General features: G+C 43.4%; 1 protein-coding gene across 2 annotated transcripts; it reads right to left on the bottom strand.

Annotated features, from left to right (window-relative positions):
* Positions 1-14816: 14816 nt before the first annotated feature.
* BVES (blood vessel epicardial substance) lies at positions 14817-49789 on the bottom strand. Of its 2 annotated transcripts, none has more exons than XM_036317587.1 (9): positions 49572-49789; positions 49065-49218; positions 45117-45353; positions 41086-41210; positions 38121-38308; positions 37325-37433; positions 31042-31209; positions 29963-30101; positions 14817-15411 (listed from the first exon to the last, which is right to left on the bottom strand). In XM_036317587.1, the coding sequence occupies exons 3-9, from the start codon at positions 45340-45342 to the stop codon at positions 15287-15289; spliced, it is 1080 nt and encodes a 359-aa protein (XP_036173480.1). In that variant the 5' UTR covers positions 45343-45353; positions 49065-49218; positions 49572-49789; the 3' UTR covers positions 14817-15286. The 2 variants fall into 2 exon arrangements, with proteins under 2 accessions (XP_036173480.1, XP_036173479.1); XM_036317586.1 differs by having other exon boundaries at positions 29963-30104; positions 49572-49777.
* Positions 49790-60206: the final 10417 nt, after the last annotated feature.

Here is a 60206-nt window from a genome sequence, read left to right as displayed (position 1 = left end):
AATGTCCCCTGAAACAAAAGTGTTCAAGCCCTTTTGGAGAAACCATTTTATAATTCTTTCTAATTAATGGAAAAGTAGTTGAAACGAGTCCTGCCTGGTGTGGTTCAGTGATTAGAGCATCCACCCTTGCACCAAAGGAACACAGGTTCAATTCCCAGTCAAGGGCACGTACCTGGGATGCAGGTTCCATCCTGAGCCTCAGTTGGGGTGTGCATGGGAGGCAACCAATGTATGTTTCTCTCCTCCCTCGCTCCCTACCTTCCACTCTCTCTAAACATCAATAGGAAAAATGTCTTCGGGTGAGGATTTAAAAATAAAAGCTTCTGAAAAGAACAATCAAGCCAGAATACTCCAGTACCAAATATCTAATATGTGAATGTAGATTTGTCACACCATGTATGTGGTGCTGATATGCTGCTGAAACAATTTGATGAAACTTATTGAGTTCTATAAGTTGGCCAGTCCCACAATTAAACTCATTTTCATTTCAGCTCTATACCTGGATGATTGTGTGGTCGTGGGGGGGGGGGGGGGGGTACTATGATCCCTACTTCTGTTGTTGTTGTTAATTGTGGTAAAAACAAACAAACAACAACACATAATTTACCATCCTACCCATTTTTTAAGCACACCAGTACATTCACATTGTTGTGCGACATTGAATGATTCACTTGTAGGATTTGAAGGTCTCTACCCTGAATGCTCATGAGGGCATGATTACATAAACATTTCAGCTGTGTTTATTTTCTTTGACGACTATTATTTGAAAGAGCAGCTTTTTGTTATAAATAACATTGTACTTTACTGTGGAGAATAGGGAGAAGCTTAATAAATAAAATTCATACATAACCCCACCACTCAGAAATATTTTTACATTAATTTCAAATATAGAAACATTTTTAAAAAGTACTTAATCCCATCACATAGAAATAGCCATTAACCTTTGTTGGTTAAATAAATTAGACATTTAAAAAATAAAATTTGCTGAAACCGGTTTGGCTCAGTGGATAGAGCGTCGGCCTGCGGACTGAAAGGTCCCAGGTTCGATTCCGGTCAAGGGCATGTACCTGGGTTGCGGGCACATCCCCATTGGGAGATGTGCAGGAGGCGGCTGATTGATGTTTCTCTCTCATGGATGTTTCTGACTATCTCTCTCCCTTTCTCTCTGTGAAAAATCAATAAAATATATATTAAAAAAAATAAAAATAAAAAATAAAATTAGGTTAGACTATATATAGTTTGGAACTTTACACTTTTCCTCCTATATCATATAGTGTTTTGTCATCAATGAAAATTGTTCAAAACAACATTTCTAATAAATGCACAAGCAGTTTGAGGAAGTGAGATTCAGGTGAAGTGAGAAAGATGGGTGAAGAAACAGCATAAACAAAAGGTCAGAGTTGAGCATGAACAGTGCACAATTCAATCAGCACAGACTAACTTGATGAGGCAAAAAAACATTTTGCATAAAAAGCATTTTGAATGCATTGGAGGGCAAGCAGTGCAGCCAGGAACTTGGGGGAAAAGCACAATTGAGGAACACATTTACCCCCAGCTTTTCCCCTAAGGGCCCTTGCCAGTTCCCTGAGGTGCCACAGGGTGAGAGACAGAGAATGAAGCCCCCACCATCTTCATATATATTCCTTCAAAGTCATTGAATGTTAAGACTCAGCAGAAAGTAGCTGAGAGCAGGGCCAAAACTAGGGTGAGGCAAGAGAGGTGCCTAGGGTGTAAAATGTAAAAGGTGCTGACTTTCAGGGTGGTTCCTTGCTCTATGCACCTTCCTGTCTCATCCCACTCTACCCGCCTGGCTTGGAGGCTAAAGGAGTTAACAGATTTCCTCAGCCATCTAGTGCTGACGGAGATGGAATTAGAAAGAGTTAGATGGACCTTGGTAAACACCTTGTTTTTTGTCTGGATCCCAGAAGACTAAATCTAGGAATAAGTGTGTGCCCTAAGGGTACTGGCCATACACCAGGAAAGGGGCAAAAGTAAAATAGACCAGCCCTAACAAAACCTGAAATTAAAAACAAATCAAAACAAACCCTGAAATTAACCCTGGATGGGACAAGGTGACCAGCTAGTACAATACCTACCTACCAAAATAAATCCGCCCTCCTTGGAGGAAGACAGCATTACCCAAAGCCCCTACAGATTTTTACCTGCAATGTCCACCACCCAAGCCAATGGAAGGAAGCATGCTAATAAACAGCCAATTCACTGGGAACAAAGGAAAACAGGTGACTCAGATACTGCAATAATTGTACAATGATGTTAAAAATAACTATGGCAAACAGAGAAGATATAGAAGTCAGAAACTGTAGAGTCAAAAATTATAATAACTGAAAGTAAGAATTCAGCAGATGGGCTTAACAAGTTAACTGCTGAGAGAACAGGAAAAAAGGAGAGGGCAGAAAAAGCAACAGAAGATTAATAAACAGGAAGGCAGGTCAATAAAAAGTTTCCAGAATTATGGACAGAAAATTTTTAATGGAGCAATGTAGGTGCAACCAAATTGCAGAGGTTAAAAAAAAGAAAAAAAGAAACACAGCCTATACTACTTGTTTGAAATGGGAGTGAAAGGGAGGATACATGTAATCAATGCAGCAATTAAAAAAAGAGTTCAGAATTTTTCAAGATAAAATGAATTGTTTTTTGTTTACTATTTTTTTATTTCATTATGGGGAAAATACATAAAATAACAGAAATAATGTGCTACAATGTAGAAAAGGTATAGGGGTTAACAGTTACATAAATTATTTTAACGTTGCTTCCTTAACGAAGTTACTGCAATGCTAGTATAGTCTTGCTTCCCAACTTGCTAGCTGAAACAACAGCCCCGTTGGACTTCTCCCGAAGGTGGATCTGACAATAAAACAGACAGATAGGCAATCAGACAAGATAGATTTGCTCCTAATACCAGGAACAAACAGCCCTTTGGGCCTATACTAGTGTCTTCTTATGACCTTATTATTTACTTCCTAAGGATACAAAGCATGCATTTGAAGGCAGAGGAAATAGAATCAGTGGAGACAGAGAAGGTTCTGGAAGATAGCCTAAGTAGGAAACGTCCCACTTTCATGAAAGAACATGGGGGAAAGGCCTTCTCACCACTTCTTCTGGGTGCTTTCTTTGTGGCATTAGGGTGGAGCTACTCAGTGTTGGTATTTTAATGGAACTCCTTAGACTGTCACTGGAGAAGAAATTCTGATTTTTTTTAAATGTTTAGAAATACACCAGCATGTTTTGACAGTGAACCCGCATGCTGATGTAGAGAAACAGTTCACCACATTTGTCCTCTCCAAAGAGCTACACTGGGGAAAAGAAGTTATAGTGTTTAAATGACAGGAGAATCTGACAACTACACTATAGGCAGCCCAAGATGCTTTTGTAAGAATTAACGTCTCTTTTTCCTAATAAAGAGCAAATGTAAACCCCATTCGGGATAATAGGAAGCCCCAGAATCCTGTACACAGAGCCCTGCGTTTGCACCAGGCCTCTGTTTGTGCCTCCTGTGTAAGCTTTTCAGAAGAGCCTTATATGAAGCTTTTGCTTGCTAGGCTACTAAATCAAAAAATTGCTCATGTGGCAATTTATCATTTTGTGACAGGCCCTGCCCCTGTTTTCTTGTTATTTTCATGAATATTTTTTTCTTCACACAAACTCTATGAGGTTCTCTTGTCTGCTTTGCTTTCTAGAAACAATTGAAATTTAAAAGAATGGTTTTGCTGTTAAATATAACGTCTGTCAGCCTGAGTTTAGAAATCAGCATATGTTGCCCTTTCAAATTCTCTCCCTCTCCTTCTCTCTCTCTTTCAAACACACACACACACACACACACACACACACACACACACACACACACACACACTTTCTGAAATGGTTTTAGGTTCCCTGGAAAATGGTCAATATTTCTGAGGCTGCCTATGAGGGATGTTACTTAACACGGTTTCCACTTAAAAGTTTCTTGTCTTTAAGACACATGTGTGTACTTTGTTTCTAAAATTAATCAACATTTCTTGAAGACGGGAGCCGTTTTCTGAATGTCAAGGGCCTCAGTGTCTGAGCTGCTTGGCATCGATGGCTATCTGCCTGCTCCAGGTTATACAAATTCTTTAAAGCACAACCCCAACCTTGGGGTCCTTCCTTACACCCCAAATGCCATGGTTTGTTTTGCATTTGTATCAAGAGAACCGGACCCATTCCTAAGTACTCTAGTGGCAACGATGCTGCAAATGCAGAGTGTAAGGAAAGCAAGCCATATTTACATTTGACTTAGTTCCAATGCACGTATTATCGACATGTAGTCCTTTCTTACTGGTCTTCCACATTTTCTTTAGAAGCAGGGCCTCACTGCTGGCATGTCATATATTTCTTTGTCAGGTTTTATTGATCACTTCTTTCATTTAGATCAGTGGTTCTCAACCTTCGTAATGCCGCGATCCTTTAATACAGTTCCTCATGTTGTGGTGACCCCCCAATTTCATTGTTACAAATTGAACATAATTAAAGCATAGTGATTAATCACAAAAACAATATGTAAATATATGTGTTTTCCGATGGTCTTAGGCGACCCCTGTGAAAGGGTCGTTTGACCCCAAAGGGGTCGCGACCCACAGGTTGAGAACCGCTGATTTAGATGGTCAGGTCACATATTCAAGCGATTATAGTTACCTCCACATTGGCCCTTCAAGTTTTCGTATTTCTTCGTGAAATTAACTCTGTACAAAATATCTTCATTAGCTAGTCCAGATATTACTTTAGCTAGCTCTGCTAAACTTGCTTCTGCCACTCAACCAAAGCAATCTATTTAAAACAATCATAATAAATTCTAATTCCGGCCATTGTAAACTTTCTCATGGTAGAGAATGTGGAAAATACAAAGAAGGGGCTGAAATGCATGACATCATCATTGAAGCATCCTGGAGGGATCCACTGCTCACTTTCTCTAAGGGTGGTATTTTTCTTTTGTTTGTTAATCCTGAGCAGCATTAATGGAGAGACATCAGATTGCCCAGGAAATGTTAACAGAGAACAAAATGGAAGGAGCCCTGGAATGTCATTTGGTCCAATATTCTGTCTTCATCTAGGATTACGCCTGATCATCCCAGATGGTTATTCCTAAAGCCTGCTGGAGAAGATTTAACAAGTTCCATTAGAACCCTATCCCAACCAATGTCTAAATGTTACAACACAAGCCCCACCCCCAAATAAAACAAAAACAAATCAGCAATGAAAAGAACTGTGAGCCAAGATCAGATTATTAAGCGGTCCCATTTGGAAGGGCCATAGTCACAACCCTCAGTGATTCTTTTTAAATAAGAATTATTTCTTAATGGGACACTGTCCCAACTAAAATTTTTCCTAAGATAGCCTACATAACATAACACAACCTAAATAGCATGTCCCAATGTGGTACATTGTACAGTGGGTCTTTGGAAGTGTGAGAACTCCTTTTGGTTATGATGAAAGTACACTGCATTTCAGTTGCTATTCAATACCACCAGAGGGCGCTCTTCACTCACTCTCTGAAACGAATACTTCACGTCGCCTCAACTATTTGAAATTCTGAATATTTCATGTTTGATAAATTTACCTAAGAGATTCTCTGCCTGGAAAAATGTGTAATTCTAAGAAATGAAATTTATGGGCTCGGATGCAGAAGACAGAAGATGTGAACGTGGAGTTCGTGGTGCCGAAGGTATTTTGATATTGGTAACGTGTCTAGGACAAAGTATTTTATCTGAGTATTTCTAGGTGGTCTTGTAATAAGAAACTTCAAACCTATAAACACCCACAGTGCATTAAATACTCATGTTGTATTATTGTCCCATAAGTTTCTCACCCAGATTTCAAGCTATAAGAAACACAAGACTTCTAAAATGTTCATGTGAGATTTTATTACTCAAAACTTTGAGGTTGTTCTTCTCACTTAGACATCTTAGTAGGTCTTCCCACATTCGCATTATCTGGGAAGAAACCGTCTCTTGTTAAATGCACACCCTATCATGCTCAGGTGTTCTGGGTTTGAGATTTGAACGTGTACACCTACAAGTGAGGACAAATTGGCCACAAGTTCCAAGAGAAATTCCAGGTATAATTTAGTGAAGAGCTATTGCTTTTACCTTAAGCTTCCCTTTATGTGTCACTGGTTAATAGTTATATTAGTAATGGTCCTTCATTACTAAGGAAGATGCAGCTGGCTCCGGGAGAGGACATTAACTGTGCAAGTCACAGAACGAGCCTCGGGGCCAGGAAGGACTCCTCAGGGTTCTGGTTATTCTCTTCTCCCGAACACCAGAACCCGCTTGCAAACTTCTTTCCGTCTCTGTTACTTAAGAAGGCACAGGGAGCCATAGAAAGTGACTGAGGGACTTGACCAAAATCACACACCAGCAGTGGTCAAAGGGTATAAGCTTCCAGCCCTGGCTGGTGTGGCTCAGTCCTATACACCTAAAGGTTTCGGGTTCGATCCCCGTCAGTACCTATAGGGGAGGCAGCAGATCCATGTCTCTCTCTCTCTCTCTCTCTCTCTCTCTCTCTCTCTCTCTCTCTCTCTCTCCCCCTCCTTCCCTCTCTCTTTCTTTCTCTCTCTCTCTCCCACCATTCCTCTCTCTTTAAAATCAATAAACACAACCTTGGGTGAGGATTTAAAAAAGGTTCAAGCTTCAAGCTTCCAGTTATAAAATTAAGCCCTGGGATCTAATGTCCACCATGGTGACTGTTGTTAAGAATACTGTGCTGCATATTTGAAAGTTACTAAGAGAGTAGATCTTAAACATTCTCATCACGAGAAAAAAATGGTAATCATGTGTGGTGATGGATGTTAACTGGCCTTATTTTGATGATCACTTCTCAATGTATACATATATCAAATCAGTATGTTGTCCAATTGGAAGTAATATAATATGTCAATTATATATCGATACAAAATAAATGTTCCCCAAATAAATATGATACTTGCGGAAGAAAATCACACACCAACAAAACTGCCTACACTTGCTTTAACCTGAATGTTTCCATCTATGCCGCCCACTGCGCACTCTTCCAGCCCCACACTAACACTCCTCCTGCTGCCTGTGTTTCCCGAAGCAGGAAGCAAGGCCAGGAAAGCATTCCTGCACCGTCTGCACCAGCCGGCAACCACACCCAGATCACCTGGGGTGCCTGCTCAAGTGAACGTTTCTGACCTTCCTCCAGACTAGAGCAGTGGTTCTCAACCTTGGCTGCACATTAGAATCACCTGGGAATCTTTTTAAATCCTGATTTCTGGGCCTCATCCTCCGGAAATTCTGTTTCTTTGTTGTGGGGTGGGACCACAACATTAGTAGCAAAGAAACAGAATTTCCAGAGGATGAGGCCCAGAAATCAGGATTTTAAAAAGATTCCCAGGTGATTCTAATGTGCAGCCAAGGTTGAGAACCACTGGGCTAGAGAGTCTCGGATTTAACACACCTGAATCATCCAGGGAGCTTTTAAGAATCCCGATGCCAAATGAATTGCTAGCTCCAATGTGCTGTGAATCACTGTTACAGGTGTACTGAGTTCCTGGAGCCAGATTTTTTTAAAAAAATATATTTTATTGATTTTTTACAGAGAGGAAGGGAGAGGGATAGAGAGTTAGAAACATCCATGAGAGAGAAACATCGACCAGCTGCCTCCTGCACACTCCCTACTGGGGATGTGCCCAAAACCAAGGTACATGCCCTTGACCAGAATCGAACCTGGGACCCTTGAGTCCGCAGGCTTATGCTCTATCCACTGAGCCAAACCAGTTAGGGCGTGGAGCCAGATTTTAACTAGTTCTCAACGTGACTCTTTTATTAAAAACTAGAGGCCTGGGACACAAAATTCATGCACTCAGGAATGGGAGAGGGGTCCCTCAGCCTGACCTGTGCTGTCTCACAGTCCGGGAGCCGGCCTAAGCCAGCAGTCGGACATCCTTAGCCAGCTGCGAGCCCAGCTTCTGCCTAAGCGGCACTCCTCCTGTGGGAGTGCACTGACCACCAGAGGGCAGCTCCTGCATTGAGTGTCTGCCCCCTGGTGGTCAGTGTTCGACCAACAGGTTGTTCCACCATTTGGTTGATTTGCATATTAGCCGTTTATTATATAGGATTTGAGAACTATTGGCCTAGGGCCAAAAAATAAAATAAAATAAAATAATTAAAGTACAAGTTCCTTTTAAGTGAAAGCCATTGGGCTGTGAATGATAATACGTGGGTTCTAGTTTTCCTTGTGTTTAATTTTCCCAGTCTCCTCATCTGCTAATTAAAGGGACAGTGTCAACATGATCTGGAAACTTAGAAATCCAGCCTTTGAGCCTTTCCCCAGCTGTACTGAATCAAACTCAGGGGTGAGGCCAGCCAGCTGGGTTTTAAGGGCCCTCTGGTCATCCCCCAATTACCACTCAGTTGGGTGAACTCTTGAACTAAACTTTACCTGCTGGGCTCTGAAATTATATAGGTCTGTCCCTCCAAAATCTCAACCAACACCATTTCGGAAGGGCTAGAAGGGGTTTTTCAGCAAGCTGGCTGCTTTGAGGAGAACTTTTGAGAAACCCTTTAAATGGTATAAAAAGAACTATTGAATACTTGGTGATAAAAGGACCTAAAGCAGTTCTGGTATTAATAATGATGGTAACACGACTTCAAACCAACATAGCATTTGTGAAGGACAGTGTACAGATGGGACTGTCCTGGGTGGGAAAGACAGGCAGAGGGGTCCAACTCCAAATCATCCTCAACCTCTCCCCCACCCCCCAAAAAATCCTGACTCAGGTGGACACAGAGAGACAAAGAGCAGAGATACCATGTCAGCCTTTAAGAAGTATGCACACTTGGAATTGTGGGCATGGAAGCTGGGGGAGCCCTCACCTGCTGTCACCTCATTTTGCAGATGAAACTGGGTCCAAATAGGGGATGCAACCTGCCCAATGCCCCAGCGTTCTTTAGCAATCACACCAGATGGAGAATGCCAGTCTCCTGAATTTTGGAGAACTTCTCCCTCCCCACACTCTCTGGGGTCTAGATGAAATTCTCTCCATTCTTCCTGTTGTCAAAATTTGCCCATCCTGTGTTCCATGCATGTCCACCCCACCTGCCCAAAGCTACCGGGCAGCCACCATGGGGAGATAAGCAGGGGTATTCGTTGAAAATAAGTGTTAAAGGTTGACCACACTGAACAAGTTCTTTCTTCTCTTCACCTTATTAAGATCATCATTTAACCGAACACCAGTGTTTTCCACCCATGAGCCACCTCACAGAGGTGCCTACAGCCTCCTTCCAGCCTAGTGCTTCCCGGGGCCACTTCCCAAAGTCAGGATGGGCTCCTTCTTTGCCCCAGTCCAACAAGCAGACAATGCCTCCAGCCACCTCTGCTATGAGCACCAGGGGCCCTGGCCACAGCCCTTGCCCTGCCTGTCCCTCAGGTCCTGGCACCGACTCTCTGGCTCTTTCCAAGGACTGTGGTTGCCAAAGCCTCAAGAACCCAACTTGGCAACCAAAGGACAAAGGAAAAGGGGTGAGAACTAACACTCAGTGAGCGCCAGCTGTGTGGGGAAAGGATCTAGTGTGCAGCTGGGGACACACCGCTGCCAGGCAGAGGGTGGGGGGTAGGGGGGGCGCTGACAACCTGCTGCAGATCCATGGGTAGAGAGTGTTCAGAACCACCCTGTCTGACCTCAGAGCCATGTGTGTGCGCGTGTGTGTGTGTGTGTGGGGGGGGGGGGGGGCAGGGGAAGCTCAGGTCCTGCCTCAGGGCTGCTTTGAGCAGGAGGGTGGCCGAGATGGACGACATGGATAAGAAATCTGTTGGAGGCAACATGTCACTAGGCCCCCCACATCTTTACATGAACTGGTAGATTATTTTAAAGGGCAACACCAGATTTTAATTTTTCTTTTTCTAAAAACATGCCTCTCTCTATAAGTATATGTATGAAAGTATAAAGTATGATATGATGCTTACTCATTATACATATCAATACTAAGAAGAAGTTAAAAGAGATCAGATGAGAAAAACAGTAATAATGGGGAGCACCTTAGGAAGGATTGAGGAGGCCCCAAGGTAACAGCAGCCGTGGTAAGAGAAGTGAGTTCAGAGCAGACAACAGCTGGTAGCTCTTTCTTCCATGCAGTATAGTTGGCCCCTTGGGGGTGGGGCCTGAGGTCTGCTCCCTGTCTGAGCTCCTTCCAAGGGCCTCCGTGGTTCCACCTCAGCCGCCTCTGCACAAAGGGCATAAGTAGACCCACAGACACAGCAGCATTTGCAAACATATTCATCATTTGCAAACAAATAGCAAGAAGTCAATGGCTATTCTCATTTCCCCCTCGAGGCTGCTTTCCTGTAAAGCCGGTTTGCAGTGCCCTCTAAGAGCCGGTTTGTAGCTGCGGGACATCCACTTACTCAGGCGTGGGGAGCTCTGCTGCCTTCAAACCACCTTTGGTCCTGCAGCCCTGTCGGGGGCGGGGTCAGAGCGGAGGAAAGTCCGATCACGTCCTTCTTTCTCCAGGGAGCCGGCCGCACTGCCCTACCTGCCACAGAGCAGCAAGCAGCTGCGACAAGCAAATGGGGGTAGAAAAACAGAGCGGCTTCGCTGGCACCTGGAAAGCGGTGAGCTCTCTCGTGACAGAAGGAAGAAGGAGGCTGGGGGATCTTGAAGGTCAATGGGGAGGCCTTTGTGCCTAGTAAATAGCAAGGCCATACCAACGTAGCGTCCCATGTCCTGGGTCCACCGGGTCGCATGCCCCAGCAGGCCGGCCGGGATGATGCTGGAACTGTGAAAACGGCCCCACGGTGGGATGAGGAGAAGGCCTAGGAGCAGATGAAGAGCGTGGTTGGGAAGAAGTAGGTTTCTCGGAGCTGTAAGATGGAACTAGGAGAGTGCTCAGAGCAGGCCTGCAGGTGGGTCCTGGCTGCTCACTTGCTGGCCATGCGGCTTCGGACCAGTTACTCGCCCTCTGTGCACTTCCCTCCCTCCTAAATCGAGGCTGCTAACGCCTGTCCTGCACCGTCCTGGCCTTGTGAAGTGTTGGGACATTGAGGGGTAAGGAAAAGGGTTTTGCCAAATCGGACAGTGATCTGAAGGGACTTTAGGCTTAGGTGACATGGCGTATGGAGTAAAAGAATCAGTTCCTTTTATGGGAGCAGAAGATGCTCCTTCCATTTGGGTCTAGTCTTGGGGGTGGTTAGGGCAAGTACCAGCTGCTGGGAGCCCAGGGATGGGCTCTCAGCTCCCCATTCCAATACCTAGGACAGACGATGGAAGAAATGTGCGTTCCTTCAAGCATGAAAAGATGGGTCCCTCCTGCCCCCCACAGAATAGGCGGGGGGGGGGTCCCTGCTTGCTTCATGTGACTCCCTGTGCTGTGGAATCTTACGAAACTGTAGAAGAATGAAATGAAAATACACGTATTTTTTAAATAAGAAATTTATTTGATTAAATAATATATGAAGATATTTTAAATAAGGCTCTATTCAGACAAAATGTAAATTTTTATAAATGTGACTGTATAAAGCATTCATAAAATCCTCACGTACTTTAAAACCAGGTTGCAAGTAAGTATAACAGAACCTGTAAATAGTACTTCAAAGCAGGTTTCTTAAGTGACACTTGCAATGTCATCCTACACGAGGCATCTGGGGTTCTGTGACAATCAGGCATGGCTACCCTCAGTGAGAAGGGGTTGTCCCTCGAGCAGAACTGAAGCCGAGATTACACCACGACTTCGACCTCCCTACACAGTATCCTAGCCTTTCAAGCCCTTGGGAATTGGAATTGAATAGGTGGGAATCTCTAGTCACTCTAGTGAGGATAATTAGAAAAAGAGGTTGGGAAACCAGGGTTGGAAAGAGGGAGGGGAGGGGAAACCGAGGCATGGCTAGGTCAGAGGTTCCTACAGAGCAGTTTTAGAAATGACCAAGGAAATGATGAAAATAAAAACAAACACAACACAGAAACAGAGGCTCCTCAGAGCTGCACCCTGGGGTCTGCAGGGAGGAGGGCACCAGGACCCTGAAGGCTGGGCCTGACCAAGTTTGCAGCTGGGCCACCACACACTCGCAGAAAAATCTTCACTGGAGGGCGGAGTCATTACCTGTGCACCAGGAGCAGGGCGGAGTGTGTAGGTTACATCAACTTCCCCCCAAAGATTTTTCCAGCATCCAAGTGACTCTGTTTTCAGGCCAACAGAGAACCCGGGACGCAGGAATCAGCAGCTGCAAGTTATAAAACCAGAAAAGCTTCAGACCTGTGGATGGAGAACCGTAGGAAGAAGGTGACGTCTCCAAGTGTGCACACTGCAGGCAGCAAAGCACGAATGCGTCCAAGTGATTCAGGTGGAACTGAACCATAGGGAGGTATGGAAAGACCCCAGAAAGCAAAAGGATGGTAACCACAAAGTAACCATATAGCACCCATTATTATAACTTAAGATACATAAACATCATCGAGGATCTATCTAGTGTCTGTGCTATTATTTTATAAATACAAATACTTATGAGGGCTCCAAAATATTACAAATGATACATACATTCTGGTATGAATGTTACACTCCAGATTCATACAATAGACATGATGTTACACTTGAACATAGATTAAGGGTGACGTATAGAATAATTTTTGCAGACCATTTTCTAAACCTTGGTCACACAGGTGAATACCAAAATCACAGGAAGCATCTCATTTGGTGGCTTTGGCAACAAACATGTGTTTTTTTTTTTTGGCTATGCATTTATGCCTCATACAAAGATACGCTGCTCATTTGTTAAATGATTTAAAGTCATCCAGAGAGCTTACACCGAGAGCTCTTTTCTGTTTCCTTATCTGCTTCTTTGCTATCGAGTCTCTGTAGGAGGGCCCCCTCAGTGGCCACGGCTCCTTTGCCGTGAGGCTCCTTGTCTTCCTTAGAGGGCTGTATTTAAAAACAGTTTCATGTTTCCCATTCAGGCTAAGTGGCTCTTTGAAATCCCTAACCTTGCGATCAGTCTTCTTATCCATGACACGGACGCATGTGCACACGCTTACACACACACACACATTGTAATAAAAGCAGTGCATCACTTCCTATCACCTGATTTCAGCAGTGTGCTTTCAAAATCTCTGTTCCCGGCACTACAGAAAATAACCTCCCAACATGTCCAGGTTGAGCCTTAGAGACGACCCTTCCTATCTGAGGTGACAACGTGAGACAAACCTCAACGTGGTTGGGGTCAGGGATCCCAAGGTCAAGGTTCTGTGGGCCCACAGAACATGAAAGCGCAGCCTCAGCAGAATCTAAAACTACTTTCTATTAGGGAGGCTGTGACATCCAATGACTCTGTGGGCTGACTCTGTAACTCCTCTTCTGCACGTGTGTCCTAAATGGTCTACTCCGCTTACCCACCAGGAAAGGAGAACAGTATTAACACCATCCCCTCACGGCCACACCGTGACCTCAGGCACAGACATGTACAGCTCAACCCAGTTTATCTTTACGTCTTAAAGCCAAGGCTCAGCCGTTCACCTCTGCTTCGTTTCCCCAAAACAAATCACCCCCGCGGCGCCCGGAGAGAGGCTCGTGTAGCAGAGCGAAGCCAGCCCTTCTGTTGTGATGGGGCTGCGCCAGCCTTGCAGAGAGATGCTGGGAGCTGGAGTCCCAGTCTGTGCACATTTTCTCAGTGATGACCTGGCATGTAAACATACTCAAGTGAAATGACTGAAATCATTGGCTTTAATTTTTAAAAAAGGATCTAGGGAAATGACAGAGTAGCTTATTTCCTTCTCTAACAGATATTACCCCTTGGCAAGAGGTGCTTCTTGTGGCTCAACTCATCTGAAAATAGTTCCACTTGGAACTTTCCTTAGCCAGTTACTATAACAGGGCACTGACTCAATGCTGGTTCTAGGGCAGTGATGGCGAACCTTTTGAGCTCGGCGTGTCAGCATTTTGAAAAACCCTAACTTAACTCTGGTGCCGTGTCACATATAGAATTTTTTTGATATTTGCAACCATAGTAAAACAAAGATGTATATTTTTGATATTTATTTTGTATATTTAAATGCCATTTAACAAAGAAAAATCAACCAAAAATATGAGTTCGCATGTCACCTCTGACACGCATGTTATAGGTTCGCCATCACTGTACTAGGGGATGAAACAAAACATCAATGGGTATGAAGCTGCACAGCTGGTCAATGGGCTTCGCCCAACTGGGTGCCACAATCACACCCCCCAGACTGACCATGAGTCAAGCCAGCTCCTCATTCCCCACCAGCCAAACACCACCATATCCTAAAATGTGGTTCTGGTAGAGAGGAGAGTGGAATCAAGGCCCTCATAGCAATAGCTAGGCTGGGCGTCCATGGCACGGCCGTGGCCGACCACCGGCCCCACAGAACTGGGTGTCTGTTAAAGGGACATCTACGGCTGGAAGAACAACCTGAAACTTCAGAATCCCGACCAAAGGATGAAGCTGCTCTGTGCCACTCTCTCGGCCACCTGACTCTCCTCTCCTCCCCGCCCCAAGTGAAGTGTTTCCACACTAGATGTGTGGGGTGAGATGGCTCCAAACCCCAGGTGAGTGGCTGAAAGCTGACACCGGGCTCAGAACCACTTCCATCTGTTAATCTTTCCAGCTTTAGGTTTCAGGACTGATGTATGAATAGCATAATACAAGGGTAATGTGAGCGAAGTCTGATGCTTTGTTCATTATCAAGCTATCTATACAACCTCCGTGGAAGGCAATCTAGTGGGGTAATGTGTCTGGCCTGGTAGAAAAATAACCACCAGTCGAATCACGTCTTTGTTTAAAATTTTCCATCTAAATAAATCAATTGCAAAGCCTGAGATTCCCTGCTTTTTAATGCTACTGCAACCTCAATTTCAAACCTGCATTGTGTGCTAAAGCTATGGAATAGACAACGCCACCGCCATGGTAGAGAAAAAACTGCCTGTGAGCAAGATGAACCACAGCCTTGAAAAGTAATGGAAAGGCATTTGAATGGACAGAACACTAAGATTTTTAAAGTTAAAATGATAGTGTATCTAGAAAATACTGTGAAAATATGTATCTCAAAATAGAACTAGGTTTAGTCAGAAGGCTCAGGAAAACCACCACTTAAAAAGCTGACCAATAGAAAAGAGAGCTAAAATAACCTCCCCACTTTTGACTCTTCCTCACTTTTCTGCCCTTAGATTGTACCGTCTGGATGTCCTAAAGCGGAATAATCTAAGAGCAGTGACAAAGTGCTGGTATTTTTCGGGATCTCTTCAAGACCATTTCCATCTTGGTAACTTGGCTCTTCTTCTGATCAAGGCAACTCATGGACTTTAAATGTTTTTGGGGACACGGGTTCAAAGACTTCGTCATCGTCTTCCACTCCTTCTTCTATTGGTTTCATCTTGGCCGAGGCGCGCTGGTGTGGGGAGGACACATCTGTCAGAGACACAGAAAGGAAAGCCACTTAACGTGCAGCCTGTCCTGACGCTGGAGTGATGCACCAGTTTCAAACTCCAACCGGAAAACAAAACTCCCTGGGAATCCATCGCTGGTACCACGAATGGAGTTTCCCTTAACACTATATTTTCAATCCAGCATTTCAATAAGACAACCAAATCAGGAGGTGGAAGACATTCCACTGCGTGTGCTTGTGTGATGAGCTTCTCAGACATCCCAGTCCCTAGTGGGTTGCCCTAAAGTCTGTTTAGGAATCAGAATGTTCCTACATGAATATCAGACATGGTGACTGGAGTCCCTGGAAAGCTGATTTAATTCCTGATTTCCCTAAAGTATGATTTTATTCTAAAACTATAGGCCCTCATACCATCTGTAGCACTACCTAAAAGAATAGTTCTTGTCACCAACTGTCCAGCCACGCTCTGGACTGGCATGGAGATGGAGAGCGGGGGACAGTGGGGCAGGAAGAGGGGTCAAACCAGCAGGCGGAAGAGCCAGGTGGAGGAAATACAGTCCTAAGGAGCAAGGTATCCCAGGGCCTTCCATTTAATCAAAGGAAACAAGCAATGAATGATCCATGCATCCAGCCCTCATTCATTCACTCATTTACCAAAAGCTTATTGAGCATGTCCCATATACGGACTCCATGCCTGATGTAGAAAAAAAATATTGTCTGAAAGGAAGAGAACATATTGTAAATAGGTGCAGAGACTCCTTGAGGTGCCTCATGAGCAGCTCACGTAAGCACAGACTCCCCTCCACACAGTTCCCACATTCAATGTCAGGATCCACCGTGTCAGGGTCCACCTGCTCGCCCATACCTGTGTACATTCTTGCTTCCCCCTAGCAGGACGGAGTGGTATTCAGCAAATGCTGAACTCGGGCTGGGTGTAAGGTTGATGATGGAAGAACAATGGGTGAAATCAGACTCTTCAAATGCTTGCTGTACAGCAAAGGCAAGTAGCAGGATCTTATAAAGACAGGAATCAGAATGGCTATAAGAAATTTATACTGATCAGCTGTTAAACCTTGGCAAGAGTCAGCAGCAGCCAGCAGGGCCGCCAGCCCTGAGAGCAGGCTGGAGTCAGTGAGGAGGGTCAGGGACCAGCAGGGGGCCCCACGGCACAGGGGCAGGCGGCCTGCACAGTGGTTAAGACCAGAGGCTGAGGAAACAATTCCAGGGTCAAGTCCCCGTTCTGCCGCTTCCTGCTGTATGCCTTGTGCTCCATTACTGTGCCTCTCCAGGCCTCAGCTGCCCTATATGTGGAAAGGAGATATTCACAGGACCTGCCTTCTAGGGTTGTTGGGAGGATAAAAGAAAAATGTGCTTAGCAGGGTGCTGGGCACATAGAAAATGTCACTAAATGTCATTTCTTATTGACAACAGAGTCACTGCCATACACCCAGGGAAATGCCACTACCAACAGCCACATCTTCCAACGTAAAAAGGTCATCATTGTGCAGGCCCTGGCTCTGCTACAGTTTATGTGTTTTTTGTACACACACAGAAATTATTCACTTTCAAACATTTATAATCAATTAAAACACTGAGTTTCTGGAAAGACAACTACTGACCGAGGGTGGAAAAGAAGCCTGTATGAAAGTCCCAAGAATGAACTTCTGCCACAGAGCACAAGGGCTTTGTGTCCTGTCTTGCACAGGCGATACCAAACACAACCTCCGATTCACAGGTCGGCTCAGGTGGCAATGAGTTCTGTCTGTGTGACCTTGGGCAAATTACTTCACTTCTCTGTGCCTTGATTGCCCTATCAGCAAAACAGAAGTAATCATAATAATATTACCTACTTCATATGGCTGTTTGGATGAATAAGTGTCTTCATACTTGTAAAGTTCTTACTCAGTATGTGGGATATGATAACACTTTGTAAATATTTGTAAGTCAATCAAATCAGTGAATGAATATGGTCTTTGGAGGGCAATAGCCTAAAGAATTGGGAAACTGGTTAAAGTTCATCATTGCCCATAAGGATGGCAAAGAAAGGAAATGGGACTAGTGCTTGAATAGGGGTCTGTGTTTCTCAGTCTAAACTGGCCTGAGTGCAGCACAGTTGCTGTTGTTGTTGTTTTGTGTGTGTGTGTGTGTGTGTGTGTGTGTGTGTGTGTATGTTTTACCAGTAGCCATGGCTTCCATCATATTTCTAGCCTCAAGTTATGATTGAGTCTCATGAAATATTAACTTAGGCTGAGTATTTGCAATCAGACAAAACCCTCAGAACAAACACGATAGCACCTCTAAGAGCATTAAGCCAAATCAATAATGTAGCACTTTCAGACATAATTGTATGCTACACATAACAGAAACACATCCAGTTCATTTTGACTGGGGAAGTGAGACCAACTGATCTCTACTTTTTAAGCCCATCTATCAAACCAGGGGTGACACACTACGGTATCCTGAGGCTGCTATCTACACTGGGGACAAAATGCTCCGACCCTCCCACTACCTCGCTAATCGCCGTGTTTCCCCACTGAGAGAAAGTGAAGAGAGGGCCCAAAACAACGGGAAGTGATCTAGTGAAAACTCTCCAAGAACTTCCAGCTTCTCTGTGAAATAACTGATTCTGTTCCCACTGTATTTGCCTGAGAAAGAAAGGGCTGTGGTGGTTACTCCATAACATTACAGACAGTCAGGCAAGAGTCACCCACAGTCCTGGGCTGGGGTCCAGGAGTCTCCAGGGAGGGCCTCCTTCCCATCTAGTCCACGCTCTGGCAAGCTCACTGACCCCCAAATCCAACCCATCCCTCTCTTCTTCTCCTCGTGCTTTTCTCTCCACCTGGAATGGTCTCTCCATTCCCATCCCTTCCCGCCAAATTCCTATCCATGCCTCAAGGTGGAGTTCAAACCCACCCCCTTCACTTGTGGTCTTCCCTAATTGCTTCTGTGGGGGAGTCTATTCTCCTCCAAACAACCACAGCCCTTCCACGTTCTGCACCACATTGTGGTCATAAGAACGGGCACCTCTCCCTTCCTGGAAAACAACATCTGAAAGGCTGTGACCACAGCCCCCCTCTCCTGCAGCCTCGCAGCGCACCCTACACATAGCCAGGTCCTTGATAACTACTTAGTACATGAAAAAAACCCTCCTCCGTAACTCGGCCTTCAGAAAGCTGATGCTGAGGACATGGGAGAAACACAGGGCCATCACATTTCATCTCTGATGGGTCAATCCCCACCTCCCCACCATCACCACCACTACCACCATGGGGCACAGCAGCATTCAGGCGTCAGCAGGTCTTGGGCTTACAGTAAGCCCTCACTATGAAAAGGGGCTGTTATCAGCACATATATTCTGTGTCATGTTCCAAGGGACATCACTTTAGAATAATTGGCTGATTTGACAGTGCTTACAGCAAAGAGTACTGGCCGCCGCGTAAACATCAATAAGGTACCTACAACCAAGTTTTCATCCAATCAGCCATACAAGTCTCTGAGCAACCGAAGGGTTAAATCTTGGGGAAATAAAAACAAATCAGACATAGTCTCTGACTCTCTTATTTGCCAACACACTTTTCAGAGTAATTCATTCTCCTCGCATCCCTACTAATATTTCTACTTTATACCCAGGAGCTGAACCTGAACAAACTGTGAAAGCAAACAGAGTGGGGGAGCTGCCCTGGGTGAATGCCTTTCTCACCTGGGAATGAACCAGGTGGAAACACATCTGGCAGGATAAGCCAGCTGCCCTAATAGCCCCATGAGATTGCATTCTTCTGCTAAAGCTCTTTTCTCGTGGAGAGCACTAAATTCGCTTTCATTTCAGGCTTTGTGGCTGGGTTAGAACCCACAAGTCCCCAGGTCCCAGTTCCCACAACTGTGCCTGTTATTCTTTCCCCACCGGCAGATGCACCTGACGTTTTGCAACAGAAACTCGGTCTCACTGTAACTGCCAGAAGCAGCCCAGCGCCAGCTGGCTGCCTGAGCCCTTGATAGGAGTCACAGCCACAGAGAGTGCCCACACTCTGCACCAGCTAGTTAGCCTGGGCCTCCTGCACCACCGAGGGCCAGGTAGGACGTTCACCTGGCCCCACCCATCACTGTCACAGTCAGAAGAAAGGCGGGCTTCCAAGAGCAAGAGCGAGGAGCTCACCTGGCCCATAGACCCAGTGCTCTCCAACCTCACTCAGCAGGACACTGTGGCTCAGTGGAAGGAAAGAGCCCATCACTACGCAGCTAGAAATCATTATTTTGTCCACTAATGAATCCAAACCCAATATGGAGTGTGAAGAGAGAGAGAGAGAGAGAGGAGATGGAGGGAGGGGAGGGAGAGAGAGAGAGAGAGAGAGAGAGAGAGAGAGAGAGGAGATGGAGGGAGGGGGGAGAGAGAGAGAGAGAGAATATTCTGCTCTAAGGGAACGATCTTACATTTCACAAGCTGAACATTATTAAATTCTTTCTACAAGTTTGCCTGCCTTTTTCATTAATTTTAGGCACTGATGCATCATCAGACATTTGCCCAGAAGGCCTAATATCTTACCTAGATGTGAGAGCATGAGGAGGAGGGGAGAAAGTGAGCTTATCTTTCGTTAAGTGCTTTTCAAATTACTTTTGCCCCTCCAGGACACTGCTATGAGGTCATGACCTCAGCACAATATTTTTACTTTTCATTTCTTTCAAATTCAAGAGAAGCAAATACTGCCATAGCCATACATTTTCCAGAAAACTGAGTTTTATCTTCTATTACAACCGCTTTTACAGTTGGGAGACAAAAGAGGTAAACTCTCCTTTGGTGCTTATTATAATAAAAAGAGATAATTAGCATTATTTTGTTGCTATTAGCTATAGTCACCTTCCAATTGGCTCAGGCTGCCAAGTAACAGAGTTTATTATAAAAAGTATGTAAAGCAAATAGTCTCAGGCTGAACTGCAATCCAAACTTATCTGGTATGAAATTGTTAGATACGTCAGGAGTTACTGTTGCTTGAGGGACTTTCATATGACACCAGGAACAAAAGTAACTTCTGCCCAAAAGACTTCCACGACTCTTCCACCCATACCAATGCCCCCAGAAGGCACAGCCCACGGGGCAGAACTCACTGCGAGCAGTACACCACACTCCCCATGGGTTCCGCTGAGAAAGGGAACTGTGGCACCAGGCAGCCATTCCAAGGGTAAGAAAGAAAAACTCAACCTCAAAAGCATGAGGGCTTGAGCCAGTGTAGGAGGCTGAGACTTTGGAGAGCCCGGAACTGAACCTGGACACCCGCACTCGTGCTAGCGCACAGGCGTGATGACACCACGGACACCCACGGGGACTGGGGTCCGGGAAGCCGTCTCTCCTCACAGACGTGCTCACACGGCAGCGAGCATCCGATCCTAGCTGAAGGAGACAAGCTTGCTATCAAGACTCTGACGGGCCCGGCCAGCGTGGCTCAGTGGTTGAGCATCGATCAACCTATGAACCAGGAGGTCACAGTTCTATTCCTGGTCAGGGCACATGCCCAGGTTGCAGGCTCAGCTCCCCAGTGGGGGTCATGCAGGAAGCAGCTGATCAATGATTCTCTCTCGTCATTGATGTTTCTATTTCTCTCTTCCTCTGAAATCAATAAAAATTTTTTTTTTTTTTTTAAAAGGCCCTGGAGAGTCTTTTTCAAAGTACACGTCGGCCATGGGCCTCTGTGGAGGGTGGGCTCAGGCTGTGCCACCAGCCCCTTCTGTCTTCCTGAGGTCCCAAGAGAACTACAGTGCCATATCTTTCCGTGTATAAGACGCCCCCCCCCCCACTTTTCCAACCCAAAATTAAGCAATTAATATTTTAAACATGGTTTTCCTCTTACGGCCTTCTTCTTTTTTGCCATCTTAAAGAGTGTTCTTCCTGTTTTCTCCACTGTCTGATCATACACTCAGTGGGAGGAGGTCCAAATTGTCTCTCTGCAGCTCTATATCCATGCTCTTTTGCGTAGCTGATTACGTTGTTTGAATTTTGCAGAGTAAGACAATCGCTTACCAGTATTTATCTTTTTATTTTTTGACATCTTTATGGTCTCAGAACGTTCCAGTCCCTGTTGCATCTGCACACTCTCCACCTCTACCTCCACCTCCAATAATGACATCAGCTGATGTCAGTAACAATAAGGCTTGTGACTGGAAAAAGCCTGTTTGACAAGGTATGGGCAGCTATGCACCCCCACGGCTCCCTCCTCGGCTGCCTTCCATGTATAAGACACCCCTCGATTTTCAGTCTCATGATTTTAGAAAAAAATAGCATCTTATACATGGAAAGATACAGTAAGTCACAGGGATGTAAATCACAGCATAGAGAATATAGTCAATAATACTATAATAACTATGGGTGGTGTCAGGTGGGTGCTAGTCTTATCCGGGGGAGCACCTCGAAAGTTATATAAATGACTAACTCTATGCTGTATACTTGAAACTAATATAATATTCAATGTCAACTATACTTGAAAAAAAAAAAAAGAGAACCACAGAAAGCTTTTGATACATGGACCAGGAAGGTCATACGGAACGGTCAAAATCCCGATGTGGAGTAATAAAAGCTTGGGTAAGAGAAACTGCCTTTCACAGACTTCTGTCCTTATTAAGCTTATTTTGACTGCAGTGTGCTTCTCATTGTCAGGCCTGAGAGCCTTGCCTAGCAGGCAAAGTACCAGACGTATTTGTTGTTCTTAAATCCAGAGTGAAGGTCACCTCTGCTCTAGGGAATAAACAACCGACATCAAGTTGGATCTTCAGATAAATTCAGTTCCATGATATGAAGTTTGTCAAGCGCCATTTCTCTGCTTCAGAAAGACACTTAATAAAAAGGAGCAACCCCTCTGTAAACTATTCAACGTAATGTATGATTTCCCCATCTCCTCTGTTATTTTAATGACATTTCCTTTATTCCTTTCAAGGTGTTCTTATTTTTATTATCTTTGGCCATCTGGCCAACTGCTTTAGCAAGCAATTAAAGACCATACAGGGCTTTAGAATTTTAGTTATAGTATACAATTTCTGGTGAATGGGGCTGGGGAAGGATTTAATGGCTTCTCTGCTAGAAAGATTATCATCCATTTTCCTGCCTTTGACTACTTATATTGGAATTTCTTTAAATTAAAAAACATTTTAGTGAGGCCATAAGATATTTTTTGAATAAAAAATTAAGTTTGATTGAAGCTTTCTGAACAATAATGCTAAAGCGCAGGTACGGCCCTTGTACTTCACTTCTCTTCGAGGGACTCAGCACCAGCAAGGAGGTGTTCGAGTCAGGGCCAATGAGGAGGATGGAGGAAGTCAGTGGCTCCCATGAGGAGGTTTTCTGTGGCCCAAGGTCAATTTCTGACTACTCAGAGGGACGGTCAGGGCCGTGAGCTGCATGCCACAGGGCTGAGCAGCCAAGGAATGGCGAAAGTCCTGCAGCTCCTTCCTGCCCCAAAGAAAAAGCTACAGGGCTGCAGAGACGGTGGACAAATGCAAACAGGGAAGCTGGTCCCAGACGGCAGCTGAGCAACAGACCAGAGAATCACCACTCTGAGAGAGGGAGGAGGAGGGGGGACTGTGAGAAAGGCCTCACGCAAAAGGGGGCAGGCACTGAGGAACTGAGAAGGTGAAGATGTAAGATAAGAAAAAGGAAAGGATAAGGAGAACGAGGGCAACCGGAGATACCCATAAAAACAGAAAGCAGTACGAAAAGGCCTGATTCAAATAGGAGCCAACCACCAGGAGATTTTAGTTAATAAGTGAAAGGGATTTCACCTAAAAGAATGATAAGAAGCTAGAAGATACTGGGGATATAGTGAATAAGGTGGCCACACAAGCAAAGCAATAAAAAAAAAAACCTTTAGGGGGAAAAAGGAGGGTCAAACTATGGAGCAAACGGTGGCATGATTTCTGTGTTGTGCACCAAAGCCAAATCCATTCATACTTGACATTAGGGACCTTGGCACAGAACAAGAGTCGTGACATTGAAACCAAAAAGAAAGAAATGTAGTCACAGCCAATTATTTGGTTTTGAATAAAGCATAATAACGTCAACATTTTTATTGGCTTTCAATTCTTCAGAACAACCCATAGACCAAGGAAGACCTACTTACAGTTACCAAAGAGAACAGTGTTAGTGCCACTGAGCTGCACACTTAAAAATGGGCAAGATGGTAAATTTTATGTTATGTGTATTTTATCACATTATCTAAAAAACTTAAAAAAAGAGAGAACAGAATGCATATGCCATCGACCTTGATTGTTTAAAAGTTAAAGAAGAGCCCACAACAGTATGAAGGCAGAGGGGGAAGAATAAGAAAGGGTAGTGATGCTAATGCTTTCACCTTTAAAAATGCCCCAGAGCAGAAAAGAAATGGGGGTTGTGTTATTGAATGTCACAGAGATAAAGAATACAACCTAGTGAGCAGAAGGGGGAAGGGAGTTGAAAGTGAGCTAAGTTAGGTTGGTGGTTAAATCAATACATAACGGCACATTATTTAACATCTGGACAAACACTGCTCCAAAGTGACAGCTCCTGGGGAGCAATTATTTGGAGGGATCAGTTCTTTTCACTAGTGATTTTTTTTTAATGTTTGATATCTATGTGCATATATTAACTTGATAAGTTTTTAGATTTTTTACTAAAAGATGAAAAATGTGTAACTATAAATTCCCTTTGTAGTCATTTTACAGATAAGAAAGTGCTGTGAGCACACAGGCCATCTAAAGGATTGGGGAGGGCGGGGTTCTGGAGGCAGACGGCATGGCCCCTGCTGGCTGGGGACCAAGGACCCAGAGGAGACCAACGTCACACTCCTCTACCCTAGAAGGGGAAAATGCAACACTTACGGCACCAGGTGGTGGTGAAGATTAAATGAGAACATGTTGGAAAGTGGTCAGCTGCCACGGCAGTGGTTACATATCCCCAGACAAGTTCACACTCACATATGGATGTGGGTATTTGTAAGGAAAACAGCAAAGCAAGAACTTCAACACTTCTTTGTTTCGGGGCTAGCCCAGGAGCAGTGGCCAGGCTTTGAACCTCCCTCAGCTGCGCTCCATCTCTGCAGGGGGGGTGCTGCGGGGTGGGTCTGAGGCCTGTTCCTGGCTCTGCCTCCCTGTCCCTGCACCTGATCACATCTCCTCTCCAGCTGTCCACATGAAAGCATGTTGTTCGTAAGTCGACAGTTGTTCTTGTTCGCAGGGGGAATGAAATGCAAATGGAGTTGAACAGACTATTTCATGGAACCAGTCTTGAAACTAAGAATTGGCTGTTTGCATCTTTCCAGGTAAATAAATAGATAAGAGAGCTGAGAGACGGTCCTTATGTCAGCTATGTTGCTAGTGTTTGTGGACAAGAATGCTAACCGTACGCAAGCTGGCCTGACTGAAAGCATACTTGGGCAGCTAGGTCATATGGAATTAGTAGACGCACAAAGCACCATTTTGACATTAATAACAAAAACACCAGGAAAGGTTTTATTTGCCAGTAAGAGATAGCTCTCTAAACAGTTCATAGTTGTCTTTCAAATAATCATAATTGTTAAGTATAATTCTGAAAAAAAATAGATGGTTTAAACCTTTAAATGATGAGTTCCATGTCAGGAGTATACTGCCTATATTGCCTCAGGGTTAAAAACAACAACAAGCAAGCAGCAAAACAAACAATAGATTTTTTAACCCCAATTAACTAAAATAAAGTTCTGCAACTAAAGGAAACACAATATGTCCCCCTGTTGCCATGACAATACCTGTGTTCATCACCAGTTATCAGTGACGAACTGCCAATGACAATGTGTGTGTGTGTGTGTGTGTGTGTGTGTGTGTGTTACACATTACATGTGGGGAGCAAACCTCATAAGGTAGAGATCTAGGCACCTGAGAAGCACCTTGGTCCAGGAGCAGAGAGAAGCAAGCTCATGTCCACATGAGGGCATTACATCCTCTCACATGTTCTGAACACCTTGTCCCTTCTGGTCTTCCTATGAACATAAGGTTAAAAAGCCTGGCCAAGGCTCCCAGGCTGGCCCATGAAACTCAAGTACCGGAAGCAAGCAACAAGAGTTAAATTAAGCGGATTCTGAGCTACTGAATAAACGGGGAGAAACCATTTTTTTCTTGGGCTATCTGGTTACTCCACTTTCTCCCCTTTAAACGAGAATTTGATGTGGAATGCAGACTCTGTGTCGTAGAGAGCAGTGATCTTGCTTCGGATTAAGCATCATGCGAGGTGTAAAAACAGAGCACAATGTAAGAACTGGGCCAGCAGAAATTTCTCTGAAATGGTTCACCTAACGTTTCCCCTCACCAGTTTCTGAACGGCATTTCTGTTACACTGCACATATGCTGTGTAATGCTATGAAGTGTGTGTGTAGTGTTATATCCCACACGGGGAAAGATGTTTAAATAGTGCCTTCACCAAAACCTCTGCAAGCCCCTATATCACCTACCAGTGGACAGAAAATACAAGAAACACTGTGATCACCACCAGGAGGATGCAATCAACAAAATTCCAAAATGTAGGGAACCCTATGGCCCTAGCTGCTAAAGGTGTAGTTCAGGACCAGACACATTGGCATCACGTGGAATCTGTTAACCAGGTGGAACCCCAGGCCTCACCCCTGTCTGCCCATCTGCATTAGAAGCATTAATAAGAACTCCACTTCATTCATACGCTCCTTTATGTTTAAGAATCAATGTTCTGCCCTGGCTGGTGTGGCTCAGTTGGTGGGAGTACCGTCCTATTCACCAAAAGATCCCGGGTTCGATTCCTGGTCAGGACATACACCTAAGTGGTGGATTCAGTCTCTGGGCCTGGTCAGGGAATGTGCGGGAGGCAACTGATTGATGTTTCTCTCTCAAATCTCTCTCTCAAAATCAGTGGAAGTGTCCTCAGGTAAGGATTAAAAAAAAAAAAAAAAGAATCAATGTTCTATAGGACAAACAAAAAACCCCAAAACAAAACAAAAATGCAGAAACACACACACAGAGAGACAGCCAAAGATAAAAGGGAAGCTCAGGGATTAAGAGACTTTAGGGATGTATCAACCAAATGCAAATGATATGTGCCGATACTGATTTGCATTTTAATGTTTAGATCTACTACATTATTTGAGTTAATGACGAACTGGAATGTAAAAGTTGTTTAATTAGGAAAAATATATGAAATACGTTTAATTTTTAGAGAGTAGCATTGCTTGCAATTCTGTGAGCACATGCGAGGCAAAGTGAAAGCTAACCAAAAGCTAAAAGTCGGAAGAAGACAAATGGTTAATTTCAAATGTTCCTGTTAGAACCCTCATACAAAGAATATGAGGAGAATTTCAGCGAAATGGAAATTCACCAGTCCAGGAACACCTACTTGCAGCACTGTGTGGTTATAATGAAGGGTAGGAGGGTGGGAGGTTTCTCCAATGAAGCAGGCCGGAGGGGCCGTGGCTCTGGGCAAGCGCTACCTTCTCCTGAGTGTAGGGGACTCCCCTGCGGCGGGGAGAACAATAGCAGCTGCTGTGCCTCCTGCAGAGCTGGCAGGTCCAAATGCAAGAACGGGGTGAGAGTGGCCTCTAAACTATAAAGGGCCAAGTCAAATGGTATATGCGTTTTTCTTCTCTTTTTGATACACAGAGGCAATATGTTTTAACAGCATGGGCTTTGTAATCACACAGGATACCTAGGTCTGCATTGCAGACCTCCCCCTCACCCCCAATGAGGCGAATAAACATCTCATGGTTCCCATTTCCTCACCTGTAAAGTGAAACAATACTCACTGTGATAGATTGTGTTATTGTCAAAATGCCTGCTTTCCCTCCCTCACGCAGGAGGATTCAAGATCCATTCACTAATGGTGGTTCTGGCCAAATGACTTCTCTGGTCCAGAGAACATGAGCGGAAGTGGCGGGGCTGTAAGAGCCATGACATGACTCTGCCATACTGCCTTCCCTCTGCCAGCAGTGGCAGTGGCCCAAACAGTGGCTGCTCCTTCCACATCCCAGAGTGAGCTGGACACGGGCCTGGAGCAGCACTCACTGTGCACGTGAGCAAGAAAGCAGCCTCTTCCTCACAGAGAGTTGGGGACTGCCTGGGAGTGCCTCATCATCTAGCAAAAACTAATCTGCCCCCCTCTGTGCAGGAGTCCAGTGCCCAGTCCATGTGGCTATGTACAGAGGGGACCTGGAAAATACTAGCTGCTACTGTCAATGGACGTTTGTTCCCTTCTCTCCATCAGCATTTTGAGAGCAGCTGCCAGGCTGTTCACTTGCACATCAGAAACTCGAATAGTAAGAACTTAGTCACTACTTTTAGGGACCTACCCTTTACTAAGACCTCACACATGCTCAAAATGTGATAGATTTTGTTATTTCAGCCCAACAGTCCTAGGAGATTGATTCTGCATTCTGTTTTACAAGGAATGTAATTTGTAATGGAAAAGCAGGAGGCATATTGATGGGACTGGCAAATGTAAAACAACAGCCTTCAGTACTTCTGAGCTAACATGTAAGAGAAACAGGAACTAACCAGTTCCTAATGAATTATATGATAGAATTAGTAATTCATAATTTGTGTCAGTGTTGTGCTCAAGCCCTAATGTCTTTCATTAAAACTGCAAGAGGGAAGCCAAGAGATTCAGAATGAGGACTGGTCAAAGGGAGCAGGCGTGAACGAGGATGTGCTGTGTAATTCACACACACACTCAAAAATATGCATGCATAGGTAGCTAGACTCGTTGGTATCAATGTGTGAGATCTTGCATAATAAACCTGAGGCTAAATAATTAAGTAAGCAACATAAGCAGGTTGCACACATTTCTTTCTTTCTTTTTTTTACAGCAAAGTACTAAAGTCTAGTGAGACAAGGGAACAAGGAAATGAGAAGTGAAAATGTGGCCCTGCCCTGAAGGGCAGCACACGTCTTCACAGACACTGAAGCCTGAGTTGGCCGTGCAGGAGTGGCTGGATTACACTCCTGGTTTACTGTAGGGAAGAGGGAAGGAAACGGAGCAGGAGTTGTGACCAGATATGACAGACAGTTCATGTCGGATGAGAAAGGTCATGTGACTTCCCATAAGGCACACAGCTAATAATTATTAGAGCAAGAGCCAGGTTTGTATGCCCATGTGTGATCCATCCACTGAGCACCAGAAAACAGGTTTCCAGAGGCGAGTACAATGCAGATGTTAATTTGAAAACATGTTTTAATTCTATTTAAACAACATACTGTACAGAAGCTTTCCCCCCTAAAATGTTTTTATCCCCAAAATATTTAGATTATACAATAAAATACTACAGAAAAACAAAACTGATTTTAAGACAACAAATGCTCATGCTATATATCACTGGTTCTCAGTGCTTCGTAAGCAAAACTGTGGAACTAAACAAAAGTAAGAACTACAAAAACAAGCTATTCTACAGTAAAAATAATCCACATACAATATTTAACTATAATTCCCTTTCTGCTGATCTTTCGTAGTAATTAATCACTACACATATAACTAAGATGGGTCCATTTGAAAACACTTCTTTAGCACCAAACTGTTTCAGTACATTTGACATGCTAGTAGACTGCAGGCTTTGGTTAACCTCAGTTACTTTCAAAAAGTAACTTTAGAATAAAATACAATCATTTCCAATTTCTCATTTGTGTTGGTACACATTAGGTACACAAAGTATTTCTATGCCTAGACTTTGCTTTGGAGGCTTGCACCAATTATATGGGCTTGCCAATCCTTTGTCAGTTGAAAGTATAGTTAAAATCCTTAATCCAATTTATCCAAAGCATCCAAAGTTACGCATTTACACAGACACTTAGGATTGCCGAATGTTTATATTTACCTAAAAGTTACTCTGGATTAACATACATTTGGAAATAGTAATAGTTTTTAGTTTATGCAATGGGAGACTTTGTCTTTTTGCTATTTCCCATGAATTTGTTCAAAGTTCTTTTACTACCACTCTTGGAATAATGCGTAAAATAATTTTAAGCACTTAATTCTTAAAATAATCTAGCTTCTCTCATTTTACTTACTAATCTTCAATATCTGTATCATCAGTTTTACTTAAAATGTCTTAAAACAGTCTAAACTATGAAGAGATCTTGCAAAACATACTGGTTGGTGGTGTGTGAATGGGTAACTCACAGGGGTGTTGAGTGGCCTCCTTCATTTCAGGGATATTCCATTACCTGGTCTCACACTGAGATAACCAGCCAGCAGTAAAACACCCAGGAGTTGCTTGCTACCATTTTTAACACATGGCTGGATCTAAGCTTTCACCAGGACTAAAATCATGAAAACAACAAAGCCGAATACCCAGCAAACCGTAAGGACCCTTTCCCGTTATTCCAGTGAACCAGTATTTAAAAAAGTAGGTGCCAAAATCAGTGAACACGTTCTGAAACAGAAATAAAAGATCTAAAGTTGGATTTTTGCTGATATTATTAAAATAATCAGAAAAGATCTGATTATTTTTAATGATGCCTTTAGCTTGCCAAAGAATTACTGGCAAAGTTATTTTTCTGGTCAAAGTTGTCATTTGTCTATTTCCAGTACCATCCGTCAGAATCCCAACATGTATCAGTTTTGGGCTAACTTACGGAGAGAGGACACGCTGGGGGTGCCCCGGAGGAACTGGTGTAAGCCGTCCTCGCTGTCACTGGAGCTGGCTATGCTGTTCCTCATTTCCAGCATGGAGATCTGTGTGCAGAGGCTGAGCTGGTGCTCCAACTTTTTGGCCTTCTGAAAGCAAAGTTTCAAGATTTCTGACATCTATGGGACTTAGATCATACATTCTCTATCACTGCATTTACTTTTCCTTGAAAAAAAAAAAGTCTACCTGGTACCAAGTAAGTGCCCAATAAATGTCAGCTATAATTTTTATTTTCTGGATATTACTATACATAATACAGTTAATATACTCCTTAGTCTATTTATTAATTTTAAAAAATAGTAAGCACCAACCTAATTTGATAAACAGCCTAGACAAGATGACTTAAGAGAACATACGCCTATACTCATAGTCCCCGGAGAACAACAGTACTTATCACAGAAACGATGTTTCCCAAGTTCTCTTCTGTGATCATTTTAATCTCCTTCTAAGTAAACATGGGGAAACGAAGATCAAATTGCAAACTGGTGAAGATCTATATAGCTCTGAAATCCCGAACTAAACTGCTACAGGCCTCTTCCCTGTACCTCTCTAGCCACGTGTGGACTTCCGGGGAAGGAGGCTGACCAAGAGGATGTGCAGGGCTGGAAGACCCCAGGATTAAAATGCCAACTTCCTGCTCGCTGGGGTTCATCAGCATTGCTCAGTCTGCAGCCTCCCCACTGCCCTGCCTGCACCCCCACTCCGCCCCCTGCTCACTCCGCCCCCCATTCCCTCACACCACCCACTAGGCACCTTCCTTAGATTGTTTCACAGACCCTTTATGAAGAGGATAGCACCTCCTCACCATCCATGGAGGTCCCTGACATTTACCACCTCACTCCGCAATGGCAAATGTGATCATTACAAAACGTCCTCACTCTTGAGAAATGAGTCCCAGAAGCATTCCCACTTTACTTAACATTTGACTAATTAATGGAAATTCAGGACACTATATATTGTATTAAGTGAGGTATACCTCACTGTACATATTTATTTAACAAAATAAACACACCCAGAAAAACTTACTTTATCATTTAAGGTGGGGTCATTCAATGAGTAGAGCTTATTTGTAATGTCTTTTCCTATAAGATACCTAAATATTTCATACAGGAAAGGTTCGGATTCCAGGAAGTAAGTTAATCTTTCTCTTGACCAGCATAAAAACCTGCAGTTATCGTCTGCAACAATGGTGACCTGACAATGAAACAGAGAAAGAAAAAAGTACATCTATGTATATGAATTATGACTACAGTAATTTGGGGAAGAGCAGAGTAGAATAATTTAGTGGATATTATGATAGCAATGATTTATCATATTAGCTAAATTAAAATAAGATCCATACACCTAAGCTTCTATAACCATGTGTAAAATTATGTTTAAAACCAAGCGGTCTGGAGACTAAATAAAAGCAAATTCTTGTTGTTTCATGAAGTCTGGTGACAGAAGAGTGGCCACTATCAATAGCACAGCCATAGAGCGTGTAAGGCTGGCGATCCAGTTGGACCTATAATTTATAGCTAAATGTTTCTTTACACCATGAAGATTACCACAGAGGTGGAAGAATATACTTCAAGCAAAAAAAACCAAACACACACACAAAAAACTGAGGTAAGATTCGTGAGGCCAAGTTATAGATGAAAGACCTTCTCTAGCTAAGTCTGCAAACACACAGGAGAGAATGAGAAAACTGACTCATGAATCAGTTTTAGGGCCTCGGCTGTTACTAACACACATGGCCAGCAGGGGCCTTCTCTGGGTCTTTCTCTCCTACTATTTACCGAGTGTGACCTTTCAAGACTAGCTCCGATCAGTGCAGCCCACTGGGGACACACAGAGATCCTGCCGTTAGATCGGCACTGGGAAACCGTACCCTTTCCTTAAGTCTTATGACACAGAAAAGTGGGAAAGTACTGTAATTGCACTACAGAGAGTTCAAGTATTCCTCCAATAAATCCTTTCTCCAGGGTGAGGGAAGCTAGTGGCAGGAAACTCTTCCTCCCGGGCAGGTCCCCTTCCATCAGTTAGTACTTCTCTGTGCTTCGGTGGCACTCACAGCCCTGAATCCTGACACATCTGTCTCTCCTGAGCACGATGACAGGAGGGACAGTGCACCTTCATGTCTGGATGTCTGTGTCCAGCACAGAGTGGTGCTCAGTGCATGCTTATCATGTGAAGCAATTAGCAAATGAACACGAATACTGTTGAAGGAAGAAACCATTTTTCTATCTCAACACGAAACCCCAGGCCTATCCAGGTAGGAAATTAATAAAGGCTTGTTTAACTGATATAAAGTAATATCTGGGCCTCACAGCAAATATTTCCAAAGGAGCTCTTTCCCCTTTGTTAGTCACAAAATTAAACCTATTTCAGAAGACAAGGGGTATTTATGTCTACTAAGAGAGACAACGGCCAAAACCGGTTTGGCTCAGTGGATAGAGCATCGGCCTGCGGACTGAAAGGTCCCAGGTTCGATTCCGGTCAAGGGCATGTACCTTGGTTGCGGGCACATTCCCAGTAGGAGATGTACAGGAGGCAGCTGATCGATGTTTCTCTCTCATCGATGTTTCTAACTCTCTATCTCCCTCCCTTCCTCTCTGTAAAAAATCAATAAAATATATTTAAAAAAAAAAAAGAGAGACAACGGAAAACCCAGCTTCTCTCAGTAGCTGAAATCTGATCTTTACAAATCAGAGAGTTTGGCTACTTTAAAAAGTAGGTCAATACTCCTAGGAAAAAAAATTTGTAATTATTTATTATCTCAAAAGTGGGAATCTCCAAAATCAAATACACTGAATTTAAGAAATGTGTTAGCAGCTCTGTGACCTCATAAAATACTAAAATCCATTCATTCTTTCAACATATATTATTATGCATGTATTTAATTCCAGACACTGTTCAAGGCACTGAGCTCACAATGATGAACAAGAAAGACAAGATCTTACCTTGTGAAGCTTGCATGCTAGTGAAGGAAGCTGATAGTAAATAAATGAACTATGACACCCTCAAGTGGCAGTATTTGACAAATATAAAAGGGGACAGCAGTAGAGAATGATTAGGGAATGACAGTCAAATATAATGCCACTTATTTTATATATGTACTAGAGGCCCAGTGTACTGAATTTGTGCACCAGTGGGGTCCCTCAGCCTGGCTTGCGGGGATCGGGCCGAAACTGGCTCTCCAACATCCCCTGAGGGATCCCAGATTGCAAGGCACAAGCCAGGGCCGGGGAGGGACCACAGGAGGACTTCAGAGCGTGTCCGGCCCATCTCACCCAGTCCTGATCGACCAGACCCCAGCAACAAGCTAACCTACTGGGCGAAGCATCTGCCCCCTGGTGGTCAGTGCTCATCATAGCTATCGGTCCAATGGTTGAATGGTCACTTATGCTTTTATATATATATATATATATATATATATATATATATATAGATTGTACTTTTAAACATTTAATGTGCATTTATATCTACCATATAAATGGATCCTCAAAACTGCCTTTAAGATAAAACAGGTTACATTCTCCCCTATTTTTCAGATGCCAAGTGAGAAGCAGCAAAAAATGTATTCATGAACACATGTTAACTAGTGGTGGAGTGAACACTTCCGACTTTCAGCCCAGGCATATTTTCCCACCAGGCCAACCCTACCCAGCATGTCCAATATTCTTTCCCCACCACCACCCAATATTCTTCGAGATGGCCAAATAGAAAGTAATCAAGTGGCCATAAGGTAGGCTCACAGTCCACTGAAAGTCCCTCAGACAAAGACCAGCTAAGCACATGTCATAAAGTTGATATTCTAGTGGAGGAAGCCAATAAGTAAAGATGTATGACAAAAAAATATAATATTTATAGGATGAGAAGTATAAGGTCAAGCTGGTCCTTGAGAGTTCCCAGAAACAACAGGGGATTGGTAAGTAAACGCAAGGTGACTGTATAAAACACTACACCAATTATTAGAGAAAGGTGAGCACCAGGTACTCACAGCGGCACAGCCAGGCACCTAAGTGCTGAAGAAACGGTTTGGTGAGTTGAGATGCCTTCATTTTATAAAGATGTCATCCATGACTTTGGAAAATACAATGCATGTACAGTGAGACAAGGAGTTAAAAAAGGAGTTGGAAATCATCAGGAGCAGAAATTGTATCTAGGTGATAGATAAGGCATTTAACTTCTTTCCAACCATTTTAATAACCTCATTTCCATGGAGGCAATGGTACTTATATGATACTATAATTTGCTTGGCAAATCCATTTCTTATTGATGGTTAAAAAACGCTTTAAACATGTTTAAATTATTATTAAATTTAAACTTAACAATAGTATTCGAATAATAAGCTACCACTGCAGTAAGTAGGAGTGACTTGCAAGTCCATAAGAGCAGGTATTAAGTCAGAAGTGGCTGGTTAATGATTTCCTGTCACAACAGTCAAGTGAAACATACTTTAATGAGGGATTTTTATAAATCAATATTGAAATATTTAAAGCTTCTGTAAAGAAGTCACTTCTTGAGGCATTAAGGTATCCTCAGCAGAGCCATACTTGAGTTCTTGTGAAGAATTCTACTGAAGAAATAAAAGCAAACATGGCAAAGGAAGACACGGAGTCATTTCTTTCTGGTAGAGTTCAACTAAAGCATTTACAGCCAGGTTTGGTGAGATTACCTCAAGGTCCTGGATCAGCCCCCTCAACCTTAGATTCCAAGCCACTCTACACCTCACACAATGAGAAGACCATACACAAGAACAAGGGTGTCTGAGGGAGTTGCCGAATGGGCTAGAGCCGGAAACAGCAGTTTCACAGGAACTTTGGTCTGGAGCAGCCGCAAGTTCGGAATCTGTTTCTCAGCTCTACCACTGTGTCTATCATCACAGTTACCCCCTGTCTCTGAACAACATTTGCCATGCAATCTCAAGGGACAGTCAATTCCACCTGCCTTTCCTTCTTCCTTTCACCCTATTGTATAATTCATTAGCACCACTGCCAAAGAACAAACCGAAGCAAACATGTAAAGGAAGTAGCTCCTTGTTAGAATACTTGTAACCAACTGTTCAGAGTTAGAGAAAAGTCAGATTAGCTGGTAAAGAGTATGGAGTGGAACAGTTACCACTGACAATTTCAAGTGTCCTCTGCCATGGGCACAATTAGTAAGACGCTGGCCATGGGAACATGAGACATTTTTCATTTGGGAACTTGCTTCATGAAGAGGTGATGTACTCCTACACAGATGTGCAACAGCTATTTTTACTCTTGAGGAACTGCCAATGGGAACATTTTGTACACAATCTCTCCGGAGGGCTCACTCTGATGGAGTCTGAACCAACTGTACAGGATACAGGTTGGATGACGCTGGAGTAACTGTTATCCATTAATCACTTAGGAAATGCTACCCCAGACTCTATGCAGAGAATAGCCGACTGGTGTTTGGAAAGGCTGAATGCATACCCTTCACCCAGCTATGGTACCTCTATTTGGGTCATGTTCTGGGATCTTCACAGCAATCATCAGGAACATTTGTCAACTACCCAATTCCAGACCCCAAGAAGAAAGAGAACTGTAACTACTAGTAGGAATTCTTTTTTTTGGTCAATTATAAATACAATAATTCGAAGTTCAGTAGAAATGGTAATGCATGTTGTATCCCAGGCCTCACAGGGGGCCGTTTGCTTCTAGAAACGAAGGAGGTTCAGTTTCCAGCCTCTCTCCAAATCCCACTCTCTTCAGGATCCTGTGAGACTGTAAAAGCACTTGCCACTATACACTAAAAGAGAAATGGAAGCACCAGATAAAAGTCAGGCTTTGGAAAAAATTGTAAGGAGGTCAGAGGAAAGGAGGAGAGGAAAGAAGTGGCCCTGTTCTAGTTGTAAAGGTGGTGACTGACGATAACAACAGGAACATAAATCTCAGTGCACAGCTGACTCTCGCAAACACAAGATGAGAGCGTGAATTGGAGGAGCCTGGATATACAGCACTTGCTTTCTTCTGTAGCTTAAGCTCAACTGCTTGGGAACAGCATTGCAACCAGTTAGCGAACATGTCCAAGACCTTCTAGTAAGTGTACATCACTTGAACAAGTTGTCCTGTTATTCAAGCCAGTACTCGGGCAGGGTGGGAGCAGGGCATGGCTGAAACCATGCAAAAAACCTAAACTGTACGTCTATAACATCCTTTGGACTTTAATGAGGCATGAACTAGTTTCAGTCTTCTTGAAAATCATGTCGGGTTTTAAAAAATCCTCATCATAAGAGAAGAAATGTAATTATGTGTGGTGATGAATGTTAACTAGACTTTTTGGGGTGTTGTTTTGCAATATATACAAAGATTGAACCATTATGCTGTACACCTGAAACTAATATAATGTTATATTGCTGGGGTCCAACCCCAGCAGGTCCAGGGGTCCCCAAAGGTGTGGACGGAGTCAGCGAAGAAGGAACGACACAGAGGCAGCGTTCAGTTGATCAGCATGGTTGGGTTCTCTAGCCAAGTTCTGGTTTGGTTCTCCAGCGAAGTTCTGGTTAGGATCTCCAGCCAGGTTCTGTGTCCATGTTCTCTTGTGTCTAGGTTCTCCAGCCAGGTTCTCCAGGTTCTCCAGCCAGATTCTGTAGCCATGTTCCCTCGCTAGGTTCTCCAGCCAGGTTCTGTCCAGGTTCTCCAGCCAGGTTCAGTCACCAGGTTCTAGGCAGGTTCTCTTGCCATGTTCTATCCAGGTTCTGTAGCCAGATTCTGTCTCTAGGTTCTCCAGCCAGGTTCTCTTGCTAGGTTCTGTCTCTAGGTTCTGTGGCCAGTTTCTGTCCAGGATCTTTTGCCATGTTCTCTCCAGCGAAGTTCTTCTGTCTCTAGGTTCTGTGTAGGTTCTGTGTCTAGGTTCTGTCTTCTAAGTTCTGTCTCCTGTTGTCTTGTTACATCTGTATTTATACCAGTTGATTCAATCCTATCAATCTCTATTCCAAAGGTTAGGGTGTTTCTTATCTCCATTCCAGGGAGTAAAGATTATGTAGCTTAAGCATGATTGTTCGTAGTTAAAGTGATTAATTACCCGCCTGGCACTTAGTTAAGGGGTTTTATTCCCTCCCTAACTTCAGGGGAAAATCCCTACCTGGGGAAACAACCTTTCTCAGAGAGGCGTCCTTGGTTAAAACACATAGTGCCAAGAAGGTGAGCAAACATATTAAGAACAGTATGCCATATATACCAGGTCCCTTGAAACAGCAAGGATGGACCGGCTCCCGGCATTATATGTCAACTATACCTCAATTTAAAATAAATTGATAAAGTAAATAAATATCCTCAAAAAACCCCATGCCAAAACATACCTGGAATTTTTCACCTTTGTGCATCTGAGTTGATCTAAATTCAGGAGAATCTATAAAGGCACAGGGGTAAATGTTATGCAGAAAATGTCCTCGATAGGAGACCTTCATTCTGATAACAGAAATTAATGTTAATAAATGCATAATATCTCACAAAATAACATGACAATCCTTAAAATCTCCATAATCTTATGGGTTTTGAGTTTATACTAAGGTTTTAAAGACTCCACAGATGACTGACATAATTAAAAGTACTTCCCAAAGACAAGTATTTATTTCAAAATAAATTTCACCAACAATAAGAAAAAGAAGACAAGTTCTAGCATTGACCCACCCATGTGCCTTCCAATGGCTACCATCGCTCTTATACCTACAGTGACCATACTCAAACTCAGGAACTTTCGAGAGAAAAAGGGTGGTATTAGCTATTATTCCAGAACAATATACACTAGGCTCTTCCTAGAAGGCTGAGATTCCTAGAAGTTATATTTGTGATAAAAAACAATCACCTCTGAAACATGCACAAGCTTCTTGAACTTTAAACCTACTTCAATTTTGATTCATTAACTTTAAATAAAAGCTAAAAAAAGATGAACAACGTTCACAACTGAAAGTCCTGACACCAGCAAGGGTGAGAGCAGCCAATTCCAGGTAACTAACAGGTCGCTCGGTAGTGTTCCAAAATGCAGTCGTGAAATGCAAGTTCCCCGCCAACAAAGTCTGCCACCGCTTCCTCCATTATCTGACAATATCCCCTTCCATTCACTCACTACCGAGGGGCCATGAGAAGATCACTTACCTTCCCTTCAGGAGAATACTCAGACGGTCGTCGACTGAGGTTTTATCCTCTGCAGCATAAGTCTGGCCCTTTGTCAAGGTTTGGATCATACAAAACTGTCCAGTTAGTCTTCTGAACAAATCTGGAGGCACTAGGAGTGGTTCAAACAATCGCCGGTAGACGCCGTTGAGCTCCTTTTCAATCTTGACCTGAAATGCAGCCAGGACAGATGCTGTACTAATGCAGCGATATCAAAACAGTGGCTTCTGTGGTCCAAAAACCTTTCTGAGAATAAATTTGTAACGCAGGCCGAAACCGGTTTGGCTCAGTGGATAGAGCGTCGGCCTGCGGACTGAGAGGTCCCAGGTTCGATTCCGGTCAAGGGCATGTACCTGGGTTGCGGGCATATCCCCAGTAGGAGATGTGCAGGAGGCAGCTGATCGATGATTCTCTCTCATCGATGTTTCTAACTCTCTATCTCCCTCCCTTCCTCTCTGTAAAAAATCAATAAAATATATATAAAAAAAAAAAAATTTGTAACGCAGACCCTCACCGTTCCGTATTTCAGTCAGTGGAATCTCACACAGTGAATAAGTGATGATATGAGTTTAGATGCTAAAAGGGCATTTTTGCAGAGAGCATATGGAGAAGATTTGCACTATTGATCACACCTCTCCCTAGCTGCTATAAAGCAACCGTGGAGGTTGTGACTGTTATTACAGCATTCACCTTCCCAATCTTAGCATTTTCTATAAACAACACAAAACCTTTTCATTTTTAGAACAATATTATTTCACAGAAATTACACTAACTTTGAAATATGTAGCAGAAAATAAACAATAGGAATCAATGTAAAAACACATTTATGAAAATACATACAGTAGGTGTTTTACCTACATGTAATTATCATTTAATGCATCGATACAGGAAGGCGATCACCCACAAATGCAAACATTGCTTCTCATTTATTCATTCTGCAGCAAAGTGAAGAGTGTAAAAGGGTTTCAGAGTAACAGTTTTAAGCTAAGATAAAATCTGTAGAATAGAGAACCCACTGGTGAGTAAGACTAGCTACTGGAGAAAGAGAAAAGCAAAATGACCCAACTGCCTCTGTTGTGAGACAACCAAGGCCCAGGTCACACCCATCTTTGGGCCCAGCATTAGTCTGGGAAAACTAGAGTGCATGTCAATGAACGTTGGGGTTCAAATGATCATCCATCCCAATAAACCCTATGGCAGTCACACTATGAAGCTTATACATCCAGATGAGTACTTGTCCTGCTGTTCAACTGCAATGAAGAACCAGCATTTATATTTTTCAAAAAAGGAGGTTTATCATCCAAGAAAAAAACAAAAGCACAGATACTAAGTGATTTACTCATTGGGAGCGGCCATCACATCAGCAACTTCTGAACCTTATGTTCAAAACTTGGGTTCCAGCAAATTCTTAAATTCAGAAACTGTAATCCTCATTATAACTGTCATGTCCCTCCTCCACTCTGGAGTGCTCATAATGTGTTTAAAATAACTTATTCACATATATGTCCCACTTCCAGTATATACGCTAGCCAGAGTAGCACAGTAATGAACATATGAACTGAAGAGTCTACTGACTCATATTCGAAACCTGCATGTCTTAGCCCAAGCCCCAGTTCCTTCATGAAGCCCTCTCAATTGTTCTCTTTGGAAGCATCCAGTCATCAAATGTTTTTTGAGCACCTACTATGTGCCAATCATGGTTGATAGGAACAGGGACTACAACAATAAGTGTAGCAGATAATATTATTATTCCCAACTATTTACTGCTCTTACCACTTGTAAGAGTATTATACATCCCCTAACCCCATCCTACCCCCACATTATCAGGCATAACCATGTCACTTGCTTTGGCCAATAAAATGTGAACAGAATTGACATATACCCCTTTGGAGCAGAAATTTTAAGAGACAATGGGTCTCTTGAACTTCTCTCTCTGCTATGAGAATGCATGTGCAAGCAGAACCTGCTGCTTCAGCAGAGACTCCGAAATGAAGAAGACACACAGAACAGAGTCATGGTTGACACACAGCTGCCAGAGTCCACATATAAGGTGGGTGAGAAAAAACCTGTTGCTGGTGTATATCACTGGGACTTTCAGGTTGTTTATTATACAGCATAACCTAGAGAAAAGTAATGTACTAGGGAAAACAGACTGGGCTATAATCTCATGGAATGTCTATTATATATATCATCTGTATAAATTCCCAGGAATTGTCTTGTTTTCTAACAGTTTTCTACACACGTCTGGCCTTGAACATAATATTAGGGCAAGGGCAAGCACTGTATTTTTTACTTTACTGAGTATTTGCATGTGCTTTGCACAGTCAGTAAATAAGTATGGAGTGAATTCTAGGAGCTTTGCTGCTTTCCTGTTCTATGTACACCTTTTTGTTCTTGATATAACCAAGGAAACACAGCAAGATAAATCAGAATTGAAAAGAAGTTAAATCCTAGTGTTTTGATGACAACTCACCAAAAGTGGTGATATCCTTAAATGAGTATTTTGAGCATAATAAAAAATATAGTCATTATATTTAAAAACTAGCATGAAAAAAAATAGCATGAGGTATTTGTGAATCGCTAATATGTTTATTGAAGTTGCCTATAAATAATTTTATAAATAGGCAAAGATATTCCCAAGTAACATCTGAATATCAATACACAAAAGAAATGAAGTTATATGATGAAAAAAGAGAGAATGTTATCATGTTGTTTCATGTCTAAACAGCCCTAATGATTTAAAAAACTTAAACAACCTATCTGTAGAACACATTTCACGGTATTCAAATGTTTCACTTTCAGGCATTTATATAAAGAGTAAGTTTCATCCGGAATGATACTGAAGGGACTAACGATGTTAGATGCTTGTTCTCAAGTCTGAACAAAGTGCTCTAAAAGCTTTTAAGCTTTAAAATCTCTTCCTTGCTAATTAATTTTTAGTAATTACCGGTCTTTTCTTGAACAAAAGATATGAAAGATGCAACATATTGACACCGAGGAACACTGAGTTCCAGATCACGATATCCAAGGCACATCGGTAGAGTGTGGCCCACATGATGTAAAAAGAGCATCCTGTTGAATAACAAAATTAAATATGTTACATGTTTAGAACAGCGTTAGCATGAAGCTTAATAAATTATAAAATAAACCAAACACATCCTAGAAATACCTAAGCCAAACATCACATTTTCATTTTTTTGGTCTGATTATCAAAAAAGAAAAACGTGCTTTGTTGCAGAAAATTTGTAAAGTTAGAAAATATTTTTTTAAACCTGTAATTCTAATAGAGAAAACCACTAGTGATATTTAATACTTCTTTACAGTGTTTATGCATTGTTACCTGATGGCAGAACTACCATATATAATTTTAAAACATCTCTGTCACTTATTGCAGCAATTTTCCCATTATATTAGAAGTCTTTGAGTACATGGGTGGGTGTTTTTTTGGCAGGTGAATCTAAAATTATTTTTAAGATACATAATTAAAATATTCAAAATAAGTCTATTATAATTCTCATCTATGACCAAACAACTGAATGGCCAGTTGACCGGTCACTATGATGTGCACTGACCACCAGGGGCAGACGCTCAATGCAGGAGCTGCCCCCTGGTGGTCAGGTGCTCCTACAGCCAACCTCCTGTGGCCAGCCAACCTCCTGTGGTCCTTCTCCCCCTCCACCCGCCTGCCAGCCAGCCCCAATCGGGATTGGGTGAGATGGCTCCGATTGCCAGCCAGGCCAAGGGACCCCACCTGTGCACAAATTCGTGCACCAGGCCTCTAGTCTATAATAATAAAAGCATAATATGCTAATTAGACTGGACAGCCAAACGACCTTCCAGATGTCATTCCGACGTCCTTCTGGACAAAGCTGTAGTGGCAGGGGCTGAGGCAGAGGCGGTTAGGGGCCATCAGGCAGGCAGGTGAGCAGTTAGGGGCAATCAGGCAGGCAGAGCAGTTAAGGACAATGAGGCAGGCAGGCAAAGTGGTAAGGGGCGATCAGACAGGCAGGCCCAGATCGGGCCTAAACTGGCAGTTGGACATCCCCTGAGGGCTCCCAGATTGTGAGAGGGTGCAGGCCAGGCTGAGGGACGCGCCCCGCCCCACCCCCCACACACACCCGTGCACGAATTTTGTGTACCGGGCCTCTAGTTTATTCATATTAGTGTAAGCAGCAGTTGGGATTACAGAAAGCTACTGATTGTTTTACGAGTTTATTATCACTAACCTATGGACAATAAATAAAATACAAAGCATGTCCTCTGAATTTTTCCAAGAGGAAAATAATTGCTAGTATTTGGTTAGTCCTTTGGAGTTAGAATTATCTTTATAGATACATTTATTTTACTTAATTATCATAGCAACCTTTTGAGATAAGGTTTATTACAATTTTATTTAATTTTAGAGATGAGGTAGCATATGTAGTTTTTAATGACTGTAACTGATTAGATCATCATTTATTCAACCACCTCCTTATTGGTGGACAGATGAAATTTGTTTGAGGTATAATTTTTTTTTAATATATTTTATTGATTTTTTACAGAGAGGAAGGGAGAGGGATAGAGAGTTAGAAACATCGATGAAAGAGAAACGGATGTGCCTGCAACCAAGGTACATGCCCTTGACCGGAATCGAACCTGGGACCCTTAAGTCCGCAGGCCGATGCTCTCACCACTGAGCCAAACCGGGTAGGGCTGAGGTATAATTTTTGATAAGTAGCCAAAACATCTTTATATGTAAAAATTGATCTGTTTTTGTGACTGTTTGCTTAGGGGTAGATTACCTGACAGTAAGTCAAGGGAATGAACTTCATAGCTTTTGGTGACATTGAAGAATTGTTTTCCTAAAGGTTTCTAAAATTTATAATCCTACTAGTTGGGAATGTTAAGTATCAAAGTGTCAATATTATAAAATTTGAAAGCCCTTAATTTGATAGTGAGGAATTTTGTATAATTTGTACAATTATATTTTGCATTTCCATAATTTCTGGTGAGTTTGAATATTTTACCCATCTGAATATCTTTTCACCATTTGGTGGTTATCCATTCACCTATGAGAATCTTCCTAGTTTTCCTTATCGAGTCTCTTACTTTAAATCAAATATCAATAGCTTCTTTTGATTAATTTTATGGTGAGAGCATCAACAAATATCTTTTTAATTTAAAATAAAATAACCAATATTATACAAATATATCAATGACACACACATAAAAACTAACCTCCCATGTTAAAAAGTTATTCATTTGCAATTTCTTTTCATCAGAATAATTTGGGGCATCTAAATAACAGCATGACATGTAAAACCTTAAATGTTCTTTAAATATTTCATAGCTAAATTTGAAAAAATGTAAACTATTACTTAAATGAGACAGGATAACCTAATGGGAGGGCTGGCTGGAAAGCTGGAGGACCTGAAGTATAGTCCTGGTTAGGCCACTATCTCCCAGCCTTAGTTTTGGTGAGTCATTTAACTTCTCCAGGCCTGTTTCTTCATTTATAAGGTGTTAAATTATCTCCTTAGTCCACCTCCAAAACTCTGTCTTCAAATTCATTTTTTGCTTTTGATTTTTATAAGGTATGTTATTTGTTTTTTCTATTCAACACTCTGCTTTCCTGCTGCAATCACTATTTTACTCAGAGGTAACACAGACAAGGAAGTCCCATAAGCTACCTTCTAGATACCTTTCCATTCTAGCTCATTGGCCATTCCATGCCATATTTCATATATTTGAGGTACAATGAGCTAGTGCTCATTCTCCCTAAATATGCCTTCTCCCCTGTGCCTTTTACCTGGATACCACACACTCACACTCAAAGGAATCCTGCTCATCCAAAAGCCAGCTCCTACGTCATTTCCTCAGTGAGACCTTGCTCCACCATCATGCTAAGGCTATCACTCTCTCCATTTCTCCTTGGCACTGGGCACCCCTGCATCACATATGGCCACCCATCTGTTCTCTGGCCCCCAAAGAGTGTCTTTCTCAAGAAGGGAGACTGCCTTCTTCAATCTTTGTCTGATAAATTGCAGGTGCTCAAAAATGCACCTGAATAAATGAATCATTAGGGAAATAATCACAGAGAGTAATCTGTCAAAAATCACTGGCTAAACCCTAGCCTGTTTGGCTCAGTGGATAAAGCATTGACCTGGACTGAAGGGTCCCAGGTTCGATTCTGGTCAAGGGCACATGCCTGGGTTGTGGGCTCGATCCCCAGTGTGGGGCCTGCAGAAGGCAGCCAATCAATGATTCTCTCTCATCATTGATATTTCTATCTCTTTCTCCCTCTCTGAAATCAATAAAAATATGTAAAAGAAAAAATGAATCACTGGCTAAAATAGTAAATTCAATTGTTTTAATATTTTGATGTGAATCAATTTAATCTGCTTCATCAGGATTACTGGAGTCCGTCATAAAAGTTTTATTTAAACTACTGTGTCTGGGAATTGCTCTTGTTCCTAATGTTGCTTCCTGCCCATAGCAAGTATATGCCTATTCAAATAATAATATTGAAGACTATCTAGTACTTACTGTGCCAAGCACTACTGTAAGTCAAATGTGTACACACACACAGAGACACACACATACTCACAACAACCCTAGGAGGAGGTATTATTTTTACCCTACTGGACTCATGTGGAAACTGAAGTATAGAGAGGTTAAATCACTTGCTCCAGTTACACAGTTAGCAAGTGCTGGAACCAGGGTTCAAATCATAAAATCTGGCTCCAAAATTCACACTCTTACACAGGAATGGATTTTCTGATATCTGGGAAATCTAAAGAACAGATGAAAACATACAAAGGATTACCTAAAATAAGGGTATGGCTTATAAAAGGCCTATGTTCTAAGTTATTTGATACACTGCTAAGTCAATAACAAAGTCATATTTTTGGTATGCTATTGACCTGACAGGAAATTCTCTAAAGCTCCCATCAGGTGCCAGTTACAGAAGGTACATAAAATCTCAGTCAGGTTTCTTACCTATAGCTAACATCCCCCTAAGAAGTATCATATGGAGGTGAAGAGTAGTTGGAATAACCAACCCAATTGCAAAAAAAACATTTGCTACATGAAAAACTAGATGATGTATTTCTCTCCAGTTTTCACAGGTGGTCTCATTGGAAGGCACAGGTATAATACTTTCTAACTTAGATGTAAAACCTATTGCAGGTGATTCTGCCAATGGGCTGGACTCAGTATAATTCATCTTGAAAATTCCTGTAAAAACAAACAAAAGGACAATCATAAAAATGGTGGCTGTATGTATCACCCCGATAGGTGTTATAACAAAATTATTTCTGTGGACCAAATGTTGGTAAATAGACTTCTCTGGTGTTTGTGAATTGGACAGATCCAGGTCCCAATCCAAGCTCTGTTACATGCTGAATCCTTATCTATTAAATGATGATAATAATTCCTCATTTGACTTTAAGATTAACATTTGACTTTACCATAAGTGAAATAAAATACATAAAATATTTAGCATGGTGCACAACTATTCTCTGATATCCTATCTAATAAAGAGGGAATATGCAAATTGACCATCATGTCATCACAAAGATGATGGCACCCATAGCCACAGGATGGCAGCGCCCAGTCCCCTCAGCCCTGCCGAGGGTGGGGGGGGGGGGGTGGACGGGGTGGCAGGCACAAGGAACGGCCGGACCCGTCCTCAGGCAGAGTCCCACAGTCCTTTCAGCCCAGCCAGTGCGGCCAGACCTGCCCTCAGTCCCCCAGCTGCCCAGGGTCAGCCTGAGGTGCAGACAAGCTTTGGATGGCAGCTGCTCAGCTGCCTAGGGTGGGCCCGAGGCACAGGCAAGCCTTGGATGGCAGCTGCTCAGCTGCCCAGGGTCGCCCGGGTCTCAGGTAACCAAGGCCAGCCAAGCCTTGCGCTGCTGGCAGTGGCAGCAGCAGAGGTGTGATGGGGCGTCGCCTTCTCCTGATCGCTGGGTTGCTTCCCTGACTGTGAGAGGGGGCAGGCTGGGCTGAGGGACCCCCCACTCCAGTGCATGAATTTTCATGCACTGGGCCTCTAGTTTATCCTTTCTAATAAAAGAGTAATATGTAAACTAACCATCACTCTGTGACAAAGATGGCGGTGCCCATAGTGGCCGGGGCGGGATGCTGGCGACGGCGCCCCGGCAACGTGAGCCCAGCGTCTGCGGCCCGGCCCCATGGAGGGAGGGGAGGGGCCCCAGCCAAATGGAGGGAGGGGAGAGACCTCAGGCCGGGGTGAGGGATGCTGGTGTTGTTGCAGGCCGGGCTGAAGGACCCCCCCCCCCTCCCGTGCATGAATTCCATGTACCAGGCCTCTAGTATATATATATGTATATGTATCTGTAATATACATATCTGTATATACACATACATGATGGTGAAGGAGAGAGGGATGGTGGAATTAGCTAGTCTGAAAGATAATCACCAATGTGCACTCACTACAGCAATTATAAAGTTATTTAGTATAGTCTTCTATAACATTTCCAATAGTGACACTAAATCTAAAAACAGGAACAATAACTGGAATAACTTATTTTTTGAATACTTTGAAAAAACTAATACCCTCATTTTTAAATATGAAGGCTTAGGATATTTAGAAGGCTCTATTTTTATATTGTGAAATAATTGTATTATATATATGTGTATATATATATATATATATATACATTCTACATTAGCATATATGTACTTAATGAATACATTACTATAATCTTTATGTATACACAGAAAGTTATAACATTTACTCCATCTTTTAGTGTCTAATTTAAATCTCTATTTTCTTTCTCATAAAAATCCTAGTTGGTTGCATCTCACAAATTGAAAAGTAGCAAACTTCCATTTTACTTATATGTAGGACATGACTATACATTTAACTATTTAATATTAAAATCTGTGGTGAATACATTTCAAAGAATAAGTATTTTACACAAAGTGGCACTACTTTCTGACCATATTACCTGTCCTCCATCTCTGACATTTAAACAGTCTTTCTATTATTAAGTATACAAACTGGTCCCTGACAAAAACTATGCAGATTTACAGAATAGGTGAATTATTCTGTTTCAAGAAAAGAATTCCAAATGGGAACTGAAAATACCTTTAATTTAAAATATGTATTCTTTCCAAATAAGGTCATGCAATTAACCATATTTTTCCATTCTTTTTTTTTTTATCATACTAAAGTAAAGGTTTTAGGTGGGAAAATAATTGGTACAGGTTGGACATTTTGAAAATATGTTATTAGACAAATGTATAAGAATTTCACATCTCTTAAGATGATTAAAGAACATACACACAAACTTACAAATTGTGAATGAAATGATCAAGTCATTTAAAGATCTCTTCACATAATTCTGAAATAGCTAATAAATACAAGATTAATAGTTGACTTAGTATTGATTTTCTGCAAAAAGAAAAGAAATGACAAAAATTCAACTACTTTCCAAATGTTGGAATCAATAAAAATAGAAGCCTATTAGGATAGGGGACATCATTATTTTAGTAACTCTACCTACACAAAGTTTGCTTTCACTGGGAATCAAATCAGAATTAACCTCATAATTTCTGCAGGAGGGAGAGTGATTCACTCATAAACTACTGTCTATGTCAGCTTATGTGTTAGCATTACGTAAGCTAACAATAACTACCATTTCTATTGTACCTTAGAAGGTGCTTTCACTCCCTTTGTCCTATTTGTTCTTCTAACTACCCTATGTTCTCCATGAGGCAGAGTCAATGACATATTCATCCATGTAGAGAATGCCAGAGGTGAACGCCATACGGAAGGGACACAAACAATGAGGAACACAGTTAGAAATCACTTTTCAGTCTCCCCAAACCTCAACAGTAAAGACGGGAGAATGGTTACCCTTCCTAAGGTTGAGAATCAGAGTCCTTGAACAGAGGCAGCTGGACTAGAGGTCTCAAACCTCTTCAAATTATGTGGCCTGTGCCTCTAATACACATTTATATAATAAGTTAATTAATACACCCCCCCCCACACACACACATACATTCACCTGATTATACTTGTATTACCAACTAATTCACTGCAGTACGAAAAGTACCAATTTTTGGTCCAAGAGAAATGATAGGAAAACTACAATCTACTGACTGAAGAACTGGGAGATAATAATATAAATTTTTTAAAGTTGAGATCATCTTATAACATATTTTGATGCACTACACCTTATTAGAGATATATATACACAGTTCATACCTTTAAGTTTCTATATGTATTTATTATAGTGTATGATATTAACATCATACATTATAAATAATTTTACTTGTATATTTATTGTCTATTTGTCTATATATATTTATGTCTATTTTGATATGTCTATTACCTATTGTCAATAAATATTGATAGATAGGATCTTGCCAATTTCAGCTCCCTTTGATCTATATTAGTGGATTTAAATGGTTTACACTGAACTATCCTAATACCGAGAATGAATGGGTCTAATGAGGCAGATGAGTATGGTAAACTTTGATTCATTTTGATTAAATTAATAAAACTTCTTTCTTCTATTTGTTCTAGGAGTCCCAATTCCTAAAATTACTGGTTCTAGTAAAGTCCTGTTTATCTATTGGTTTTCAAAAAGGTGTTTGCAAGCTAAATAGCTCAATGGTGAAACTAACTCTAACCCATCACCAAACTACAAAAACGAAAGATAACAGCAAGGAGCAAAAGTCGTGCTAGTATACTTATTCAATTCACTCTGTGATTCCAACGGACCCTTTGCGCATCTTCGGAATCCCAAGGGGCATTATGTCGCTAAGAGTCTTTCCACTCTTAAAAACAAGCAATTCCTGTGACTTGTGTGGTCAACAACCGGTTTCCCAACGCCTGGTTAACGAGGGCACGGGGGTAGGGGGCAGGTGGGGTGGTAGAGGTGGCGAGGATCTCGGGTTCCCGAGCCATCTGCTCACCTGGTTCCTGAAAGAAGGGGTCGGTGTCCACTGTTCTCCTGGATCCCGAGCTCGCGGACTACGAGGGATGCGCCCTGAGCGCGTTGCTCCTCACACTCCCAGCTCCGGGCCGGCGGCGACACAGCGCACCGTCTCGGTGCAGGACCCGGCGGCCCTACAGGGGGCGAGGAGGAGCCGCCGTGGGTTCAGGGGCAGGAAACCCCGGGACCCCAGCGGGGGTGAGCCGAGGCCGAGCTCCCCAAGGATCTGCCGGAGGCAGAGCGCGGGAACCGGCACCCGATGGGGCCCGAGCGCCCGGGGACGCTGGCGCTCCCAAACGCGAGTGGCGGCTTCGAGGGACCGGGAAGCCCCCGAGAGGGCGCGGCCCGCGAGGAGCAGGCGGGGCGCCGGGGCCCGCAAAGTTGCTCCCAGGGGAGCAGGGATCCAACTTTCGCTTCCCGATTTAGCCCGGGAGCGCGAGGCTGCAAATAGCCGGGCTCCGGGCGTCAGCGGCGCCTCGCTCCTTACCTGGCTCGTCCCTGGCACCGAGCCTGGGCGGCGCTGGCCAAAGTTTGGAGCAGCGAGCGGCGGGGCGCGGGGGACACCGGCGCGGCGGCCCGACGGGCGCCCGGACGCCCAAGCCTCGGAGGTTCGGCGGGTCCGGAGGCTGCTCGGCGCGCGTCGGGTCCCCGCGCCCGCAGCCGCTCGGACTAAAATAGGCAGCGGGCGGCGGCGGCCGGGGCTGGGGCCGCACCGCGCACGCGCCCGGCGCCCCACGGCGGGCGGAGCCCCCGCCCTCCACCCGGCTCCCCTCCCGGCTCCTCCAACTCGCGGCCGCGGCGGCACCGCCGTGGTCACTTTGAAACACCCGCTTCTTTCTGCCCCTGTTCCCTCTCCACCGCTCGATTCTGCCCTTGTTTGGTCATGAGCGTGGGTGCGGGCGGCATCTTGGACCGGCGGCGGCGTCGCTCATCCCCCCGGGATATACCTCGAGCGGCAGAGCCCCGCAGGGAGAGAGGAGAGGAGGAGAAATGAGCACTGGCGTCTTCATTTCCCCTGCAAAGTCGCACGACCCCGCGCCTAACTCCTCTCTGGGACAGTCGCCCGCTGCTCAGCACCGGCGGCGGAGGCTGGCGGTTTGGTTCACTTGGACTCAGGACACCGCCCTCGGGGACCCGCCAGGGGCCGGACCCAGCCAGCCCTGCTGCTGCGGGTGCCACGAGGGAGAGACTTTTGACGAGACCCACCCACTGTTTTGTTTTCAAAGGAAAGCATTTACCCGAAATTTGCATTCCCTTGGCGGGGCGGGGCCCTCTCTTGTTAGCGAAGCTCCACCGAATAGGCCACGTAAATTTGGTCGAGTTGGGACCTTAAATTGGAAAACAAGATGTGAAAGTACGCTCCAATCAACCTTTACTGTTTGTAGAGGACAGCCATGTGGGTAAGAAATGCAGGGCAAATGAATGAAAAGTTGGCATGAGGGGGAGGGGCTGGATGACTAAGGAGGAAGGTTAGATGGGCATTCACAGTTTCCACCCAAGTGTCCCATTTATGGGATAGAATTTGTGCCTATTATTAGCGTCTGGGGTCCCTCGTGGGTGCCAAACATGATCTAAATGTACAAAGCACTACAGTTACATTATAAAGTGAGTACCTGGAGTGCCACGCCTCATCAGCGAAGGGGCAGTTCAGCATTCTAGATCATAGGGGGTAGTGCCAGCTGGACAGACCAGGTGTGAATCCTGGCTCTGCTACAGCCAACTGTGACCTTGGGGGAGTTACTTGGCTTTTCTGTGCCTCAGTTTCTTCTTCTGTACTATGGGGCTGGTAATGATGGTGATGATGATGATGATTGCACTTGTACCTCCTAGGATTGTTTTGAGGACTAAATGATTATATATATGTATATACACATATGGCTTAGAGTGGTATGTGGTACATAGTTCAATGTACGTGAATATATCTTATACTTATAAAATTCCTTCTCTAACATGTTTGAAATTTGCTATAACTATATAGGATTAATTTTCAAGGCTACTTCTTAAGTCTGTTTCTTTCTAGATGCTCTGCCAGCCATTATAGTTGCTACCAATAGACACACTGTAGGATGTGGATGTAATAACAAATGTGCCCAAAGATTTTGCAGGGATATTCATTGGAGGGTGACATTCAATGAGTACTGGAAACAACCTAAATTCTAACCGTAGGGGACGGAGTAAATTATAGGACATCCAAGCAATCTTGTTATAAGCAGCCATTTAAACTAATTTATAGTAAGATAATAAAGGCATAATAATGTCTATTAATTAGATAGGAGATGGGTCAGCAAACTGTGGCCCTAGAACCCAGCCTACTGCCCATATTTGTACAAACTCTGAGCTAAAAGTGTTTACATTTTTTAATGGTTGAAAAAATCAAAAGATGAATAATATTTCATGACAAGTGAAAATTATATGAAATTCAAATTCAGTGACCGTAAAGTTTAATTGGAACCAGCCACCTCATTCATTTACAGCTGCTTTTGTCCTACAAAGGCATCATTGAGGGGTTGCAACAGAAACCATATGACCCTGCAAAGCCTTAAATATTTATTTGACCCTTCACTGAACAATTTTACTGACTCTGATTTAGAGTGCCAGGCACTGTTATAAGCGATTAAGGTCTATTAAGCCATTGAATCTTCACAATGGGCTCTATGAAGAAGCAGTTAATGTTTTGATCTCCATTTTATAGATGGGAAACTGAAATAACAGAGAGGTTGAGTAGCCTGCTCAGGATTACACAGCTGAGCCAGGATGTGAACCAGACAGCCTAGTTTCAAAGCTCAGACTCTCCTTCACTACACAGTTTCTGCCACCTTCTAACTCTAGCTATATACTGTCTCCCATGGAAAGATGTTAAACAGAAACAGTAAGTGACAAGGGTGTGTAGAATATTACAAACCATCCAGGATGGAAAGATTCTCAGCACTATTTGAAAACGAATATGATGCAAGGAGGTAACTTGCACAGAAGGATAGAATGAAAAGGACAAAATATAGGGCAGCCTGTCTTCTCTGCATAACTCTGGCTTGCACATCTTAGATTGACATAAACAGTTATTTCTGCCTTTATTTCTTGATGGGGCATCCTAGTGTGCTTTTGCGATTTGGGCAAAAAAAAAAAAAAATGATGAGATTTCAGAATTCAGATAGAATAAATTTTGTGAGAATAAAACAAGACTTGAGGCCCCGGGTGGGGGGTAGGGGTGGTGGTGGGGGTGGGGGGTCATTGACTTTAAAAGTATGTAGCATTATCTTTCTTATCTATATCTGCCCCTGGTTTATGTCAGTGTAGACTTTCTTTCAACTGTTACTCCTAATTGCATGGAGACCATAGCTTCTTCTGATAGGGTCTCATGGCAGACAGTTCTGATAAAACGTGGATTATTAACCAATGATTTAACTAGATTATTTCTGTACTAAATTCCTCTCCATAAATGTTATATTACTGTTTTCACTGACCAGTTTGACAGCTAACCTTATTGACTATTCAAATTTTTTTCTTTTAAAAAATAATTAATATATTTTGTTTTGTTAGAGCAGTTTCAGGTTTGCAGATTATTAAGCAGTTAGTGTAGAACATTCCCTCTCTCCCCTGCTTACAGTTTCCCTTTGCATTAGTGTAATGCATTTGTCACATTGTTGAACAAATATTTAATGGATTATTATGAACAAGAGTTTACATTAGGGTTTATCTTTGTGTTGTACAGTCCTATGGGTTTTGCCAAATATATAATGTCATATATCCACCTATGGCATAATAAGAAATATGTATTTGGTCTCTTTTCTCAGTTCCTGACACAGAGCTCCTAGAACCTTTGAAATTTCCTGAGAGATAGGGTTGATAAGAACATCTTTTATTCTAATATTTAGTCATTGACCTCCCAGTTCCTGACACAGCCTCCAAAATCTTCGTAATTGTCTGAGTGATAGGGGTGATAAGAGCATTTGCATAGAGCTCCTAAATCCCTTGGAATTGCTGCGTGATGGGAGTGCCTTTTGTTCTAATGGCAGGACTCTAGGTGGGCTCCAGGATAGCTTCAAGATGGGTCCTGGCCACCAGAAAGACCAAGCTGTGACTACAAGGTTGGAACTCTCAGCCCCATGCTCTGTCCTCTGGAGAGGGGGGAGGGGCTGGACACTGAGTTAATAATTGATCATAAGTCTGTGAAAAAGCTCCACAAAAATCCCTAAACTAAGGGGTTCAGAGAACTTCCGAGTTGGTTAACACAAATAAGTGCTGGGAGGGTGGTGCACCCCAACTCCACAGGAACAAAGCTCCTGCACTCAGGAACCTCTGGACCTCACCCTATGTGCCTCTTCATCTGGCTGATCATTTGTATCCTTTATTATATCCTTTACCAGAGGCCCAATGCATGAAAATTTGTGCAAGAGTAGACCTTCCTTCCCCCAGCTACCGGCACTGGCTTCCCTCCAGCACCCGGGACAAGGGCTGCTTCCCTCCTACAGCCGCTGGCAGGCACCCGGTACCCGGGCTTCCCTCCTCTAGCCGTCCGCAGGCACCCAGGACTCGGGCTGGCTTCTCTCCAACACCGGCTTCGTCAGGAAGGACATCCAGAATGACATCCAGAAGATGTCTGGTCTAATTAGCATATTACCCTTTTATTATTATAGATAACTAGAGGCCCGGTGCACAGAAATTTGTGCATTGGGGCGGGGGGGGGGGCATCCCCTCAGCCCGGCCTATGCCCATTCACAGTCCAGAACCCCTTGGGGGATGTCCACTCCCTGGGGGGATAAGGCCTAAGCTGGCAGTCAGACATCCTTCTGGCAGCCAGGGAGCCTTGGGGGGATGTCCAACTAAAGGCCTAGGCCCCCAAGGGATCAGGTCTAAACCGTTAGTTGGACATTCTTAGTGCTGCCACGGAGATGGGAGAGGCTCCTGCCACCACCACTGCGCTCGCCAGCCATGAGCCAGCTTCTGGCTGAGTGGCACTCCCCATATGGAAGTGCACTGACCACCAGGGGGCAGCTCCTGCATTGGGTGTCTGCCCCCTGGTGGCCAGTGCGCATCATAGCAACCGGTCATTCTGCCATTCAGTCAATGTGCATATTAGCCTTTTATTATTATTATAGAGGATGTCCCTATTTCCCCCTTTTTGCCCCCTCTTCCCAGCTCTTGCCCCCCACTTCTCTCTGGCCATCACCATACTGTTGTCTGTGTCCATGGGTTGTGCATATATTTTCCTTGGCTAATCCCTTCTTTAAATTCACTTCTTTAAATTTTTATTTTCAGATAAGTGCTTATAACTGCACTATTATATATTTTCTATTATATCATTTAGAATTAAGATATTTTTTAATTGAACCCTTGTAAATTTTAGCACAATTTAATAAATTATGCTAGAAGCAATTAGGAGATTTTTCATGTAATGCAGATACATTTCAATTAATATTTTATTAATTTTAAATTTTTTAATATTTTTAAGATTCGAGCATTAGGCCTTCTTTCCCCTGGCTGCCAGCACCAGTTTTCCTCTGGCACCCGGGACCTAGACCTTCACTCTGGCCACCACCTTCCATCTTCGCTCTGGACACAGTCTTTGCTGCAGCTGGAGCCTTCAGTCTTTGCTCCTCGCTCCAGCGGGAATCTTCAGTCTCCAGCCAGAGCTGCTCCTGTAGCTCCTTCTGCCCCTCGCCCTCCCCCTCATAGCTTGATTGCTGCTTCTTCCAAGGGGCTCCTGGGTCCCCAGGGGCTGCCTTGCCTGCAGCCCGGCTTTCTGGCGGCTCCTGGGGACGCACATGGGGGCCTGGATGGCGGCTCCTGGTGTCCCACCCTGCTGCAGTATGCAAATAAGCCGCCATCTTTGTTGGTGGTTAATTTGCATATCGTGCTGATTAGCCAATGGGAGGCATAGCGAAGGTACGGTCAATTACCATGTTTGTCTATTATTAGGACTAGAGGCCCAGTGCACAAAAATTTGTGCACTCGGGGGGGGGAGGGGGGTCCCTCAGCCCGGCCTGTGCCCTCTCGCAGTCTGGGACCCCTCGGGAGATAACGACCTGCTGGCTTAGGCCTGCTCCCGGGTGGCAGAGGGCAGGCCCAATCCCTAGGTGCAGCCCCTGGTCGGGCTCAGAGCAGGGCCGATTGGGGAGTTGGGGCGCCGCCCCCTGTCATGCACAGAGCAGGGCAATCGGGAGGTTGTGATGCCACCCTCAGTCACGCTCAGGGTAGGGCTGATTGGGGGGTTGGGGTACCGTCCCCTGTCACACTCAAGGCAGGGTTGATGGGGAGGTTGCGGCGCCACCCCCTGTCACACACAGAGCAGGGCCAATCGGGGGTTGGGGCACTGCCCCCTGTCACTCACAGAGCAGGGCCCATCAGGGGGGTTGGGGCTCTGTACCCTGTCATGCACAGAGCAGGGCCAATCAGGGGGTTGGGGTGCTGCCCCCTGTCACGCACAGAGCAGGGCCCATCAGGGGGTTGGGGCGCTGCCCTCTATCACCCACAGAGCAGGGCCGATCAGGGGGTTGGGGCGCCGCCACTCTCACACTCAGGGCAGGGCCGATGGGGAGGTTATGGCTCTACCCCGTCACACACAGAGCAGGCAGGGCCCATGGGGGGGGGGGGGTTGGGGCGCCGCACCCTGTCACACACAGAGCAGGGCCGATCAGGGGGTTGGGGCGCTGCACCCTGTCACACACAGAGCCGCAGGGCGATCAGGGGGTTGGGGAGCTCCCCCCTATCAGGCACAGAGCAGGGCTGATCAGGGGGTTGGGGCGCCTTCCCCTGTCATGAACAGAGCAGGGTGGATAGGGAGGTTGTGGCCCTGCCCCTTGTCACACACAGAGCCGCAGGGCGATCATGGGGTTTGGGCGTTCCTCCCTGTCACGCTGATCCCGGTTCTGGGAGGCATATTACCCTTTTACTATATAGGGTAGAGGCCTGGTGCACGGGTGGGTGCCAGCTGGTTTGCCCTGAAGGGTGTCCTGGATCAGGGTGGGACTCCCCACTGGGGTGCCTGGCCAGCCTGGGTGAAGGGATGATGGCTGTTTTCAGCTGGTCACACACCCTTCAGGGTGGGGGTCCCCATTGGGGTGCCTGGCCAGTCTGGGTGAGGGGCTGAGGGCTGTTTTCAGGCTGACTGAAGCTCCCAACTGCTCCTTTTTTTCTTTTTTCTTTTTTTATTCTGGGCCAGCTTTAGCTCTGGCTCCAACTCTGAGGCCTCTGCTGCTGAAAGAAGGTATCTGGCTTGTTTCGGTTCTATAATCGAAACTCTGTATCAACTCCAGCTCTGAGATCCCGGGCTCACTGAAAGCAGTTTTCTGGGGTTTTTTTTAGCTTCTATATTTGTAACTATGTTTCAAACTGCAATCTCAGAGGCCGGCAAGGCAGGCGGGGAACGTTGGAGTCCTCCGTCACTGAAGCAAGCAAGCCTCATGTTAGTTTCAAGCTGCCTGGCTGCCGGCTGCCATCTTGGCTGGCAGTTAATTTGCATATCTCGCTGATTAGCCAATGGGAAGGGTAGCGGTTGTATGCTAATTACCATGTTTCTCTTTTATTAGATAGGATAAGTGTTTCCCTGAGTTCTCTGAGTCATTATAGCACATTATCAAATCTGAGGACAAGGTCATGGGAACCCTGATTTACAGCCAAGTTAGACATAAGTGTGAGCCTGTGGACCCACTAATTGTGATTGGCATCTGAAGAGGGGGGCAGGCTTGTGGAACTGAGTCCTTAGCCTGTGGGATCTGCACTAACTCTGGGTGGTATTGTCAGAATTGAATGGTGGGACACCCATTTGGTGTCTGGAGAGATGGAGAATTGGCTGGTGTGGGGAAAACACACATTTGATGTCTGAAGTATTGTGAGTAGAGGAAACAGTTTTCCTTTGGTAATGCCATGTTGCCACCATTACAGTATCATACCCAATAGTTTCACTGCCCTAAAAATCCCCTGTGCTTCACCTACTCATCCCTCTCCTTCCTCCTCTCCCTAACCCCTGGTAATTACTGCTTTTATTTATTTATTTTTACTATATCAATAGTTTTATCTTCTCCAAAACCCCACAAAGTTGGCATCATATAGAATACTGTCTTTTCAGACTGGCTTTTTCAGTAAGCAATATGCATTTAAGGATACTCCATGTCTCTTTGTGTCTTGATAGCTCATAATATGTCATTGTATGAATGTACCACAGTTTGTTTATCCATTCACCATTTTTAAAGAACTTATTAGTTTTTTCCAGATTTGGGCAATTATGAATAAAACTTCTATAAAGATTTATGTTCAGGTTTTTGTACGTACATGTTTTCAACTCATTTGAGTAAATACCAGAAAGTGCAATTGCTTGATAGTATGGTCAAACTATGTTAGCTTCATAGGAAACTGCCAAACTGTCTTCCAAAGTGGCTGTACTGTTTCCCGTTCCCACCAGCAATGAATAACAGTTTCTGTTGCTCCACATTCTTGCTAGCATTTGCTATTATCACTTTTTTTGAATGTTAGCCATTCTAATAGGTGACTTATGCTTTTTAAACTGACTCAGTTGGTTTGTTTGTTCAAAATAATCGAGCAGGTTATTTACAGTTTGGCTAAATTAAAAACAGGGAACACCACCTCAAAGCACATCTCAATGTGCAATCTTTCATATTATTGTTGCATCCCAAGGCCCAGAGTCAAAAAAAAAAAAAAAAAAAGGAATGCTTTAAAGAATGTCTAACTAGTTTTTAAAAATATGTTTGCATTGATTTTTAGAAAGAGAGGAAGAGAGAGGGACAGGGATAGAAACATCGATGAAAGAGAAGCATTGATTAGCTGCCTCCTGCATGCCCCCTCCAGGGGATCAAACTCTCAACTCAGGCATGTGCCCTGCCTGGGAATCGAACCAGCAACTTCTTGATTCATAGGTGGACACTCAACTGCTGAGCTATACCGTTGGGCATGTCTAACTAGTTTTAATACTAACTTCAGGGAGAAGTGCTTTTAAAAAAGTTGAATTACATTTGATTCATGGAGCTCTTACCCGAATGGTTCATTCAACAACTCTTAAGAGAAACAAAACACAACTAAAATTCTAGAAAGCAATCCAGAGTTTTAAGAGGACGGTGAATTATGAAGGCAACTGAAAGAATCCAGACTTTAGAATTAGTATCTAGGTTTGAACCACAGTTTTACTTTTATTTTTTTTTACTTATTTTTTTTTAAATATATTTTATTGATTTTTTACAGAGAGGAAGGGAGAGGGATAGAGAGTTAGAAACATCGATGAGAGAGAAACATCAATCAGCTGCCTCCTGCACATCCCCTAGAGGGGATGTGCCCGCAACCCAGGTACATGCCCTTGACCGGAATTGAACCTGGGACCTTTCAGTCCGCAGGCCGACGCTCTATCCACTGAGCCAAACCAGTTTCGGCCACAGTTTTACTTTTAATAAGCTCAGTGAGTACAAATCATTTATCAAACTTTTCTGAGCCTCAATTACTTGTATGTTAAACTGAGAAAATAATTTGTAGTTGACAGGGTTATTTTGACCTTTAGCAACTATGTCATCTAAAATGCCTGGCACCCAGCTTTTGATAGCTTAATTGCACATCTGTTCTAGCCCCCTTATAGTGCCCTGTTCATGGCACACAATCAATCAAAATTGTCAGAACTTCAATCATCGGAATTCCCTAGTCTGATGAAATAGTGGGAATATTCTATGAACACATATAATAGCTAAGATGTAGTTTCATCTTCTATGTATTTGCTTGTTTTAAATAGGTGGAATGTAATATACACAAGACTGTTGTTTCAAAGAAAATTTGTACATCATAAGACTTTGGCACATGCTAAAATTTCCCGTGGTTTGGGATTTCCCTGGAGTAGCCAGAAATGAGATACTGGCTTCAAAAGCAAACTCATGAAATATGCAATAGTATAGATTATAGAAACCGGCCACTTGGCAGAGCTAAGTTACAGTAATTCATCATTTTGGGGTTGGCAGAAATGTGTATATAGTGACTATAATGTCAAAAACTAATAGCCTGATATTCACTCTGTCTATTCTCCCTCATACAGCTTTTCTTCTAAAACAGAAGATTGCATTTGTGAATTGTTTTAAATACTGACAGTAACAAATGAAGGCCATAGGTGAAGCATTTAATAAACTTTCCTAGTTTTTTAGGAAGCTATTTGAAAGGGAAGAAATTTACTGTAAGTAACTATGTACAGTAGAATCTCTTTCTTAAGTGTCAAAAGAGGATCAGAGAAGCAGCTCTGAATTCACAATCAATCCCAAAGAAGCTGCAGAGCTGGAGGCAGGTTGGATCCACAAAACAAAACTGGATCCTGGGTCCAGGCAGGTCCCTCTGGAATAGCAGGTTCAAAAGTCTGGCACCAACCACGGTGACAACCTGGCTTGTGCTTTGTTCTTTCCATTTCTAGAAACTCACAGACCCTTGAAGCCCGTCTTTGAACCCCAAGATAAGCACCTCTACTCTTAGAGGCGAGAAATGCAACAACCCCGAGGATGGTACCTTTAAAGGTATGGTTTTCTAAGTGTGTAAATAACTTATTTATATGAAATATTTGGTGGTTAGAAAGAAGTTGTTAATGATAAAAAAAGGAACTTTTGGCAATTCTTAATAACATGTAATCTGATGATTTAAATAAGATTTTGATTGAAAGTGAAGCCATGGGCCTGACCCGTATGGCTCAGCAGTTGAGTGTCAATCCAGGAATCAAGAGGTCACTGGTTGATTCCCAGTCTGGGCACATGTCCCGGTTGTGGGCTTGATCCGCACCCAGTAGGGGGAGTGCAGGAGGCAGCTGATCAATGATTCTCTCTCATCATTGATGTTTCTATCTCCCTCTCCCTTACTCTCTCTGTAAAAATCAATTTAAAAAAATTTAAAAAACAAAGAAAGTGAAGCCATGGAATGACTTTTACTCTATATCTGGTCAAAGCAGAACTTTCAATCACAGAGTTTCCACTGAGCAATATCATTCTCTTATGTAATTAATTCTCAAAAAGGGGTGGTTTTGGAGGCAAATGTGAAGCCTGATAATAGCCAGCCTGGTAATTAACATCGGCTAGAAACAAAAACCCAAAGCAACACACTGTAAAGATGGAATAATAAAAAGAAGTTGGGAATAATGAGGCTGCCATCCAGCATT

The sequence above is a fragment of the Myotis myotis genome, unplaced genomic scaffold, assembly GCF_014108235.1.
Source record: "Myotis myotis isolate mMyoMyo1 unplaced genomic scaffold, mMyoMyo1.p scaffold_m19_p_7, whole genome shotgun sequence".
Lineage (NCBI taxonomy): Eukaryota > Metazoa > Chordata > Mammalia > Chiroptera > Vespertilionidae > Myotis > Myotis myotis.
The sequence above is the reverse complement of the archived record's forward strand: the minus strand, read 5'-3'. Positions and strand labels throughout refer to the sequence as shown.

Excerpts from the sequence above, each read along its gene's own strand:
- BVES (XM_036317586.1), bottom strand. The coding sequence starts at position 45,342 with ATGAATTATACTGAGTCCAGCCCATTGGCAGAATCACCTGCAATAGGT. Across the intron at positions 30,105-31,041 it reads ACCCCACCTTAAATGATAAA|AAGGCCAAAAAGTTGGAGCA; the intron begins GTAAGTTTTTCT and ends CTTTGCTTTCAG. Across the intron at positions 15,412-29,962 it reads CCCCAGCGTGTCCTCTCTCC|ATGTGTCCTCCCCACACCAG; the intron begins GTAAGTTAGCCC and ends TGTCTCTGACAG.